The 61,113-nt window shown below is 43.0% G+C and overlaps 3 protein-coding genes across 3 annotated transcripts; all 3 read left to right on the forward strand.

The window, feature by feature from the left end:
- The first annotated feature begins 27,055 nt into the window (after positions 1-27,055).
- On the forward strand, positions 27,056-30,079 carry LCE5A (late cornified envelope 5A). Its single transcript, XM_042952916.1, has 2 exons — positions 27,056-27,078; positions 29,450-30,079. The coding sequence occupies exons 1-2, from the start codon at positions 27,064-27,066 to the stop codon at positions 29,810-29,812; spliced, it is 378 nt and encodes a 125-aa protein (XP_042808850.1). The 5' UTR covers positions 27,056-27,063; the 3' UTR covers positions 29,813-30,079.
- A 3,416-nt stretch (positions 30,080-33,495) lies between these two features.
- Positions 33,496-33,813, forward strand: CRCT1 (cysteine rich C-terminal 1). Its single transcript, XM_042952917.1, has one exon. The coding sequence runs from the start codon at positions 33,496-33,498 to the stop codon at positions 33,811-33,813; it is 318 nt and encodes a 105-aa protein (XP_042808851.1).
- A 1,466-nt stretch (positions 33,814-35,279) lies between these two features.
- LOC122225969 lies at positions 35,280-59,795 on the forward strand. Its single transcript, XM_042948650.1, has 4 exons — positions 35,280-35,395; positions 53,952-54,057; positions 58,513-58,962; positions 59,697-59,795. The coding sequence occupies exons 2-4, from the start codon at positions 54,001-54,003 to the stop codon at positions 59,793-59,795; spliced, it is 606 nt and encodes a 201-aa protein (XP_042804584.1). The 5' UTR covers positions 35,280-35,395; positions 53,952-54,000.
- Positions 59,796-61,113: the final 1,318 nt, after the last annotated feature.

Consider the following 61,113-nt stretch of genomic DNA (forward strand, 5'->3'; position numbering starts at 1 on the left):
TTGATATTCTATTTCCTTTTATTAAAGTAAAATATTATTTATATGTAGTAATAATTTTTGTCTTAATATGTGTTTTGTCTGATATTAGACAGCCCCTTCATCTCTATTTTGGTTACTTCTTGCAGGATATATCTTTTACCATCCTTTTTCTTTCAACATATTTGTGTCTTTGAATTTGATTCTGTTTTCTAGTAGACAGCATATAGTTGGATCATTTAAAAAATTCATTCTGCCGATCTCTGCCTTTTAATTAAGGTATTTAATCCATTTACACTTAATGTAATTACTGATAAGGTAGGATTTATGCCTACATTTCATTATTTGTTTCCTATATGACTTAATTTTTAAAAATTCCTCTGTTCCTATGTTACTGTCTTCTTTTGTGTTAAATATTTTCTAGAGCATTTTTAAAAGTATCTTTTCAGGGTGCCTGGGTGGCTCAGTCAGTTAAGGGTCTGACTCTTGGTTTTGGCTCAGGTCATCATCTATTTCATGGTTTGTGAGTTCGAGTCCCACATCAGGCTCGGTGATGACAGTGTAGAGCCTGCTTGGAATTCTCTCTCTTTCTCTCTCTCTGCCCCTCCCCTGCTTGTTTTCTCTATCTCTCTCTAAAAAATAAATAAACTGAAAAAAAAATTTTTAAGTATCTTTTCATTTCTTTTACTATATATATTTTGTTTGTGTGTCTATGTTTTAGTGGTTGCCCTTAGATTACAATTAACATCTAACATAACAATCTAGTTTGAATTAATATAGCTTAATTTCAATAGTATGCCAAAACTTGGTTCCTATATAGTTTCATTTCCTCTTCCCTCCTTTGTGCTGTTATGGTTATATAAATCAAATTTATACATTGTATGTCCATCAATGTAGTTTTATAATTATTGCTTTATGCAATTGTCTTTTAAATCAGATGGGAGGAAAAAAAGAGTTTCAAGCAAAAAAATATTTATTGTGGTTTTTAAAATTTTTCTTATGTATTTACCTTTAGTGATATTCTTTTTTTTATTAAAAATTTTTTTAATGTTTTTATTTATTTTTGAGAGAGAGAGAGAGATAAAGCACAAACATGGGAGGGGCAGAGAAAGAGGTAGATACAAAATCTGAAGCAGGCTCCAGGCTCTGAGCTGTCAGCACAGAGCCCAATGTGGGGATTGAACTCCTGAACCACGAGATCATGACCTGAGCTGAGGTCCGACATTTAACCAACTGAGACACTCAGGTGCCCCTCCTTTACTGATATTCTTTATTTCTTGCTATGGATTTGAGTTATTGTTCAGTGTCTGTAATGTAATTCTGAGTGACTCCTTTTAGTATTGTAGGGTAGGTCTCCTAGGGACAAATTAATTAGTAGCAGAGTGCAACTAAGGACACTAGCTGTATGTTTTCACCAGGGAGAAAACTTAGTTCAGACACTTTGGTAAGGTATTAAATTTTAACTCTTTCTCCTCTAAGAAATCACTTTGACTCCATAAAAATGTGATGTCAAATAAATCATCTTTCATAAAGATATTTTTAAAGGTGAAGTGGAAAGTAATAAGGAATATTATACAGATGTAAAACATAAACAAACAAAACTGTTATCTGCTGCATCAAAAAGCCTGGAAATTAATCAATTGCCTACAATTCTTTCAACAACTGCCCCCTACCACCTGACTAAAAGGCTTTTTGCATAGAATGAGTTCCAAATCATGTCGAGTACAGTCTTGCAAATGGCACCTTGCAGGAAGTATGAGACAAATAATGACAATGTTCTGGAAATAAGGCTTTAAAAGACTCCATCCCTATTCCCCTTCTGGTTGCTGTGATTACTGATTTTTAGTGTAAAAGTGGGCTGTTATTTTTCAAGACTACCATAAAGCTGGAGAGAGGGAAAGTAAAAATGCTACAGAGTTCTCTGTTCTTAATTAAATGCAGTCATTTTTACTTGAATAAATACTTTGAGACTCCAGAAATTTGATTTTGATATTTTTTTTTTTTTTGCCATTTTTCTCATTACTTTCACAGAGAACAGAGTTTTGGAGGTCCTTACTCCACCATTTTCAATAATGTCTCTTGTAGCGGCTTTTAGGTTTTGAGGCCTATCTTCTCACACTCAAATTTAGCTGTTTTTAGAGTTTGATGGGTTTCATTTAGGATTGCTGATGATCTTAGGGGCAAACAATAAATGAGAAAGCACAAATATTTACATAATTATGAAATTTTATAAAACTGTAGCATGCTTAATTCAATGTACAAAATAATTACTTTTTACCTGGATGGTTTTCTGAATGATCTTCAATTTATAGAAATTATAAATGATTTATGCAATAAATACTTTTTAATGACAAATGAAACTGTATGGACATTCATAGATTACTAGTAATTTCAAAATGTCACTACAGAGCTATCAAAGAAACATGTTTTCCACTAGACTATGAATAGTGAGTAAAACATGAATATGAAAAACTTCTAGCAAAGAGATAAATCCAAAATGTAGGAAATTAGGAAGAACAACTTATTGTGAAGTAGTTTTCAAGTGGAGAAATATAAAGCTTTAATAAGTATATGAAAATGTGATTCACTAAGAAGTATGGTGACAATATACAAATATCATACACAAGTCAAATATCACACACAAGTCACAATATAAAAATATCATGAACAAGTTATAGTGACATCAAACTAAGATTGCCTTTCTGTATATATAACTTATATGTATATACAGAAATAGTACGGGTGAAGTTTTAAGGAAAATAATCCACTGAATGGATTCTCCAGATGGAAGGTCACCATGTACAAAGGGCAGTAGCTATGTATGTAATCAAACATTAAATTCTGACACTGGCAAATGGCTCTTAGAGAGAACTTATTGAATGTTTGAAATCAATATTTTATAGATAGAAAATGGGTTTTTTATTTGTCTATTTCTCTATCATCTGGGTTTCAAAAATGCTATATTCGATTTGTTTTCTGTCCCTTAATTGTATCTCTGGCAGATCTTACAGCTTTCTGGTCATTTTCAGGGGTTAAGACTTCAGTACAGCACAATTTAAAGGTGTTCCTACCTAGTCAGCCAGATGTAAACCATGAGCCAGGAACCTATAGTGAGGAGAAACAGATGGTTTGATCTCCCACTTTGTTGCCTGTTCTTCCTTTCTGCCTCTCTCACTGGGCTTCTTTTGGGCATCCTTTTTTCTGTGTATTGGAGTCTCAGTAGATAGGCTGGGCGGGTGCTATAGTAATCCAGCCTATATAACCGGGAATGTTCCCAAGTTCCAGGGGCACATGGATGCCTGTGGCTATCTGCACTACATTAAGCATCCAAATGAGATTTGATCTATCCATCCCACTTTCCTACAGGCACCACCAATCTCTCTGTGTGGTTTTTGATGTGAAATGTAATGTTGGGGTCCTGGGGCAAACGGTCAAGAAAGAATTCCTGAGATATCTTCAGTGCAAAAAAGGTGATTTTATTAAAACATGGGGATGACCCATGGGCAGAAAGAGCTACACTGGGATTGTGAAGAGTGATTATATACTTTTCAGTTGGGATGGGGTAAGGGATAGCATAAGTCTCTAAGGAATTTGGAATCAAGGCTTTCAGGACCTTGAGGGGCTAGCTGCTGTTAAGATAAGGTCATTTATTATTGTCTGATAAAACTGTAGTCATGAGACCCTTCAGATGTATATCAGCGACTCATATGTTTGGGGGATGATTGCTAACATATATATTGGCTGTGTGTGTAGGTGCATAGAGATATAGGAAGTTTCCAAAAGGATTTTTATGTGTTAAAGAAGACTTACAGGATCCTGGAGGTCAAGCTAATTTCAAGCTAAGGTTGCATTTTGCCTCTAGTAAAGCATTAAAATTGACAGCTGAGTTCCTTGAGGCCACTCTGCCTGTCTCAAGGATTTGTAAATGGGTTGTAAATTGTAAGGAAATTTTATTTTTTTTCCTACATTTCTGCTGCCTTTTTTCTCTACATCAGTTTTCTTGTGGACCCTTCTTTTGACTTGAGAGGTGGGGTAACAAATCCTCCACACTCACAAGGGGTAAAAGGGGAAATAAGCCACAAATGTTTCCCTAAAGATATCAATTCCCTAATCAAAGAAACTTTTCTACTCCAGAAGATGATTCTAGAATGTCTAGTCCATATAGACTGACTGGAGGGGTCAGTGATGGTCTCAGGACTGGCTCTTTTCTGTTTTAGTAAACCAGGCAGAATGTCAGGCAACAACTTGGTGAAACGTTGGGGTGCTATGGAGAGGGAATGTGATGGAATTAACTTCTTGGAGCTCCATAGGCTTAAGTTTCAAGGCCCATCTTCTGGAAACTGCCTAACCTCTCTGTTCTCCTCAGGCTTCAGCATGATCTTTCTCCATCCTGTAAAGTCTGCTGAACCCTTCACAGGGTGGGCATGGGTGTGGGATCTTAGTTTGCTCCCACTACATCTCTCTCTTTGTTCTCCCACCTTGGTTGTGTAGGGTTCACTTTTGGTACCCAAGGGAGGCTATTCTTCTCATCTGTTGTTTGGGCTGAATTGTGACCCCTCAAATTCATATGTTGAAGTCCTAACTCCCAGCACCTCAGCATGTTAATATTAGGAGATGGGGCCTTTACGGAGGTAATTAAATTAAAATGAGGCCATTAAGATGGGCCTTAATCTGATATGACTGGTGTTCTAATAAGAAGAGGAGATCGTGACACAGACATGCACGAATGGAGGCCATGTGAAGACGAAGGGAGAAAGTGGTCACCTACAAGCTAAGGAGAGAGGGCACAGAAGAAACCAACCATATGGACACCATTGTCTTGGACTTCTAAGTTCAAGGATTGTGAGAAAATAAACTTCTGTTGTTTAAGCTACCCAGTCTATGGTACCTTGTTATGGCAGCTCAAGCAAACTAATACATCTGTCTGCCAGGGGCTTCTCTGTCTAACCTTCCCTCCAACTCTGCCTCTCTCTATTGTTCTTTCATATTCACCAGCTGTGTCACTTACTTGTCCACATCTCTTGGATCAGGATGTAAGCTCTCTGGATCAAGGTTTTTATGCTTTATACTGGCAGAAAATGAGCATCCAATTTGCGTTACACATATTGGACAGTAGAGGGAGACAGAATCAAAAGCATGAGTCCAGAATTGGCCTTAGAGATTTTGGTAAATTCCAGCAATGGGATGTAAAAATAGGAGGTTACTGCAGCCATCACTACAAATCTCTTTCTCCTTCAACGCCTAATGTAATGCTACCAATCTCCAGTAACAGAATTAACTATGCCTTCTTATACAAAGCATGCAACTATGGCTGGCCTTCTACATAGTGTATCCAGTTATAATACCACTTAAATGGTGTTTGCTATATGTCAGACACTATTTAAAATGCTCTAATACCATATGATTTCAGTTATGTGTGGAATCTCAAAAACAAAACAAAGCAAAACAGAAACAGACTTATAAATACAAAGAACACCTGGTGGTTGTCAGAGGGGTGGGAAGTGGGAGATGGGTGAAATAGATGAAGAGGATGAAGAGGCACAGACTTCCAGTTAAAAAATAAGTGAGTCATGGGGATGAAAAGTTCAGCATAGGGAATATAGTCAGTAAGATTATTGTAACATAGTATGGTAACAGGTGGTAACTACACTTATCATGGTGAGCACTACATAATGTATGTAATTGCTGAATCACTGTGTTGCACACCTGAAACTTAATACATGTCAACTATACTTCAATTAAAAAGAAAATAAAAAATAAAAATAAATGAAATTAATATGGAACTCACCACAATTATCCAAAGAATGGAGACTCTTCATATTTTGGATAGAAAATCATTCTTTAAAAACTTCTTAGCAGGTCTATGCACAAAATGCTTCCATTGTTTACAATGTTTGTATACCTATTTAGGCTCTTTTGAAGAATGACCACTACTTCCATACCTCCTTCAACATAATATCAGAAACGAAACCAAGGTACCTTCAGGAAAAAATGCTGTCTCCTGAGAACTCATGAGAACTGTAACACATTTAGATTTTGCGATGTTTTTTTGTTTTGTTTTGTTTTGTTTTTAAATATGAAGTTTATTGTCAAATTGGTTTCCATACAACACCCAGTGCTTATCCCAGAAGGTGCCCTCCTCAATACCCATCACCCACCCTCCCCTCCCCCCCACCCCCATCAACCCTGTTTGTTCTCAGTTTTTAAGAGTCTCATGCTTTGGCTCTCTTCCACTCTAACCTCTTTTTTTTTTTTTCCTTCCCCTCCACCATGGGTTTCTGTTAAGTTTCTCAGGATCCACATAGAGTGAAACCATATGGTATCTGTCTTTCTCTGTATGGCTTATTTCACTTAGCATAACACTCTCCAGTTCCATCCATGTTGCTACAAAGGGCCATATTTAATTCTTTCTCATTGCCATGTGGTACGCCATTGTGTATATAAACCACAATTTCTTTATCCATTCATCAGTTGATGGACATTTAGGTTCTTTCCATAATTTGGCTATTGTTGAGAGTGATGGTATAAACATTGGGGTACAAGTGCCCCTATGCATCAGCAGTCCTGTATCCTTTGGGTAAATTCCTGGCAGTGCTATTGCTGGGTCATAGGGTAGGTCTATTTTTAATTTTTTGAAGAACCTCCACACTGTTTTCCAGAGGGGCTGCACCAGTTTGCATTCCCACCAACAGTTCAAGAGGGCTGCCATTTTTCCACATCCTCTCCAGCATTTTTAGTCTCCTGATTTGTTCATTTTGGCCACTCTGACTGGCGTGAGGTGATGTCTGAGTGTGGTTTTGATTTGTATTTCCCTGATGAGGAGCGACGTTGAGCATCTTTTCATGTGCCTGTTGGCCATCTGGATGTCTTCTTTAGAGAAGTGTCTATTCATGTCTTCTGCCCATTTCTTCACTGGATTATTTGTTTTTCAGGTGTGGAGTTTGATGAGCTCTTTATAGATTTTGGAGACTAGCCCTTTGTCCGATATGTCATTTGCAAATATCTTTTCCCATTCCGTTGGTTGCCTTTTAGTTTTGTTGGTTGTTTCCTTTGCTGTGCAGAAGCTTTTTATCTTGATGAGGTTCCAATAGTTCATTTTTGCTTTTAATTCCCTTGCCTTTGGGGATGTGTCAAGTAAGAAATTGCTACGGCTGAGGTCAGAGAGGTCTTTTCCTGCTTTCTCCTCTAGGGTTTTGATGGTTTCCTGTCTCACATTCAGGTCCTTTATCCATTTTGAGTTTATTTTTGTGAATGGTGTGAGAAAGTGGTCTAGTTACAATCTTCTGCATGTTGCTGTCAAGTTCTCCCAGCACCATTTGTTAAAGAGACTGTCTTTTTTCCATTGGATGTTCTTTCCTGCTTTGTCAAAGATTAGTTGGCCATACGTTTGTGGGTCTAATTCTGGGGTTTCTATTCTATTCCATCGGTCTATGTGTCTGTTTTTGTGCCAATACCATGCTGTCTTGATGATGACAGCTTTGTAGTAGAGGCTAAAGTCTGAGATTGTGATGTCTCCTGTTTTGGTCTTCTTCTTCAAAATTACTTTGGCTATTCAGGGCCTTTTGTGGTTCCATATGAATTTTAGGATTGCTTGTTCTAGTTTTGAGAAGAATGCTGGTGCAAATTTGATTGGGCTTGCATTGAATGTGTAGATGGCTTTGGGTAGTATTGACATTTTGACAATATTTATTCTTCCAGTCCATGAGCATGGAATGTTTTTCCATTTCTTTATATCTTCTTCAATTTCATTCATAAGCTTTCTATAGTTTTCAGCATACAGATCTTTTACATCTTTGGTTAGATTTATTCCTAGATATTTTATGCTTCTTGGTGAAATTGTGAATGGGATCAGTTTCTTTATTTGTCTTTCTGTTGCTTCATTATTAGTGTATAAGAATGCAACTGATTTCTGTACATTGATTTTGTATTCTGCAACTTTTCTGAATTAATTTATCAGTTCTAGCAGACTTCTGGTGGAGTCTATTGGATTTTCCATGTATAATATCATGTCATCTGCAAAAAGTGAAAGCTTAACTTCACCTTTGCTAATTTTGATGCCTTTGATTTCCTTTTGTTGTCTGATTGCTGATGCTAGCACTTCCAACACTATGTTAAACAACAGCGGTGAGAGTGGACATCCCTGTCGTGTTCCTGATCTCAGGGAAAAAGCTCTCAGTTTTTCCCCATTGAGGATGATGTTACCTGTGGGCTTTTCATAAATGGCTTTTATGATCTTTAAGTATGCTCCTTCTATCCCGACTTTCTCGAGGGTTTTTATTAAGAAACGTTGCTGAATTTTGTCAAAGGGCTTTTCTGCATCGATTGACAGGATCATATGGTTCTTATCTTTTCTTTTATTAATGTGATGTATCACATCGATTGATTTGCGAATGTTGAACCAGCCCTGCATCCCCTGAATGAATCCCACTTGATCATGGTGAATAATTCTTTTTATATGCTGTTGAATTCTATTTGCTAGTGTCTTATTGAGAATTTTTGCATCCATATTCATCAGGGATATCGGCCTGTAGTTCTCTTTTTTTACTGGGTCTCTGTCTGGTTTAGGAATCAAAGTAATACTGCCTTCATAGAATGAGTCTAGAAGTTTTCCTTCCCTTTCTATGTTTTGGAATAGCTTGAGAAGGATCGGTATTATCTCTGCTTTAAATGTCTGGTAGAACTCCCCTGGGAAGGCATCTGGTCCTGGACTCTTATTTGTTGGGAGTTTTTTGATGACTGATTCAATTTCTTCGCTGGTTATGGGTCTGTTCAAGCTTTCTATTTCTTCCTGATTGAGTTTTGGAAGTGTGTGGGTGTTTAGGAATTTGTCCATTTCTTCCAGGTTGTCCAGTTTGTTGGCATATAATTTTTCATAGTATTCCCTGATAATTGCTTGTATCTCTAAGGGATTGGTTGTAATAATTCCATTTTCATTCATGATTTTATCTATTTGGGTCTTCTCCCTTTTCTTTTTGAGAAGCCTGGCTAGAGGTTTATCAATTTTGTTTATTTTTTCAAAAAACCAACTCTTGGTTTCGTTGATCTGCTCTACAGTTTTTTTAGATTCTATATTGTTTATTTCTGCTCTGATCTTTATTATTTCTCTTCTTCTGCTGGGTTTAGGCTGTCTTTGCTGTTCTGCTTCTATTTCCTTTAGGTGTGCTGTTAGATTTTGTATTTGGGATTTTTCTTGTTTCTTGAGATAGGCCTGGATTGCAATGTATTTTCCTCTCAGGACTGCCTTCGCTGCATCCCACAGCGTTTGGATTGTTGTATTTTCATTTTCATTTGTTTCCATATATTTTTTATTTTCTTCTCTAATTGCCTGGTTGACCCATTCATTCTTTAGTAGGGTGTTCTTTAACCTCCATGCTTCTGGAGGTTTTCCAGACTTTTTCCTGTGGTTGATTTCAAGCTTCATAGCATTGTGGTCTGAAAGTATGCATGGTATGATTTCAATTCTTGTATACTTATGAAGGGCTGTTTTGTGACCCAGTATGTGATCTATCTTGGAGAATGTTCCATGTGCACTCGAGAAGAAAGTATATTCTGTTGCTTTGGGATGCAGAGTTCTAAATATATCTGCCAAGTCCATCTGATCCAATGTATCATTCAGGGCCCTTGTTTCTATTGACTGTGTGTCTAGATGATCTATCCATTTCTGTACCTGGAGTTTTAAAGTCCTCTGCAATTACCACATTCTTGTCAATAAGGTTGCTTATGTTTGTGAGTAATTGTTTTGTATATTTGGGGGCTCCCATATTCAGCACATAGACATTTATAATTGTTAGCTCTTCCTGATGGATAGAACCTGTGATTATTATATAATGCCCTTCTTCATCTCTTGTTACAGCCTTTAATTTAAAGTCTAGTTTGTCTGATATAAGTATGGCTACTCCAGCTTTCTTTTGACTTCCAGTAGCATGATAAATAGTTCTCCATCCCCTCACTCTCAATCTGAAAGTGTCCTCATGTCTAAAATGAGTCTCTTGTAGACAGCAAATAGATGGGTCTTGGTTTTTTTTTATCCATTCTGATACCCTATGTCTTTTGGTTGGAGCATTTAGTCCATTTACATTCAGTGTTATTATAGAAAGATATGGGTTTAGAGTCATTGTGATGTCTGTAGGTTTCATGCTTGTAGCGATATCTCTGGTACTTTGTCTCACAGGATCCCCCTTCAGATCTCTTGTAGGGCTGGTTTAGTGGTGACGAATTCCTTCAGTTTTTGTTTGTTTGGGAAGACTTTTATCTCTCCCTCTATTCTAAATGACAGACTTGCTGGATAAAGGATTCTCGGCTGTATATTTTTTCTGTTCATCACATTGAAGATCTCCTGCCATTCCTTTCTGGCCTGCCAAATTTCAGTAGAGAGATCAGTCACGAGTCTTATAGGTCTCCCTTTATATGTTAGAGCACGTTTATCTCTCGCTGCTGTCAGAATTTTCTCTTTATCCTTGTATTTTGCCAGTTTCACTATGATATGTCATGCAGAAGATCGACTCAAGTTACGTCTGAAGGGAGTTCTCTGTGCCTCTTGGATTTCAATGCCGTTTTCCTTCCCCAGATCCAGGAAGTTCTCAGCTATTATTTCTTCAAGTACACTTTCAGCAACTTTCCCTCTCTCTTCCTCCTCTGGAATACCAATTATGCGTATATTATTTCTCTTTAGTGCATCACTTAGTTCTCTAATTTTCCCCTCATACTCCTGGATTTTTTTATCTCTCTTTTTCTCAGCTTCTTCTTTTTCCATAACTTTATCTTCTAGTTCACCTATTCTCTCCTCTGCCTCTTCAATCCGAGCCGTAGTTGTCTCCATTTTATTTTGCAGTTCATTGATAGCATTTTTTAGCTCCTCCTGGCTGTTCCTTAGTCCCTTGATCTCTGTAGCAAGAGATTCTCTGCTGTCCTTTTAGTGTTTTCAAGCCCAGCGATTAATTTTATGACTATTATTCTAAATTCACTTTCTGTTATGTTGTTTAAATCATTTTTGATCAGTTCGTTAGCTGTTGTTATTTCCTGGACGTTTTTCTGAGGGGAATTCTTCCGTTTCTTCATTTTGGATAGTCCCTGGAGTGGTGTGGGACTGCGTGGCACTTCCCCTGTGCTGTCTTGAATAACTTATGTTGGTGGACAGGTCCGCAGTCAGACCTGATGTCTGGGCCACAGTCAGACTGGTGTTTGCCTTCTTTTCCCCTCTTCTAGGGGTGGGATTCACTGTGGGGTGGCGTGGCCCATCTGGGCTACTTGCACACTTCCAGGCTTGTGGTGCTGGGGATCTGGAGTATTAGCTGGGGTGGATTGACAAGGTGCACAGGGGTGGGAGGGGCAGGCTCAGCTCACTTTCCCTTCAGAGATCTGCTTCAGGAGGGGCCCTGCGACACCGGGAGGGAGTCAGACCCGCCACTGGAGGGATGGATCCTCAGAAGCACAGCGTTGGGTGTTTGCGTGGTGCAAGCCAGTTCCCTGGCAGGAACCGGTTCCCTTTGTGATTTTGTCTGGGGGATGGGTGAGGGAGATGGCACTGGTGAGCACCTTTGTTCCCCACCAAGCTGCGCTCTGTCATCAGGGGCTCAACAACTCTCCCTCCCATTGTCCTCCAGCGCTCCCGCTCTCCGAGCAGAGCTGTTAACTTATAACCTTCCAGATGTTAAGTCCCACTTGCTGTCCGAACACACTCCGTCAGGCCTCTCCGCTTTTGCAAGCCAGACTCAGGGGCTCTGCTTGGCCGGCGGGCCACCCCTCAGCCCGGCTCCCTCTCGCCAGTCTGTGTAGCACGCACCGCCTCGCCGCCCTTCCTACCCTCTTCCGTGGGCCTCTCCTCTGCACTTGGCTCCAGAGACTCCGTTCTCCTAGTCTTCTGGCGGTTTTCTGGGTTATTTAGGCAAGTGTAGGTGGAACCTAAGTGATCAGCAGGACGCGTGGTGAGCCCAGCATCCTCCTACGCCGCCATCTTCCCAGGATCTCAGATTTTGAGATGTTAAGGTAGACCATACAAATACATATTTTTTCCAGTGGCTGTGCCATGTTTCATATGCTAATCAGCACTTACTAATAACACATAGGTAGAAAACTGCCATCATCATAAACTGGGTCATTGTCTCAGTTAACTACCACTTAAGGAAAGCTACGGGATTGAGGGAGGGGAAAAGGAAAAACTAAATTTCTACATCTTCCTGGTTTTTAAGTAAAAAGTGTACCTCTACACTCCAATTAGAAGGTGGCACCACCTAAACGAATCTACATTATTTAACAGACTCAAAAATACAAAGCTCGTTTCTAACCATAGAGACATCATTGGTTCCTTGCTATGATATCTGACAGCTAAGAGACACCTAATTATAAATCGCCACAGAAATGTTCAAATATTCACTTGATTTTTTAATTTAATGTTTATTTATTTTTGAGAGAGAGACAGAGAGACAGAGCATGAGCAGAGGAGGGGCAGAGAGAGAGGGAGACAGATCCAAGGCAGGCTTCAGGCTCCGAAGTGTCAGCACAGAACCTGATGCAGGGCTCGAACTTACAAACTGTGAGATTATGACCTGAGCCAAAGTCAGACGCTTAACTGACTGAGCCACCCAGGTGCCCCTTGCTCTATTTATTACTATTTTTTTTAAAAATTCACTCTGATATTTGCCAAATGAGAAAGTACTTGCCTAAACTATCTGAGTCTTGGCTTCCTTGTCTGTGAAATATGAGCGAACATGTTTTTTATAAGCTTGAATCTCAGTGAGATTAGTCACTAGAGTGGCTATACCTTCTAGCTTTACCCTGGAAGCCTTGACTTCAGATAGTGAGTCTTGTAGCCTGAGAAACTAGCTATTTTCAACTCTGAATTTGCCTGTAGGAGGTTTGTTTTTATTTTTGCTTTTTAAAATATATGTTCTCTGAAATAACAGGTGTAAGTGAGTATGTGGAGAAAAGAGAATGCTTGTGCACTGTTGGAGGGACTATAAATTGGTGCAACCACATGGTAAATGGTATGGAGTTTCCCCCCAAAATTAAAAATAGAATACCATATGAACCAGCAAATCCATTTCTGAGTATCTATCTAAAGAAAACAAAAATACTAATTCAAAAAGATGCACCCCCATGCTTATTGCAACATTATTCATAATAGCCAAGACACGAAAGCAATCCAAGTGTCCATCGATAAAAGAATGGATAAAGAAGATTGGTACACCCAGACACACACACACACACACACACACACACAGATGCACACACACAGACACACACACACACACAGACACACACACACACACACACACACACAGATGCACACACACACTGGAATATTACTCAGCCATAAAAATAATGAAATCTTGCCATATGCAACAACATGGATGGGTCTTGAGGATGTTGTCCAAGCTTGAGCAGGCATTCAAATCCAACACTTGCTCCCAAGTCTATGCTTTTAAATATCCACTGAGCCAGCTTCCTGTGCATTTCTTGGCTTTTTACTTCTACCACCAGCTTTTATGTTCTTATGTGGCAGAGACCACATCTTTCCCATTTTCATGTCTCTCCCTTTAGTTTCTCTTCTCTCAGTTATCCTTGTATTTGATGCTTGGAAGACATTAGAAGACATTATAAGCTTAATAAATATTTGCTGAATTATTGGCCTCTCTGCATTTTACATACAAGGAAACTAAGACCTCCTAGGCCCTCAAATCTAAGGCCAGACCCAAGGATCCTGACCCCTAAGCACTGGCTGGGCCAAGTTCTAAGGTATCTCAGTCCCAAAGAAGCAGACACCTGTATTAATAGAGATGTCTGAGGTTTCCTCTTAAGATTCCACCTTCAGTGTGTCTTGTCTGTTACACTGCTGACTTCCTTCAAACTCACTCCCTGAAATACTGTTACTGCATTTACAGTTATAATAATGCAATATATGGTTATTATAGTAAGGAATGAGTTAAGGAGGGGAAAGGAAGCTCACACTGATTGAGCACCTTCATGTGTCAGGCACTGTGCAGTGAGTTAGATTTGTTATCTCACTGATCTCAGACCAACTCCCAAAGGTTAAGTAATATTTCTAACATCATGGTAGATGTGGAAACTGAGACTCAAAGAGGTTAAATAACTTCCCCAAGACCACAGACCTGACAGTCCAATAGGAGTCTGACCCTAAAGGTTGGATTTTCTCATCACTCCACCAGGGGGCATCTTAAGAGCAGAATGACACAATCAGAGAATCCCAGACAGGGCTCTGGGATGCACTCAGGCCCTCAGGGCCTGGGATGACAAGTCTGGAGGGTCCTGGATGGAGATTAAAGTTCCTTTCCACGCCCCTGGGTCTCAGGAAAGCAGGCTTCCATCGTTCATCTCTAGTTTTGCCCTTGGCCTATGGGTGCAGGATTGTTACCCACAAGGAAGTTCTTTAGCTGAGTAAGGGCTCCCTGTGGCTTCACCAAGGTCTGCACTGTCTGTACGTTCTTGAAGATGCTGACAGAAAACCTGGCTTTTAGGCCTGGCCCTGTCACTTACTAGCTGTGTGACCCTAGGTGAACTGCTTTTCCTCTCACTCTGAGACTCAGTTTCCTCATCTGGGGAGAAATCTACTGCAGTCATCACCTCCTGCCACTGCCTCCAGACTCCTTCTGGGAGCATAAACCTGAAAGCCAATCATTAAAGGTTTATTCCTTTATCTTGGGGTCAGCACCTGTGAAAACACAAATGCACTCCCTGCACTCCCCAGGAAGGAGCCGTACCTAGGGACGGTAAGCTGGGAATGCTTTCAGACTGCAGATTCTGGACAGGAAGACAGCCTGAAGGCATTGGTGGAGGGAGAGGGCACAACATGAGGAAACTAGCAGGGTAAGACTGGCATCAGAAAACTGGCCTTCACAGTAGAGTGAAGTAGACCAGCAGACTGAGAATCTGGGCACTGGAACTCACAAGTTTGTTGCCTTGGCCACTCTCTGGACCTCAGTTTCCACATCTGTCCTCTCATTGTACTCCAAACCCAGGCAAGATTCAGTTCATAGCTGGATGGGCTTGTCTGCCTATGAGGGCAAGGCATTAGAGCAATTCAGGTCCCGGCAGGTTACTTGCCATCTGTACTCTCCTGCATGGACCTCTCCCTTCTTCCAGCATCTCGACCAGGCATTAGTCTGCTCCTTTCCTGCTAACCAGAAGCTAAAGAACAGGGCTGGAGTGGAAACTCTGAGGAACGGGACCCATTCTCTTATCAACTACAAAGCAGTTGAGAGGACCCTGGCTGAACTCTGTGTCTGAGCCCTGAGCTGTGACGCTGCAGGCACAGCCTCCTGGGCTCTCCTGTCCTAGTCAACACACAGCGAGACATATCCCCCTTGACAGTGGTTACGAAGAACCTCCTGCCACATAGTAAGATCACAACTGATGTTTGCTTTCCATTTCCTCTTTCTCGTATTCTGACTTCCCCAGAAGGGTGGGGAGGCAAAAAACACAGGAGATAGAGGATAGTACATGTTTACACCGCACGTTACAGTTTAAAGAGAACTTTCATATACACTGTTTACTGGAATACCCAGTAACATCTCTGAGGAAATGATTCTGCTGTGTGAGAGTTTCTTCCTGCGATTTCATAGGACCCTGTGTTTCTCCTTTTATGGCTGTCAGCACTTATATGATATCCCGGTTTAATGTCTGTTTTCCCCAGTGAACTGTGAACTTCATGAAATCAGGGGCCATGTGTCTGCTCTCCCTCGAGTTGCCAAAGTCTAGTGTATAGCTGCTGCTCAAAAAAATACTTGTTTGGGGAGCCTGGGTGGCTCAGTCAGTTAAGCGTCTGACTTTGGCTTAGGTCATGGTCTCACTTAGTGAGTTTGAACCCCGTGCAGGCTCTGTGCTGACAGCTCAGAGCCTGGAGCCTGCTTCAGATTCTGTGTCTCCCTCTCTCTCCCTCCCCTACTCATGCTCTGTCTCTCTCTCAAAAATAAACATTAAAAAATTTAAAAAAAAATATTTAATTGAATGAATAGATGAAGGGCTATCATCATTCCCATTTTACAGATGAGGAAACTGAGGCTTCAGGAAGCTAAGTGCCTTTCTCAAGGTCATCTAGCTAATGGATGGCAGAACTGGCATTCTTTCTGGCTCCTAGGTTAGAGGAGTGGACAAAGGTGTTAGTGGGAGGTCGGTTATATCCCATCAGGCATGGCGGAGTGTTACCTCTCCTGTCTCTCTCCACTCATTCCCCAGTCCTGAGGTATCTTGAGATATTCCATCGGCACATCTCATACTGTCTTATATGTATACCTTAATGTGGCTGGCCACCCCCACCCTACCCTGATGGAGAATGAAGACTGCTTCAGGACATGGCTGGGCCTTCTCTTATCTCTATCTTGAGGGTCTGGCATTAGTGCCTGGCACAATATAAGTACTCAATGTGTTTTCAAGGACTGAGTGATTGACAGATGGATGAACCTTCCAACAGTTCCAACAGCAGCTCCAAATGTCTTCTTCATATGACAATCTTGGTGCAAAGTTGGAGTGAAGCTCCTCTGAGCCGAGTGTGCCCTGAGTGGAGCCACTACTGAGATAGTGTTGGTAGTGTTGGGTGTAGGCTGTGGTTCCAAGGACTGTGAGCCCCTGAGGACACAGCCTGTGAGAACCTGCAAAAAAGTTCCATGGGGTCTGCCATCGGAAGGATAGCTTATTGGGGTTGTCTCCCTGACCTATGCAAGTATGCACTGCTCCACAGGAAAAGAGGCTGCCAGGACCCAGGCATTGCCCCCACCCTACATTCTATTTCCCAAGGACCTGCAGAATGAGCTGGGTAGAGTAGAGGCCAGCCATCAAAGGAGTTCCATAGGGGCAAGTCTGGTCACAAACATTAGCCATCAGTTTATTCTGGCTTTCTCATGCTCTTTGGGCCAAGACAGTGTTGCCCTTAGGACTGTCACCCAGACAGTCGCTAGCAATGCCTGGAAGTGTCGTTGACTCTCAGCTGTCACCTGGGGTACTTTCTGTTGCAGGTCTTGCCTTCCTCCACCCCAGGCTTGCTGACATCATGTATGCTGCAGGGTTATGTGAGGGACAGAGCCACTTATAGGTCGGCCTTGATTATCATCATCATCATCATTATTTAATTATGTTTTTATTATTATCATTATTAGCTCTTATTTTTATTGTAGTCTTTAGCTCACTAAATACTTTGTATATGTGATCTCATTGGATTGGGTAGCATAGTGGTAGCCTCCATTGTTGAGATGAGAAACTGAGATTCAGAGAAGCAACTGACATGTTCAAGGCTTTAGAGTTAATACGGCAGAACTGAGACTCAAGAACAGATATCCATGTTTCATACTCAATTTTATTTCACTATACTCACTCTGCTCAACTGATTCTTCTTCTGCTTCCAAGTTATCAGGGGCTCCCCATGGGTCCTCAAGTCTTGTATTCCTAGTAGAATTTACTATGGTCACCTCTGTGTCCTGGATTCCAGTGAGAAACATTGTACCTCAGTGATTGAGGCCTACAGTGCTTCTGAGCTCTAAGACAGTATCCTTCCACTGTGCTAGGGGTAGCTTGTGGGAGAGAGACACAAATTTGAAAATGACATAGGAAAAGACAGAGCTAGAACGACATTGGAACAAAAGGTTTTAGGGCTCCTGCTATCCACAAAGGATGCCTCACTAATAAGTTTTCTGACCCAAGAAGGTTTCTGCTCTGGTAAATGAACACTCATGGGATCGGTGGGAGGTAGCCTCTGTTCTGGGAATTTGGCTTTAGCCTCTCACATGAGGTATGGAGATACTCATAGGGGCCCATACTGATCTCCCATCCAGCTCTGTGGTAGCTAGTGCAAACAGTAGCACATGGCTCACCTTTCACCCACCCTCCCTCCTACAAATATTTAACGAGCATCTGCTATGATCCAAGCATCTTCTGGGTCCTGGGAATTTAACAATGATCTGGAAGCCTAGAGAGATCAACTATCTGGTCCATGAAGAGTTTGGTCCAGGGCCAGAGCGCTCTCTGTAACCAGAGAATCCCTGAGCACTAAGAATATTATGATATCTGCCAGAAACCGAGAGAAGATCAGAAAACTGGCCCTACTCACAGGGATTCCACAAAGTAACCTCCTTGGGAAGGTAGTAACTGAACCCACCATATCAGAGGCCCATTCTTCTGCCCTCAGGCAGCAGTAGCAGTACATGGGGAATAAGCTGTGGAAACTAGGAGTCACTGTCCCCCATGACCTCCCCAAAATCTGCTAGGGCTTCTGTCATTCAACTGGGCAATTGTCAGTTGAGTATACACTCTGTTAGGCACAGCACGACTCTGTTCTCACATTACATCTCCCCAGGTCTCCCCTCAGTTCAGGCATGCCCAGTGAATTAGGCTGTTTGGTAAGTGGAACTGGAAAGTGTATGGGGCTCAGTGGCTGGAGCCCTGGGCCCTTGCCCTGACTTCTGGGCAAAGAAGAATAGGCCAGATCTCTGACAGACTCCAGTGACCCCAGTGTCTAAGAATAACTCAAGCAGGACCTGATGTCCCTCAATTTGTCTAGCAGGGATCTGGAATTTTTAGTTTTTGAAGTCTCCTGTTTGCCTGGCCTCCCAGGGAGACCACAGGAACATGCTGGAGAGAAGTGACTTCAAGTGAATCAGGCTGAGTCAAGGTCAGAAGGTACCCTGCAGTGACTATACTGGCTTGACAATGACAATGAGCTCTCATTCTTTCATTCCTTCATTCTTCATCCAACAAGTATTTGCTGATTACTATGAGCTCTGCACTGGGTCTTGAGGACACACAGTGATGGGTAATGTGAGGCACCTGCCCTCAGGTAGCTTTCAGTGTGGAAGCATGGATAAGAGTTTCAGGAAGTCTGAGTATTTATTATGTGCCAGCCTCTGTGTTACCCCCAGGGTTATGAAAGGAACACCCAGACACTAAAGTGGAGGTGCCCAGAATCCAAGAGGGGAGGCCAATCATGAACATAGGGCATGACAGATACCCTGTCAAAGAGGCATTCCATTTCTGGGAGACAGTGAAGGGGCCCTGTCAGTGATGGGATGGATTTTTCAGAGGATAGCCCTTGGAAGCATGTTGGAGTTGGGAAGGGAGGGCATTATAAGCAGAGGGTGCACCTAGGTGTATTCAGGAATGATAATAACTTACTGTAGTGTTCATATGGTACAGGGGAGACAAGCCTGGGGTAGTAGAAGCTGTCAAAATATGAAGAACTTAGGTAACATTTGCAGGGACTTGGATTTTTTTCCCATTGGGGATAATAGGGAGCCACTGAAAGTTTTAAATAGGCTAAGATTCACATTTATTTATTTATTTATTTATTTATTTATTTACTTTTTAATGTTTATTTTTGAGAGAGAGACAGAAAGCACATGTGAGCAGGGGAGGGGCAGAGAGAGAAGGGGTGGGGGGACTGAGGATCCAAAGCAGGCTTTGTGCTGACAGCAGTGAGCCTGATGTGGGGCTTGAACTCACGAACCTCTAGATCATGACCTGGGCCGAAGTCAGACACTCAATTGACTGAGCCACCCAGGTGCCACTAGATTTACATTTTAGAAAGATGGGAAGGGTCTAAGGAAATGAGGAAGTAGAGCTGAGAGAAGGAAAGGGGGGTGCATTGTTAAATGTGTGGGAAGGAAGAGGGAGAAGCTAGGATGACTCTCAGCCTTGGGTCTTGGGACCATTTCCTCAACAAACTGAGGGGTCTATGGGAAGGTGGTGATAGTGGGTTCTGTGCGCATCAGTTGCTGTCAGCTGTGGGCCACAGTTTATGTCACGGGTAGGTGTGGATAGAGGACAGGGGTTGAGAAGAGGGAGAGAACTTTATCCTGCAATGATGGGGTTCCTCAAGGTGGAGGACATTTTGCAGTGCAAGGGGGCTTCTCAGTACCAGGAGCAAAGGGTGAGCAGGGGGAGAAGGAAGAGATTCTGGAGACTGAACTCTGTGCAAGGGGAAATCTGCAATCCTGGGACAGAGACAATCGTATTCCCAGATGGTTCTTTGGAGTTTGGTGGAAGAGGCTGACACAAAGGAGGCAGGGAAAACTTGGTCATTTTGTCACTAAGCTAGAGATTTCAGGCATCTGGTAACTTGTTCAGACTCCTACTCTGTGACTCAGTCATGTTCCACTTGTTTGCCAGAGCCAGGAGTGTGACTTGGAAAGCTTGGCATTTGGGCCCAGAGAGCCCAGGGCTGCGCTGGGCATGAGTGGCCAGAACACATATTGGAGGAAGGCAGTGGGGAGGGCCAGATCCAGACTATAATCTCAGACCTGGGTTGCCAGGGTATATGAATGTCTGTCTTCTTTATTACAAGTGAGATTCACTTTCTACCTTGTTATCATTATTTTATTTGTCAGCAGAATCACCACTACTTGAAGAAGAATGACATGTGGTGGGGAAGAGAGAACTATATTTGTCACTCATTTCCCATCTTTGTTTATTTCTCTCTTTCCTTCGTTCCTCCTTCTTTTCCTTCCTTTTCCCCATCTTTCCCTCTTCTCTACTTTTCTCTCTTCCTTCCCCACTTACCATGGTTAATCAGGTACTCAGTCTGGAGCCAGGCCCCAGGTTTACAAAGTTAAATTAAAATTTTTAGGCTGTGGGCATGAACATAATCAATTGAGCTTTCAGATCTCAAGAGGGAAGATGGTGTCTTTGGGTGGAAAGAATCATTTTTATCCCAAATATAGGTGAAGGCCTGCCTCAGGAAGTCATTTTAATTTAATAAATATTGGGTGCCTTGTGTGTGCAATCCATGGTGCAAAGAGCCCCTGGGTGGTCAGTGGGGAAAAAGAGGCAGGACTCACATCCTCAGTGCACAGCTGGGGTCAAGGTCTTGGGACCAGGAGGTCCTTTGACCTCTGGCACTGAGACTGACTCTTGTTTGGGCCATGATTGTCCCTTCCTTCCAGTTGGCTCCATCTAGTAAACCATCTAGGGCACCCATATTTTCTCAGTTTTGGGCATTCAACAGAAGGATAGCATATAGTTCTGGCTTCCAATGAGTTCATGATATGAACATATGAAACAAAGCAATGTTGTGCAGGGTATGATGAAGTCTCCAAGAGAGTGAGTGTAACAGAGAGGGTTACTGGAGATCAGATAGGCAAAAAGGTAGCATCTGAGCTGTAGATGGAGAAGTGAGGGTGGCATTTGGAGCCCCAGGAGCAAGGGGACTATGTGTAGCTCTCTCCCTATGCCTCCAGTACCAAGCACAGTACCTGGTACTTAGTAGAAACTCAAAACATCTGCAAAATTGAATAAAAACATCAAGTGCCACTTTTGTGAAGACTTCTCTGATACTTTCTGTGCCTTTAGTATTTCTGTTCTAAGTTAAAAATTGTATCATCCAAATCATGTGCATTCATGGCAGGAAAATTAGAAAATGTAGGTAAGCAAAGGGAAAAAGGAAATGTTCATGATTCCCCACCCAGAAGTAAATACTGTTAACATTTTAATACAGATCCATCCAGACTTTTTTTCCTGTTTATTTACATGTATTATATATAAATAGATGTTATATTCAGAGAGATTTGGATAAATGGAATCATTGTATTGCTTATGCTGTTGTAATTTTTTCTTCTCTAATCATATTTGCTTACACTTTGGTCCATACTCATCAGAGCTCGCTCCTATTCTAGTTGATTGGGAACATCTGTCTCCCCTACCAGACTGACACTCTGGTGGGCAGTGCTGGTGGCGTACTTGCCTCTGTTTCTCCACTGCTTAGCACAGGGCCGGCTTCCTACAGGTCTTCAGTGTGAGTTGAGGGACTAAAAAAATGTCCTGCTGAAGACATCCACTGATGATCGCCAACACCGGTGATTGCACAGCTGTGAGGGACAGCCCAGCCCCCCAGCAAATGGAGGTACCTTTGCCTCAGTGTGACAAGTGTCTGTGCTCTGGAGCCAGCCCCTCCCTGCTGCCTGCCTGCTCAGCTCATCTGAGCTCTCAGCTTCCAGCCTCTCTCCTCCAAGATACCTCAGCCTTCCAGGAGCCTCCTTGGCTATTTTTACTCCTCTGAGTCCCCACCCCGGAAATTTACTTACTCCCCAAGAGGAGGAGTCCTCCTTTCTCTGATTACTCACTACAGAGGCTCCCTTGGCATCCCCACCCCCAGGCTCCAGCTATGGAAATGCTTCCAGTTGAGGAGATAACCTTGCAGCTGGCCAAGAGCCCCAGCAGGCTTGAGCATCCCACCCACCAGGGATTCAAGGGCAGGCAGAGCTAGGCTGGTGCAGGGCTGTGAGGCAAGGCTCTTCCAGGAAGTGCTACATGCACCTGGGGGCCCCACACCGCTGCAGCTCCATGAGTCAGTCCTAGTGTCCCTGACCTCACACATGTCTCTGGTATTCATTTATTTCTTGGAGGTGGTGTTGCCCAAGCAGGCAAGAGGATTGCTCCGTGACTTAAGACCAGAACTGCTGCAGGGTTCTTCCAGCCAGCACTCCAATCACTTAGGGCAAAAAGAAAGCCCCATTTTAAGGCCATATTGCATCGCCTTTTCAGAAGAGGAGTATTTATGGTCTGCTTATGTGTATATTTCAACTGAGATATAATTGACATATAACACTGTGTAGGTTTAAGAAGTGCAATGTGCTGATGTGATACATGTATGTATTGCAATACTATCACTGTAGTGTTAGCTAACACCTCCATCACCTCACATAATTATCATTTATTTTTTGTGGTGAAAATATTTAAGATCCAGTGTCTTAGCAACTTTGAAGTATATGATACAGCATTGTTGGTTATATCACTATGCTGTGCATTAGATCTCTGGGATTATTCATCATCCAGTTGCAAGTTTGGAACCTTTAACAGCATCTTCTTAATCCTCCCCACCCCCAGCCTCTGGTAACCACCATTCTATTCTCTGTTGCTGTGAGTTTGGCTTTTTTAGATTGCACATGTAAATGACATCATACAGTATTTGTCTGGCACCTCATTTAGCATAATGCCCTCAAGGTTCATCCATGTTGTCACAAATGGCAGGATTTCCTTCTTTGTTATGGCTGAATAATATTCCAGTGTGTGTGTGTGTGTGTGTGTGTGTGTGTGTGTGTGTGTTAAATTTTCTTCATTCACTCATCTGTTGGTGGACAATTAAATTGTTTCCATATGTTGGTTATTGTGGGTAATGCTGCAATAAACATGGGAGTGCAGATATTTTCCTGATATCCTGTTTTCATTTCCTTTGGCTATATACCTAGATGTGGGATTGCTAGATCATATGATAGTTTTATTTTTAATTTTTTGAGGAACTTCTGTACTGTTTTCCAAAGTGGCAGAACCAATTTACATTTCCCACCAACAGTGCAAAAGGTGCCCTTTTCTCCACTTGTTCCATCTTGTCTTCTTGATGATAGCCATTTTAATAGGTGTAAGATGATATCTCATTGTGGTTTTGATTTGCATTTCTCTGATTGTCGAGCATCTTTTCATGTACTTATGGCCATTTGGATGTTTTCTTTGGAAAAATGTCTATTCAGTTCCTCTTTCTATTTTTAAAATTGAATTTTTTTGTTATTGAGTTTTATGAATTTTTTAAAATATATATTTTGGATATTAACTCTTTATCCAATGTATGGCTTGCAAGTATTTTTTTTCCTATTTCATAGGTTGCCTTTCCATTGTGTTGATTGTTTCTTTTGCTGTGCAGAAAGTTTTTAGTTTGATGTAGTCCCATTTGTTGATTTTTGCTTTTGTTGCTTGTGCTTTTGGGATCCAATCCAAAAAATCATTGCTAAGACCAATGTCAAAGAGAGCTTCTTCCTTATATTTTCTTCCAGGAATGTGGCATCAAGTCTTATTCTTAAGTCTTTAATCCATCTTGAGATGATTTTTATGAGTGGAGTAAGAGAGGGGCCCAATTTCACTTTTCTGCATGTGGTATCCAGTTTATCCAGCCCCATTTTTACATTTGAATTCCCTGCAGACTCTAGGCCTTTCCACCACTTCTGACAGGGCATACAGAAACTGGGCTAAAGGAAACTGTGATTTGAGGAGCAAGCACAAGATCTAGAGCCTGAAGAGCTGGGGTTGAAGCCTGGCATCTTCCCTCATCCTGACCTTAGACAAATTGCTTGGCCTCTCTGAGCATGTATTTTCTTTTTGAATAACAAAGGTGATATAACCCTCTTTTCTACCCAATAAGGTTGTTGTGAAGATTCAAATAAAAACATGAATGCCAAAATACCTTATAATCAGGAAAATGCTCCCCATAGTGAAAGTATAAGAAGCCCACCTCCTCTTCTTTCCTGAGAAGAAGTACAAAACTATCTTGGCAATTCAAATAGGCCCACAGTGGTGGCAATGTGTCCATCCTATTCTATGGAATTTGTCTAGTCCCAATATAGGAAATAGGAAGCTGGAGGTGACAGGCTGAAAGAAGGTCTGGGAATGTCCTACTAACAATCCTTGCATCTCTGAGTTTCCACTGATCGCTGAAAACTATGGATGGGGACAATAGTAATAAGGACAGGAGTAAGAAGGGCTAGCAGTTGCTGAGCACTTCCTACATGTCATGTCCAGGGCTAAGGACTTTATAAACATTATCTCAAGGAGTCTTCATATACTCCTATGAGATGGGCATTGTTATGATTCTAATTTTATGGATGAGGAAACAGGTTCACAGAGGTTCACACAGCTGGTAAGTGGCAGAGCTGGGACATAAGCCCAGGCAGCTTCACTGTTTATCTTTGAGAATTTTCTTTGTTGTGTTTTTACTGAGTTTTCCCCTTGGCCAAAGACATCTTGTCAAACTGAGAGACATGAGGCTTTAATTACAAACATCAGTGGAAATAATTTTAATAAATTTGACTTCATTTTAATTAATTAAACCATGTTCTGGAACTTGAAGGTATTTTTAAACTTAGGGGGTATGTATTAGTTTCTCATTGGTGCTATAACAAATTACCATAAACTTGGTGGCTTAAAATAATCCAAATTTATTCTCTTCTGTGGTCAGAAGTCTTACCAGGGTCTTACCAGGCTAACATCGAGGTATTGGTAGAGCTACATCCTGGCTAGAGATTCTAAGGGAGCCCTATTTCTTTACTGTCTCCAGCTTCTAGAGGCTTCCCAAATTCCTTAGCTCATGGTCATTTTCAAAGCACATCTCTCCAACTTCTTGCTTCAGTTGTCACATCTCCTTTCCCTTGCATTTGACCCTCTTGCCTGCCTCTTAAAAGTACCCTTTGATTACATAGGGCCCATCTGGTTAATCTCAGATAATTTCCTCTCTAAAAACCCTTAACCTAATCACACCTGTAAAATGTTTTTTGCTGTGTAAGGTAACCTATTCATGGGTTCTGGAGATTGGGACATGGCCATCTTTGAGGGGAGAGGCATTATTGTGTTTACTACAATGTGTGTCAGGGCATAGTGTGTAATGAAAAGAAGACAAATAATGAAATTACTGTCCCAGTGTTAAATTCCAAAATCAGCGTGGTATGAATGGGAGCACTACTCAGCAAAAGACTCCGACAGAGCTGTTTCTCTGGACAGGGTTCTGGCAGTGAAAGGGATGGTTTACAAAGAAGCACAGAGGAAGGGCAGGCACCAGAGGTTTTTAGGACCACTCAGATATGTCTAGGGCTGGAGGTATCCAGATGACTTGATGGGCACGTATGGTTTGGGTCACCATCAAAACCTGAGGCCATTATGCAATCCCACCTCACCAAGCACCTCCAGATTATGACTCAATTTCTCTGAGGTGTTTTCCTACAGGAAGAGAATATACCCATCCAGCCAATATTTAACACTCACGTTTCTCTTTGTAAACTGATGTCATGAGTCTCTTGGGAGTTAGTTGCAATGACTCAGCATTACCAGGACTGGTAACCTCAGAGGCATGGACAAGGTTGGATTTCTGGCCCAAGGAAATGTCACCAAGGTGATGCCACCCTGGGGATGGCTCTTGAGGACTGCCAGCTGGCCTAACTCTTGTAAAGCCAGACACTGCCTTTCACGTGTACATACTCAATTCCTGGTGACTGAGAGCAGTTGTGGTAAAGATTACTTCCAATGTTTCTAACCATGAGATTCTGACAGTTATTCACCAAGTTTAGGACAATTTTCACCCCAACTTCAATAGCCATGTTTGACAAGCAGATTATATAAAATGAAGCTTGCTAGAAAAAAACATCACAAGGAGAAATAAAATATACAAGAGGCAGGGTGCTGTGATAGAGGGCTACAGCAGGATCTGAATTCCAGCCCTGCTGCTAAGTCTTGGTGTGATCTGGGACAAGACTCTTCTCATCTCTGAGCCTCAGTTTCCTCATATGTAAAATAGAGTCATGGTCAAAATCAGTGATTCTCATCCTACTGCACATTAGAACCACCCAGTGAACTTTTGAAGACTGTCAGTGCCCATGATTCGCTGGAGTTGAGAACCATTGTCTCTGAACGGTGGCTGAGCTCCTTTACATATCTTCTGTTCTATCATTCCATGAAATATCTGGGATCTGTCAATGAAAATCTGGCTTTGGATTTGTTGGAGGCACCCCTCCTTCTTACTGACAAGCAAATTCAACTGGACGAGGAAATGAAAATTGAGTGTCTGCTGACTACAAAGCATTAAACTGGATTCTTTGGGGTTCCTGACTTTACCGTGTGTCAGCTATTAGATCTACCCAAATAATTAATTATAAGTAAAACAATATGGACATTGCTCCTTTCAAAATTCATCATACCCAAGTATTAAATATATAATTTCTTTAACTTCTATTTGGCTTCTTTTTCCATAAATTCAGAGCCTGTGTTATGCATCCTTTCCTATATTTCTCAGCTAGAGGGGAAGAGGTGGATCCTCTGATGCACAGCTCGAGCAGCCAAAGAAAGCTCCCTGGCTCCTCACCTGGTGGTCTTTACCTAAACCCACCTGCCCACCATGTGCTGATATTTGGAAGTGGACTGCATCACATTTCACTTTTAATATTCATTAAAATGCTTGCTATGCACCAGGCACTATTCCAAGAGTTTTATGGAACTCTTAACTCTTTTATGGATGTTAGCTCATTTAATCTGCAAATGATCCGATGAAATAAACACTATTACTTTCACCATATCACAGGTGAAGAAAGTGAGACAGAGAGCTAGTGTCACCTGTCCATGGTCACACAGCTGGTAAGTGGGGATCTGAGATCCAAACCACAACTGGTTCTAGCACTCATGTTCTTGATCACTTATAAATGGGTTCAGTGCCTTCCATGAAATGTTGTATGGCTACCAAAAATAATGTTTACAAAGAATGAATAACAACATGGAAAATATTCATGTTAAAATCTTAAGTGAAAAATTTGTAAGATAAACTCTTACAGACAGCATGATGATAAAGACTGTAAAGTCCAAACAAAGCACAAATCGGGTGCCTGGACGGCTCAGTCTAAGCATCTGACTCTTGATTTTGGCTCAGGGCATGATCTCACAGTTTGTGAGTTCAAGCCCCACATCAGGCTGCACAGAACCTGCTTGGGATTCTCTCTTCCCCGCCCTACACTTCCCTGCTTGCACATGTACTCTCTCTTTGCCTCTCTCTCTCAAAGTAAAAAAAAATAAACTTAAAAACAGAACAAAACACAAATCACTAAAAAGACATATACAGTAAAGAAGACTGGAAAAAATGAAACAGAGACTTTAAGGAAAATTGTAAAATATTAAAAATGCTTGGAAGATAGGATTATAAATTAATTCTAAATTCTTCTAATTGTATTTTTTTCATAATGATTAGGCTGTTTTATAATCTCATCCCACAGTGGCAAGTAGGTACCATGATTTTTTTTGTAAGAAAACATTAAGACTCAGCTCTGATATTGCAAAAAGTAATTTTAGGGTTAAAAAGTGGTAGATCAATCATTTGAAATTGAAAAGATATTTCCTCATGGATATAAAAGTACCCATAATGATTAGATTGTTTTCAAAGTAGCATTTTGAACTAGTCCAAGGCACAGTTTTAAGAACTTTATCTATATTTCCTTATTTAGTGGGCTAGGATTTGTTTCAGCCCCTTTTTATAGTGATAATTAAGTAACTTGCCTGAGTTTGCAAAGGTGGGAACAAATGCTAGACAGTGTCTCTCCTGAACCTGTGTTATAATTTAGCCACATGCTTCTCACTGCAGCACATGAGCCCAGGATAGAAACTGAAGATTGTACATTTCCCCTGTCTTATTTCCTCCTTCTTTTTTTAAAAAAAAAATTTAATGTTCATTTATTTTTGAGAGAGAGAGAAAGACAGAGCGAGCAGGGGAGGAGCAGAGAGAGAGGGAGACACAGAATCCAAAGCAGGCTCCAGGCTCTGAGCTGTCAGCACAGAGCCTGATTCAGGGCTCAAACTCCCAAGGTGTGAGATCATGACCTGAGCCTAAATTGGATGCTTAACTGACTGAGCCACCCAGAAGCACCCCCCACCCCATTCCTAGACTTCTTCTACCCTTTCAAAGGGATTGTTAGTGCTGAACCAGTGCTATTTGAGAGTTCTCTTGGTGTGCCAAGTTCAGGTAAGGAGAGAAGTCCAACCACCCACACCATCTGCGTTAGATCTGACTAAAACGACATCACTGAGATATCAAGCATTCTTAGTCTGGGTTATGGCATCATCTAAGAATGAAAAAGCCACATTAGATCATTGGCTTGGACCTGGCATTTTATTCTGGATCTCTAAATCTTCTTCTAAAAAGAGCTATTTGATTTCCATCTTGGGAATTTTTCCTTCCATTCTCAAACCAAAGAGAAGAGAGACCTTCTCTTCATCCCTGAGGTCTAGAAGTCCACTGACCCAGCTCAGGAAACAGGGAGCATAGCAGAGCTGCCTGTGAGGCTAACACGTGGTGTGCAATCCACAAAGCACCATCACTATCCTAGTGGCCTGCAATTCTCAGGGGAGCTTCCCGACAAGGTAATAGTTGACATGCTTACGGAGGGAGGACTTGGGTCCCTGGGATGTGAAGGGAGGGTAGTCACACGTGCCCCTTGTGAAAGATGCTATTAGCATCCCGCACTTGGTCCACACCTCCTGATACCAGGTCAGAGCTGAACCTATATAAAAGGTGGAAGCTTCTAACAGCACCTCAGTCCACCTGAATCCTGGGTGATCTCCAGTGCTTGAGCCAGGTAAAGTGCATCTTGAGGACCAGGAGGGACTCTTGGTGCTGGTGTTTCAGGCAGAGTGTAGCCCTTGGTGGAGGCTGAGGACAGTCTTCAGAAAGACAAGGAGAAAAGAGGATTTGGATGGGAGGATTCTGTTGGAGAGGGAGGGCGGAAGGTAGGGGAAGGGAAAGAAAGTTTGGTGTCTTTTTGAAACTATAAGGAATTCATTTTGAAATTATGGAGTTCTCAGGTTGAAACCTTTTTGCATATTTCTTATAATTGATTTTGGGAGGTTGGGTTTAAAAATGTGATCATCATAAAGATGGAATTTCCTGAATTCATAGTTCAGTTTTAAATGTGGGGAAGTTACCTTGGGCTGGTTGAACTTGAAATGCCATATTGTTTTTCAGCCTCATTCAGTTCCTGCCAAGATGTCCTGCCAGCAGAACCAGCAGCAGTGCCAGCCCCCTCCCAAGTGCCCCCCCAAATGCCCCCCCAAGTGCCCTCCCAAGTGCCCCCCCAAATGCCCCCCTAAGTGTCCAGCCCCTTGCCTACCTCCAGTTTCCTGCTGTGGCTCCAGCTCCGGGGATGGGGGCTGCTGCACCTCCGGGGGTGGGGGCTGCTGCCTGAGCCACCACAGGCCCCGCCGATCTCTTCGACACCGACACCAGAGCTCTGACTGCTGTGGTGGTGGTGGTGGTGGCCATTCTGGAGGCTCCAGCTGCTGCCACAGCTCTGGGGGCTCCAGCTGCTGCTCTGGGGGCTGCTGCTGACCCCGGGCCCCAAGGATCACTGAAGAACAGCACTGGAGGAGCCAAAGTGCCGAAGACCCACCCAGCCTGAGACTTCTCTTCCTCCATTTGGAAGAACAGAAGGCAAGGATGGAAGGGCTTCTGAAATGTTCTGGGTTTCCCTCTTCGTCCCACACATGTCCAGTCCACGGCTGTGAGGTCTTGAGGTTTAACCTCTAACGTTCACTAGCCTGATTCCCTCTCGGACACAGATCTTTGGGGGACTTGGTGTTGGAGTCCAGTTATGAAGCTGCTTCCTCTGTAACAATAAAGCTTTTTATTCCTGATGTCATGGCCTCCTGATCATGTCTTGTTCACCTCTCCCACTTACCTCCTCCATCAAGCCCTCTCCTCTGCTGTTCTCTTAAGTGCAAGTGAATACTTTACGATTCAGTTTGGGAAGAAGATTTTGGCCCTGAAGCTTCTGAGACCTCTGGGAAACAATATCACCTTTCATGCTGTGAATTAGGAAACTTTAAGCTTGTAGGAAAGAATCATGTCTGAGACAGTCACCCTGACACAAGCTTTGCATGAGGGGAATCAGAAATGGGCTTTCACAGTGAAGGATGGTGGTACCCAGAAAGGTCACAGTGAGATGACCTACTCTGGGTGGGTTTCCTTCAAGCGTGGGTGATAGTTTAAAGAAGACTTTATCTCCTAGGTGTGGGGGTAAGTTTGCCTAATGTGCTCATTCTGGGCTCCATTAAATAAACACCCTTTACTTTTCTGATGATTATAAGCCCAAGTGCTCCCATCAGTTACCAGAAAGAAGAGCTTGCGGGGTGAGTTAGTTTTGGGGAGGTGAGTTTAGGAGGCAGGTATGAAAGGTCTGAGCCCATTTTCCCTGGATCCAGAAAGCCTGAGTATGGGTCTGAGCAGAGAAGCAAGAAGGATGTCCTTGTCTGCCGAAAACTGTCTCCATGTGGTCAGTGTGTGGGGGGAGAGGGGGAACAGGGGGGCTTTATAGCCACTGTGGTGAGTTTTCCATTTTCTTCAGAAATAGGCTGATTCCTTTGGGAGATACTCAGAAAGTTTACAATAGGAATGACAATCCCAAATCAGCCTTTTATAGACCAGAAAAATTACTTTTCCTCTGATAGGAGTTAACGGTGATGGGGGAAGTAAGTTAGCACATGATGGTACAGCAAATCCATATAGCAACTGTACACTTACCCACATCACCTCCAGAAGAGATCCTGTCTCCAGAGGCCTTGTTACTTCATTACTTCCTTCTCTAGTCTAATGCGACCTCACCTTTTGGGATGTCTCACCTGTATTCATCAACAGGTACCCCTGAGTACATGCAACCTGTTAATCAGGCTCTAAAGGCATGTTAAATGAAATGATATCTTTCATGACTTACCTTTTCTTGTCTGTTCCACCATGCCACACCCAGCTCACTCACCTCCAACCTATCTCTCACCACCAACTCTTGAATTCTTAGTCTTTGGTTTCCCTTTTATCTCATTTTTATGGTTGTGGATGCTTGCATTGATTAAGAAGTTCTGAAGCCAGTTGACCTCCAAATTGTCCCTGTTCTTAAAACTTAGTTATTCTAAGAGCATCATTTTTCATGGACACTTTGGACCTTGGGAAAGGACTGGCCTGTCTTCCCTCCCTCTCTCCCTTCTTCCCTTCCTTCTTTCCTTCCTTCCTTCCTTCCTCCCTCCCTCCTTCCCTTCCTTCCTTCCTTCCTTCCTTCCTCACTCCTTCCCTTCCTTCTTTCCTTCCTCCCTTCCTCCCTCCCTCCCTCCCTTCCTTCCTCCTTCCCTCTCTCCCTCCTTCTTTTCCTTCCTTCCTTCCTTCCTCCCTCCCTCCCTCCTTCCCTCCCTTCCTCCCTTCTTTCCTTCCTTCCTTCCTCCCTCTCTCCCTCCCTTCCTCCCTCCCTTCCTTCCTTCCTTTTTCCATTGGCTAGTGCCCCAAGGAGAACCTACTTTCAGAAGGATTTTGGTAGGGTTAGGGAGTAAGAGGCAATGAGTCCCACAGGTTGGCTTAGCATTTTGCAATTGGGCCAGAGTTCTGCACACATTTTTCTCTTAGGCCTCCAGGGCTGTATGGGGATATGACAACCTGACTACAATCACAGCTTGTCTGGTCTTAATGGTTCCATAGCTTGGCCTGGGTTTTTCATCCTGTTTCCAGTGACAGAGTGAAATTGCCACTGGGATTCTCATAGGCATATCCCCACCATCATCTTCACTTAGTGTGCTCTGGAAGCTTCTACGTGAAGCTCAGTAGGCTTTTCACATAGCCTGTGGCCTGACTTAAGGAGCAAAGACCTTTGCAAAGCAAGATAATAAAGTAAGTAAACTACCAAAACCAAGTAAATGACTACACAGAGATGGGTGTGAGAACAGGGGACTGTGTATGTGTGTGTGTGTGTGTGTGTGTGTGTGTGTGTATGTGTGTGTGCATGTACTTTGCAGAAGAGGGCAAAGAGAACAGGTCCCAAAGAGAGGCCCCAGACCCCGCCTCACTTGAGCCCCTATGCCTTCCCTTAGCACACACAGCCCTCCCAGCCATGGACAGTCTCTTGTTTGGAAAGTAAACACACCACAGCAATCCTGGCACCTCTGTGAAGTGACTTGAATGCCCACGTGCACCACCTACGGTGCTACCTGAGTGATGAATGTCTCTGGGATGTGAGCATCAGCTGACCATGTCTATTGGGAAATGGGCCCCTCCCAAGAGGCAGTGCCTGACTGCAATCTTATAAAAGGTTCTCTGGCTGGACACTGCTCAGTCCACTGCCTAGCAGGTGCCCCATTCCAGGTGGAGAACTGAGAGAGTCTTCCTGTGGAGCTAGGGTCTGGTAAGTCTCCAAGGGGGACTTGGGGGAGGAGCTCTGGAAGAGTTGAAGGCAGAGGGCAGGAGAAGACAGAGCACAGCCAGCAGGTAGATGTGGAAAGAGAGCCCTGGAAAGTGCCTTAGGCTTCAACTGAGACACCTTCTCATGGTACCAGTGAGGTCATGGAGGCCCGATGGGATGGTGACTTCTGCAAGGTTACTTAGCACGTCTGTAGCAGAATGTGGCTAGAATCCAGGTCTTTGGCTCCCTGGAGTGGGATATATTTCCATCCTCTACACCATGATGCCGGGCACACTCTTGTTCCTGTGCTTGTGGAGAATGAGAGGCATAGGCAGGGATGATGACCAGGACATGCTTCTGGTATTTGCTGATTCTTTAGACCCAGGTAGCAGGTCCTCACGTGTGATTTAGGCATTTTCTAACTGATGGAGTGTTTACACGATGCTGATAACTGTGGGAACAGCACTTGGAGGTCTGTGGTCACAGAGAAGTGGGGGTTGGGAAGTGAAAAGAGCCAAAGGAAGAGTTTGGACTGGGTCATGCAGATAAGTTGCCACCACATCCTCTTTAGTTTCCACTGTGGAGAACTTGGGTGGTCTTCATTTTAGTCGGAGACAATGGAAGCCCACTGACTCCACAGACTGTTTCTCTGCCCTATGCCCATTTAACTCACTGGAAACACCTGGCTGGGTTGTGTTTGTTCCACTCTTTTCTCCCCTGCACCGGGCCAGGCTTGCTCGCTCACAGAGCCAGAGCGCTAAAGCCCTGAGTTCAGTAGTTGGGAGGAAAAGGCCTGCTTACCTGTAAAAGGCTTCTTCTCGTCTTTCAGGTTCACCGTGACGAGCTGAGCCTCACCATGTCCTCCCAGCAGAGCACGGCTTCCGCCAAAGGCTTTTCCAAGGGGTCTGCCCAGGGTCCCTCTCCGTGTCCGGCTCCGGTCCCCGGCCCTGTGCCCGCAGCCTCATCCTCCTGCTGCGACTGCGGGGAGGGCTGCTGCGGCTCCGGCGGCTGCTGCGGCTCCGGGGGCTGCTGCGGCTCCGGCGGTTGCGGCTGCTTCCCCAGGAGGCGCCGCCGACAGCGCCGGAGCGGGTGCTGCGGCTGCTGCGGGGGTGGCAGCCAGAGGTCACAGAGCTCCAGCAATGCCCAGCGCCAAGGCTGCTGCGGCGGCTGCTGAGGCCCCCGCTGAGCCCTGCGGTTCCCCGCCCCCCGTGGAGTCCGGCCGCCTGTCACTTCGCTGTGCTCTCCCGCGGGGCTGGGTCGGAGTGTTCCGCTTGTCAACCTACCTGCACCGGATATTCCGAGAATATCCTGTTCGCAGGATCCCACCTGCGAAGTGTTCGCAGCCCCACCGAACACTCTGACCCCCGTGTGATTATCCTCCCCGGGAACCTAAATGCCATGGGTGGGATAATGGAGCCTACTGTCGGCAGGGGCTTGCACACAGTAGGTGCTTAATAAATATCCATGTCGTAATAAAGCTGCTACCTCCTGAGAAGACTTTATTTCCTATTCTTTCTTTTGTGTGTTTATTATCATGTTCTGTTACCCCAACCACTACCTTTCCCTTAGCCCTGGGCTTTGCATGCGTGAAAGGGAGAAAAGTCAAATTCATGCCTGAACAAGAGTGGCTTTCTGGTACTTAATTATGATAGCAGAAATCACGGTGGAGCCAGGCAGTGTTCTAAGGACTTGACGTGACATGCATGACCTCATGGCATTCTCACAATGACTCAGTGAGGTAGGTGCTGCTACCCCATTTTACAGAAGAGAAACTGAAGATAAGTAACTTGCTCAGAATCTTTCAGCCAGTGCATGATGAAGACTGGGTGCCCCATTCCAGGGCTTATGCTCCTAACTGCTCTGCCTGGTTCCTGAAACCTTCCAGAGCCTTGGTTTGGGTCTGCAATTCTCTGAGGCTTTGGAATCAGGCAAGCCACACAGGATCATAGACCCACTACTTTCCTTGCTGGATGGGGAAACTTTTTCAAGTGGAAACTTCCAGGGGCCTGGGAAGCTCTCTCTCCAGGCCTCATCCATGCAGCTGAGGCCCCACCAGGAGCCATGGACATTTGGGACTCTGTGGGGTGGGGGATGGGCATGCTCAGAAACATGGGGTTGTCATTCTCTAGAGGTGGTTGTGATGGTGGTGGTGGGGTCATCCTGAGGTCTGAAACCCACACCTGTGGGCATTGATTTTACCCACTCATTTCAGGAAAGAGGAAACAAGAAGAAAGACATCCTCTGCAGGTGTTGACTGGTTCGAAATGGAGAAGGTGATAATAATGGTCGTAATGATAGGAACAATAGCTACCACTTATTGGGCACTTCCTTTGTTTTAGGCACAGGGCTAGGCACTTTCCATATATTGTCTCATCTAATCCCTGTGATAATCTCAAAATGTAGACTTCATTTCCTCCATTTTTTAAATCTGAGAAAATGGGTTCAGAGAGTTTCAGTGACTTGGCCAAAGTCACAGAGCTAGTGAATGTCCAAGGCCCCTTGAAGGTGAGTGAGGGAGATGAGATTTGAACCAGTACCTGTCTGATTTCGAAGTCTGTGTTTTCAGATGCAGCATCATAATCTACTGCCTTTGAAGTCACTGTCATCCAGGGGAAGGCACACTCAGGCCTCTGTGGACACACCTGCACTGCACTCATGGAAAATTGAAGCTTGGCTTCTTGGTGCCGCTCCATCGGTAGCCCCATGACTAGCACGCTCTGTCATGGCATCCACCCAGCAAAAGTATTTGCTCAGAGGTGAGGTCAGAGATGGTTCATTGATTCATCCAGGATATTTAGAGTGGAGCCAATGATCCCCATTGGGAAGCCTCTGAAGGACAGCCCTGCTCTGGGTGGGAGGGGCTCCTGCTTCCACCTCTGAGATTCTGTGATTCTCAGTGGAAGGTGACTTGTGGAAACTGTTTACAGATGGTATCACTTGTGGACCTGCCCTTCACATATCCTTGATATGTGTTGTAGCAACAAACCCCAGGCCTCGGTGGATGGGTGAGGTGGGAAGGGAACACTCAGAATAGACAGAGTGCAGCCAGACTGAAGGTGGGAGCTGATCCTTGCACAGGAAGCTGAGGCCCGAGTTTGAGGGAAGAAAGGCAGGGACTTACTGAGAGACATGTGCATCTGAATGGGAGTACACAGCTTTGTACCTGAGGCATATTTGTAAGGATCAAATGTCTGGCTGTGGGTGGTAGTACCGCCAAGCTCACGTATCCCTGGTCCCAGCAGGCTACATCAAGGGGGTTTGATGACAGAGATTTGGACATTTGAATAATAGTTTTATTATAGAAACATGGGGAGCTGCTCTGGATGGTCTGGAGCCCTGTACTCACAGCCCCCCAGCCCTTTCTAACTTCTGGCAGCAGGGAAAGCCATAGTGCCCGGCAGGTGCTCCCTGTGAGGTGGCAGCAGCCCCCCTGGAAACGCAGGCTGGGATGCTGGCCTTCGGCATTGTGAGGTCCTACCCAAAGTTATCACTCAGTACACGGTGACAGCCAGAGTCAGATGTCTTATTATCTGTGGATAAGACAGTAACAAGTGCTTCAGTTTCAGCCAAAATTGTGTTATTATAATGGTAATGGTAACGACAGCTGTTTACATAGAAATTAGCAGCTTATAAGGTGTTATTACTTATCTCTTTTATGATTCTGTAAGATACATCTCTGTTTAACAGGCCCGTCTCCAAGAGTTCATGACCCATCTGAGGTTATTCATCCAACAAGTGACAGTCTCTGGACAGGCCTTCTAATGCCTTCCAAGAGAGCCAAGAGCCACTTCTTTTTAACCTACACATTGAGATAATTGAATAACGTCCCCCAATTAATTATTTAGGGACAGTGCATCCTTAGCATCCCAAACTATGCCAGATACCTATTAGAGGTCAATAAATAAATGAATGCTTGTTAGTGCATCACATGTAAAGTGTTGTGCCAGACTAGTCTAGGAGGTATGCAAGAGTATGTCTTAGCCTCAAGGAATTTGTAGTCTGATTCAGGAAATATGCTAAATAATCATATAAGGTATGAATGATAACATCATGTACAAGAAATGACTTCATATTCGAATGCTGACTATACTTAGTAACACAAGAAGCATTGCAAGCTGAACATGGCATAGACAATGGCTATAGGGATTCAACTGAATTTAGACAAGGATTTGTCACAGAGCTTCACATGAGGCAAATTACTGTAGACTGGGTTATTCACGAGAACTTGTGGGAGGAGGGATCTGAGCTGGGTCTGAGGATGGGGGGGCACTTCAGAGAGGCTGGGATTCTTTGGTTCATTTACTCAAATGTGTCAGATGCTCTTCATGTGCTGGGGGCAGACAAACAATGAAACCATGTGGACCTGTGTGGACCCTGCCATGTGAATCTGTCCATGTGGACCTGCCATGAGGACTCACCTGTGTGGACCCTGCCTATGTGGACTCACTCCTGTGGGCCTGCCCATGTGGGCCTTCGGTGGGGACCCTATCCATGTAGATCCACCTATGAACCTGCCTGTGTGGACGTGCCATGGGGACTCACCTTCTAGGGTAAAGACAGACAAGAAAGTGAGAAGGAAAGATTATTTCACATGGTGAAAGTGCTATGATGAAAATAAAGAAGATGGAGTATAGACATTAAGTGGAGGTGCATGGGGATTTTAGGTAAAGACCAGAGAAGGCCTTTCTGAGGAAGTACTATATGAGCAGAAAATGTGGGAGCCATTGCACAGAGCAGGAAAGCCTGAGGCTACAGTGTTTGAGGGGTGCTCAGTTACATGGGTCCATTAAAGATTTTCACTACTAGGGAAGTCACTCAGAATTCCAGCTGGTGGGCACACAGATTTGATACAGAGATGGATCATATGTTGTGAGCTGGGCATTATTTCACTTAATCCTCACAATTATTCCACAGCTAAGTTTCCCCCTACATTTTGTTGATAAGAAAGTTGAGACACACAGCTGTTAGGTAACCATTCTAAGGTTGTTGCACAGCTTATAACTGGCAGAACAGTGCTTATACTGGATATGTCCGTCTGTAAGCCAATATTCTGAACACTGAGCTATGGTATGAATTTCTGGGAAGCAGGGGAATAATTTCAAGCTTGAACAGAAGGAGAAGAAAGGAGATCCAAGGGGGAGGTGGTGGTGTGGAAAGACTATCAGGACACATTCTCAGAGAAGGAGGGATGAAGCCAGCTCATAGAAGGTTTTGAGCGACAAACAAAGGAGTTGAGACTGCACATATTTATAGTGTGATGGTAGTAAAATGGCTTTGAAAGAAGTACTTTAGAAAGATAGCAGCTGGTCTACATAACCCTTACAGTATTCTCTGACATGACCCTAAAATTAATTAGGCAGCACTGACTAGGATGCTCTAGAGGGAGAAGTGAATAGAGAGAATATAGAATATTGTATCTGTGGGAACGTGCAATAGGTCTGGCTTGAAATGAGGACACAAACTCAGTACATGGCAGTGTGTAAGAAAAGGATATGACAGATGTGGAAAGCATTTGTCTGGAAGGAAGAAAAAGAGACAGAATTGGGTGATGTATTGGGACCAGAGTAAGTGGTTAGGGTGTCTCTGGGGTCTTGTGCCTAGTGACAGGGAAATGATGGTATCATTGACAAAGCAGAAAGTCAGGAGTGGTATGGGAGGAAGAGGGTAAGTTTGGTCCAGGACATGTTGAGTTTGAGATGCTGACAAGACACAGGATGTGAGGCTGGAGCTGTAAGCATAGAATCCTTGAAAACTGAGGTAAACATATAGTAATAAGCAAACAGAGGTAAACAAAATCCTTGGGAATAGATTTGGTCCCACCTAAACAGTGAAAATTATTGAGAGAACACAGACCTAGTCTGTCATGTTCATTGGAGCAAACTCAGCATGAAAAACAGGGACTGGGACATTGAAAACACTCAATAAATATGTGCTAAGTGAGTGAGTGAGTGAGTGAATGAATGAATGGGCAACACTGAAAGTCAAGAGTTGAGTTGAGGGAGAAATTGAGCAGTTCAGAAGAGGTTGAGTTCCAAATGAAGAGGGCAAAAGTGATGAAGTCAGAGAAATTAGTCAAGATTTGGACTAGACAGTCTTTAAGTCTATTTTAAGGTATCAAGTTCTAGAAATCCAGGTGGAGGGGAGCCACAACAGGGCAGAGTTTCAGAAGCCAAAGGATGTCATCTAGATCAGGTTAGTCACACGGGACTTCCCTCCCATTGCAAGATCCATCTTGGCATCTTTAAAGGATTGAACAGTTATGGTAAGATTCCATCTGGCGGGATAGCAGTTTCATCTGGACCAGGTGGAACAGGTTGAACAGGAAAACTGGCATTCATAGTGACTAAGGACAACATCCTCTCTTCTGTGAATGACATTGTAGCAGATCACAATGATTTGGCTCTGATAAATCCCAAGTATGTCAACTTGCCTCAGAATGTGTCCATCCCGGAAAAGCAAGTATCTCCTCTTCTCTTACAGACACTGGATCAGGGCAAGAGCTATGGCTTCTAACGTATCTCACTTAATGGTATATATCATTCCTAAGAATATACTAGGGGCATCTGGGTGGCTCAGTGGGTTGAGCGTCCCACTTCGGCTTAGGTCATGATCTTGTGGTTCCTGAGTTCAAGCCCCACAACGGGCTTGCTGCTGTTAGCCTGAGCCCATTTTGGATCCTCTGTACCCCTCTCTCTGCCCCTTCCCCACTTGCACTCTCCCCAAAATAAATATTTAAAAAAAGAATATATCTTTGCCAGTAATGTAGTTATCTCAACTCTGCATGTTTAGAAACTTAATTTTCAGTCTTCAAAGGCTATTTTTAATGTGTATTAAATGTGATTATGTGCACCCAAAAGTTAGACATTAACTCCTTCCTCTATCCCCCTCCTCTCAGTGATTTTGTTCACTAATAACTGCAGTCTTTCATTAATTAAAAATTTATTGGCCACTTACAATATGCTAGGTACTGTATAATATAAGCAAGTAACTCAATTTCCAGTAGTGGGAGAGGGAGTCAAATATCACATTACAGCGTAATGTGATAAGTGCTTGATGTCAGCACATGAAATTTGCACCACAGAGCAGGAAATGCTCATTCTGCTGAGGGATTGGCAAAAGGTACTGCTTCAGTTTGGACCTGAAGAATGTGTAGGAGTTTTCCAGGCTGAGAGGATGGGAAAAAATGTTTAAGTTAAAGTAAACAACTTTAAGTGCAAGGGCCGGAGAGGTGAGCATGTGTTTTGTAGCAAAGAGTTTGGCATGGCTGGAGCTCAAGGAAGTCTGGGCAGGTGAGATTATACAGCTGGTCAGGGAATAGATAAGGCAGGGCCTTGTACAACTACCCATGGCTGCTGGAACTTTATCCTGAAGTCATGATGAACCTTGACATTTGGGGGCTTATTAGTTCTCTCCCCTGTTTGCAAACATACTAAAGTTATCTTGGCTTAAAAATGGGGCATTAACTTCACCTCTAGCTATCACGCTCAACTATCTTCTACTGTCTTCCCCAAATTTCAAAGAGTGCCATTCATTGTTCTATCTTGTGTTTATATATCTTTTTTAATCTCACTGACTAATGCTGTCCCATCATCCATTATGCTAGATGGCTTCACTCCAGGGTCACCAGGTGGTTTTTCCCCAGGGCCCAGGACACTAACCCTCATGCAGCATTCCCACTGTTGATCAGCTTCTGTCCCTCCCTTCATGACACTGCCCTTCCCTAAGGGCTTTCTGATCCTTTGGACTTTTTCTTTACAGTTTCTTCTCTCTTCTTCTCTCTCCTAGCTCCACTCTACATTTGCACCTGATAACTTCAGTTCAACCTACAGCCATCTGACTTTCTCTTTCTATAGAGAAATCTTATTAATTCACTAGTTCCTCACACTTCTATCGAGGCCTTAATATGTGTGGGGCTCTTGGTCAGGATTTCAGACAGAAAGATGGAGTCTGGATGATTCCTTTACTTGGATGTCTCCAAAATCTTTATCTCCAGCCATGACATGTCCTGCAAATTACAGACAAAAAAGTCTCCAATTCTCATAGAAAGGTCTCATTTTGGATATCTCAGACACACCTCATATTAAACACAACTACTTGGCAAACTATTTTTTTCCCTTCACATTTCTTTACTTCAGATGGTGGGGCCACTGTCACCATCTACATTCACAACTGCAGTGAAATATTTGATTTCTTCCTTTCCCTTGATTTTGTATCTAACCAGTCACCAAGCTATGTTGCTTTTTCCTTGCCAGTGGCTTTCCTTTCTGCTCTTTTCTTTTTATCTAGGCCACCATTATCTTTAATCCTCAACAGAAAATGGGCAGGAAGTTTGGAAGTAAGGGATCTATTAAGAAATCTATCCTGTGGTGCCAGAGGGCACTGCAGTTGAAAATCTTAATCCACACCTACCTATGGTGGGAATAAGCCACCTATTGTGGGATCAGGACTCAGTTCCACATCTGCTAGACAGTTCTTTACACTTACACACTCTGGAACAGTTAAATACCTAATTGTCCTCTGCACTCTAATTGTCCTCATTTTGCATTACATTCATTGCCATCATTACTTCTACTATTTTATACTGTCAATGCTTCTTTGTTTCTATCCACATTTCACCTCCCTGCCTCCCTCCTCACCATTGCCTGCCTCAGGTCATTCTTTCTGGATTCAATTTCTTTCTTCCTGAAGTAAATACTTTGGTATTTCTTTTAGCTACTATATTAGTAGTAAAACCAATCTTCATCTGAAAATATCTTAATTTGGTCCTCACCCAGTGATAGTTTAGCTAGATATAGAATTCCAGGTTGACATATGTTGTCTTGGATTACTTTGAAGATCTTGTTTTTACTATTTGCTGACACTAATGGTTGAGAAGGATTCTGTTGGCCTAATTGTCATTTCTGAGGTAATTGGTTTCATATTTCTGGTGTTTTTTACAATTTTCCCTTGAGATTTGTTTCTGAGGATTCATGACTTTCATTAATTCTTGAAAATTTATTTATTTTATTTTTTATTTTTTTAATGTTTATTTATTTCTGAGACAGAGACAGAGCATGAGTGGGGGAGGGGCAGAGAGAGAGGGAGACACAGAATCTGAAGCAGGCTCCAGGCTCTGAGCTGTCAGCACAGAGTCCAATGCAGCGCTTGAACTCACAAACTGTGAGATCATGACCTGAGCTGAAGTCAGTCACTCAACTGACTGAGCCACCCCGGTGCCCCAATTCTTGAAAATTTAGAGCCAATATCTCTTCAAATATTTTTCTCACTCACTCATTCTTTTTTTTTTCTTTTTTTGTCTCCTCTTTCAGGAACTCTTACTGCATGCATGTAGAAATTTTACATTTTATATTCCAGAAACCACTGCCTTCTAAATTATTTCAACATATCTATCTTCCAGTTCATGATTTCTCTTTTTGGTTCTTTTAAAAATATATTTCGTGCCACCTGCTTATTCCACTAGCTATTCTTTCTTCTTTCTACACTAATAAAACTCATATTTTTCAGTTGGGGCCATAGGTGTCCAGAATAAATATTGCAGCCTCCCTTGCAGCTAAGTGTGACAATATGACACAATTCTGGACAATGTGATGCCAGTGGAAGTATTTTTGGGATTCTTTTTTAAAGGATAGACCCATAATCTTTCCCCTTTTTGTTCTTCATCCTTCCTTCTTCTCCCTGCTTTGACTGTATATTGATGGCTGGAACTGTGTATTGAACCAAAAGAGTAAGTGTCACCCCATAGGTGTTGCAAAGAAAGGTAGAAGACAAATCACTCTTAGACCACATGTATGGTATAGTTTAGATTAATGGAAAACTAATATGAAGCACATGCTCATGGCTATAAATTTTAAAGGTTTATTCTCTCCTTCTACTCCCACCCCTCCATTAGCCCAGAAGAAGGCAAGCAAGTTTCCTTGTGTCTTGTTTGCTTCCAACATTGTGTCTTTTTCTCTATGACCTTAGATTTCAAACCTCTGGAAAGTGAATCTCTTTGCTCTCAGGCAGTTGCCATATCCACTTATGGACTTCCTAATCTCGTTTTGGTTTTTAATTCTTCTTTAAATTATGTAACTTCAAAATTTTTTTTCTTTACTTTCTTGCAAGCATAGATATGCATCAAAAGGATATTCATTCTATTTTATCTAACACTTGAGGTGGTTATAGAGTAAATATTTTAAAGTTTTCTAATAAGAAATATTGCCAGAACTGGTAGCTGGTTCTTTGAAAGTTCTAGGTTGTCTTGTCTGTGTTATGAGAAATCAAGGGAAAGAACTTCTGCTTTGCTTAGAGTCAAGCATGCCCTGGGGAGGGATCAGTGGTTCTTGACTAAGGGAACCTTAAAGGGAAGCTAAAACCCAGTGACTGATTACTGATTTTAATTCCATTGCTACAGGAGGCTGATTTCTTATACTCTAAGACTTGGAGCTTCTTGGGTACAGTGGCTGTGTCCTGTACATTTTTCCTGTCTACTCAGCACTTTGATTTTTATATAGAAGTTGCTCAAAAGCAACTGTTGATTGATTGTCCTGACAGCATAAACGCTATAATTTAATCCTTGCTTTGTACTTTGTACTCATCAGAAAATTACATCAAGGTGTGGTGCATTCTCAATACAAAGCAGCACATTAACCCTGCACTCCACCCAGTCCAGAAACACAGGGAAGATAACTGGGATCATTTTTGACATCATATCCATTCTGTAACTAATTCACTATCAATAATAAAGAAGAGATGATGGTTGTATTACTTATTTAGTTAAAAATATGCTTTAAAAAAACTTCTAGACATAGATAGTCTAAAATTCACAACATCTTTAGCACTTGGGATTATTAGAGATCACGTACCCAAGTTCTGTTGCCTGTCCCTTGAGAGGCCATTACTGAAGAGACTAGTTTTTTGTTTTTTGTTTTTTTTTAACTTTTTTATTTTTTATTTTTGGGGGAGAGAGAGACAGAGTGTGAGTAGGGGAGGGGCAGAAGAAGGGAAGACACAGAATCCAAAGCAGGTTCCAGGCTCTGAGCAGAGCCTGGCGTGGGGCTTGAACTCACAAGCCGTGAGATCATGACCTGAGCCGAAGTCAGAAGCTCAACTGACTGAGCCACCCAGGTGCCCTTGAAGAGACTAGTTTTGACTGAAAATGAATATGAACTTTACTCAGGAGGTTGGCCACCTGGGGAGAAAGGCAGACTCTTGTCCAAAGATCACCTCTGAGGTTTCAGCCTGGCTCAGGGGTTTTTTAAGGGGTTTAGAGAAGTTAATCAGCAAAGGGAGTGCAGTGGCCTGCAACATTTCTTGATTTCGTGGGACCTTGATGATACCAGCTACATCAAAGGTCTGGTTTCTGTTTTGTGATGTGCAGGAAGACTCTGTTCTTTCTGCAAAGGAGGGCAAGTTCTACAGATGCACAAAGGGAGGTCAGTGAGATCATTTATGTGACCTAAACAAAGAAAAACATTTTGCTAGAAAAATTGCTTGGTTAATCAGAAAGCTGAGGCAGCTTCAAACAGACTTGCTGGCCTCTGTGGCCTGGGAAGATTCTGGTTCTTCACTCTCCAAGGCCAGTGGTCTGCAAATCTCAAAGAAAATAAATTACTCTGTTACAAACCTAGGGTCTTAGGCTAGCAAGTAAGGAGTATGTTATCTGGGCGCAAGTTAACCCATAAGACCAGCTGGAATGCTGTTACAGTATGTCTCTCAAATTTCCTCCAAATCTGCAGATGTCCCCTCCTCTTTCACATCATTTATTCTTTTTTTAATGTTTATTTAGTTTTTTTTTTGAGAGAATGAGAGAGAGAGAGAGAGACAGAGCATGAGCAGGGGAGGGGCAGAGAGAGGGAGACAGAATCCAAAGCAGGCTTCAGGCTCTGAGCTGTCAGCACAGAGCATGATGTGGGGCTTGAACTCATAGAGTGTGAGATCATGACCTGAGCCGAAGTCAGAAGCTCAACTGACTGAGCCACCCAGGCACGCCTCACATCATTTACTCTTTAGAGAAATAGATTATGCGCCTTGAAGAATTTCTCAAATTTTGATTTCAGCTAATTGTGTCTCTCTGCTGCCATTTAACTCTCCTGTGACATTCTCATAGTCACTAGTATCTCTTGTGATTAGATCCAGAAGCTTAAATTCATGTTCTTTTTGTGTGTGTGGCAAACATTCTCAGGTGAGACGTTAGGTGCTTCTTCTTGCACCACACAAGAGGCACAAGCCATCTGAACATTCTACTTTAGGGATGTTAAGATTGATCTGTGGGGTTGGGTGGTATTTGTACCACCCATCCATTTATTTTAAAATTCTCTATAACCCTTTCTCCTAATTCTATCAGTATATATTGGTGATTGTTGCTGGAACCATTCTTTTATTCTTTTTTTTTTTGAGTTAATAAAAACTCAATTTCTGATTTTTCTATCAGAAATTTTTCTACCAGTGATTTTTCTATCGTTCATTCTCCATTTATTAACTACTATTATTTTTATCAAAATCAACTTTCTTCATTAACCATGTGGTAACCTGAAATACAGTTTATATACAAAAGACAGAATAAATGCTAAATTCTTTCTCTTGCCAATTATCAGAATAATGAGTTGGTGGCCTGGCAATTTCCAAAGATAACTGTGTTTTTTTTAAGGAGTATTATTTTGGACATGTGGATTTCTATATTTTTGATGTGACTTGACCAATTGCAATTGATCATTTGCAAAAAAGAAAAATTTAATTTTCCAATTGTCCCATTTTTAAAACTTCCTGTGCTTTTTGACACTGCCCAGTAGCTTTCTTGCCTTCTGATGTAGTAAGATGTCCCGGGGTCATCGTATGTATCATCTCAGTGTAGCCTTGGAAACTTCTCCAAGAAGCCCACTTTCTTTTAGTAGAAATGGTATTTAGAGGCCCGCTATTGATGAAAATACTGCTAAGTTTTTTTTTTGTTTTTTTTTTTTTTTTTTCAACGTTTTTTATTTATTTTTTTGGGGACAGAGAGAGACAGACAGAGCATGAACGGGGGAGGGGCAGAGAGAGGGAGACACAGAATCGGAAACAGGCTCCAGGCTCTGAGCCATCAGCCCAGAGCCTGACGCGGGGCTCGAACTCACGGACCGCGAGATCGTGACCTGGCTGAAGTCGGACGCTTAACCGACTGCGCCACCCAGGCGCCCCTACTGCTAAGTTTTTATTGATGCTGGTCTTTTTCGTGGACAACACTAGGGAATACATTTTTTTTCAAAAACATGAATGAAAGATATTTCAATTCAAATTAACATTAACATATATGCCTGTTCATATTATTCTTGTATCTTTTTCTTCTTATGCTGAAAGTTTGGTTCTTTTTTGTTTTATCCTACAATATAGCTGTAATATTCTCCAAGCGATGATGCCAATATTAGTACTAGAGACAAGATAATTTAGTGCTCTGTGAGGTTTCTTTGAGCTTGGGATATAGATGTGTAGTCAAAATACTGTGTTTTAAAGTTAGTTGAAGTAATTCTTTTCTCAGTGTAGATATGTCATCAGCCTCATGGACATTTAGACACTGTAGGGGAAGGAGAATATTCCTCCTTTCCTCCCAGGGTTCTTTTTAAAAATTATCTCTTTTTTTTATTGAAGTATAATTAACATACACTGTTATATTAGTTTCAGGTACACAACATAGGGATTTAACAATTCCATACCACTACAGTCCTCCGCTCTACCAACTGAGCTATCGAAGTCTCCTCTAGGGATTTAACAATTCCCTGCATTATTCAGTGCTCATCATGATAGGAATAGTCTTAATCCTCCAAGGTCTCCTAGGTGGTTTAGAAAGAAAAAGTGATATGAGACAGACAAACAGGCGAAAAAACCTGAAAATTTTATTATATGCCCATGGAGGCCCTATAATGCAACTGAGACCCAAAGAAATGACCAAAGTGGGCAGTTTTTAAACATTTTTAGGCAAAGAGACAATAAATCTGTGAGGAATTAACAAGATCAATAAAGCAGATGTTTGGGGGCTTCAATTTGTAAAGAATTCTAAGTAGAATCCAGCCTGAGGTAGATTAGAAACAACAACAACAACAACAACAAGGTTTGTTTCTACGACTTTTCTCGGCCTTAAAGTCTTTATCTCTGGTGAGAAGCATGTGCTTTTACTTCTCAGCGCAGGGAGGGTACCTTTCATGTGGGAGATGTGTTTCCTGCTTTCAGGATGGGGTGGTGGGGGGTCAGAGGAGGGTCTGAGTGTCCCAGCACCAGCTGCCTCCCAAGTAGTTCCAGTTCAAAACCACCAGTATGCCTCCAGTGCATTTCGGGTGGCCTGCTCTTGACCCCACCACACATTTGTTGTAGTTTGTTTTCACTGTTGAGAGAGTTTTAAATTTAATACTTCTGTTTTTAATCATGTATTAAGTATTTGCATTATTCTGAAGTCAAAACTATAGAGCAAGTCACAGTTGGTGAGGTCAGGCTTCTTTCCTTGTCCCATTTCCCTATTCCACATGTAATATTTTTATTACTTTTAGGTTAACCCACAGTTTCTTTAACTCTTACTTCTAGTACTTTTATGTAGGCAAGAAAGTGATTATCACCATCATTGTTTCCCTTATGGAGGAAGCATTGCCCTTTAGACTAAGTACCTTGGGACTGAATTCTGAGCTTCTTCCCCAGCCACATACCCCCTCTGCAGGCTCCCCAAGTTTCATCAAAGAGACCCAGCCATCTGGTTACCCTTAGGGTAGCCATCCAAATTAAAACAGATTTCTTGCTTCAGTGATTACTCCTCCTACTCTAGAATTATGTAAAATAAGTATGCCAGCTATTTTTAGACTCCAGGTGGTGCTTGGTGTCTGGAGTTAGAAAAACACATGAGTAAATATGTGTGAATAAGCATCTGCATATTCGTGTGTGTGTGTGTGTGTGTGTGTGTGTGTGTGTTGTTAGGGAAACAAATTATCCCCCAAAGCTGTCATTTTCTGCTAACACCTACTATGGTAATGTGGAATAGTACACAAAAGCATCATCCCTGGAATCACCCTTCAGGCAAATGTGGGGACCATTTAGAAGAGGTAAGTAGATTTGAAATGAATGAGGATGACAGTTCAGAAGACAACATAGCAGAGCCTGTGCTGTCCCAGGTATAGTTTGGATGCATTTCACAGTAGAAATTCCCCAAATGTTCCCTGACTTTATACTGACTGTAGGTTTATTATTTTTCTTTCTAATTCAATTTAATTTCAAATTGGATTGAAAACTAAGAAGAAAAGAGGAACTATAACTTCCTTTACTGGGTGAGTATACCAGTATGACAGAGTGATGATCATACTGTGTTGTTTAACACCAAAGTGTTTCTCTTGCCTTCCATCTGCCCGCTCACTCACTACAGACCTGGGGAAGCAGAGGGGCAGAGGTAGCCGAGGCTGGACAAGGAGACACATGCCACCTTTTTCCAAGGTGATCACTCAAAACCTGAGGAAGCCTCTCCCCTGCTTTGCTCTGCTCCTAAGACGTGGAGAAGCAGAAGGTTTTTTGTAGAAAGGGGCTTGATGCAGGCTCAGTATAGAGCCAAAAAATGAGGTGGCTTTCCCACCATCCCTTATCTGCTCAGAAGGGATTCAAGGAAGCATCCCCAGAACCTTTGAGTTGGTTTGTTTGAAATAAGATTTCAAGAACTGAATGCTTAACGGTCATAGGGAAATTCACATGTATGCAATGGAATTAAGAGGTTTGCTTTTTAAAAAACAAAAGTGATACCATGTCCATGGAAGGCCATGAGCAGCTGCACATGTGAGCTGGACTGGAGAGGTCACCTTTGAGATTAGGGCCTAGGACAGGCTTTATTTGTTCTGGGCAATGTAGGCCAATCTGGGTCAAGCTTCTGGCTTTGCTGGGAGTTGCTGGGATGGTCCCCCTCCTGGATCACAGCAGGACCAAAGGGAAGCTGCAGGTGGGTGACAGTCCCTCTTCTCTTTCCTTTTGGTTAAGGCACTGCCCTTTCCCTCATAGTGGGCAGAAGAGGGGGGTCACTGCTTCAAGTGACCAGGGAAGAGCAGAGATGTCTGTTTCTTCACTGATGACATGAGGGGGGTGGACACTTAGCCCTACTTCTTCTGGGCCAGGATATATGAAGACCCCTCAAATCCTAGGAATCCATCCGGCCTACTTAAAAAATAAAGTTAAAGTTCTTTTCTTTTTTTTATTTATTATTTTAATGTTTATTCATCCCTGAGAGAAAGAGACAGAGTGCAAGAGGGGGAGGAGCAGAGAGAGGGAGATATAGAATCTGAAGCAGGCTTCAGGCTCTGAGCTGTCAGCACAGAGCCCAACATAGGACGGAATTCACAATCAGTGAGATCATGACCTGAGCCGAAATCGTACGCCCAACTGACTGAGCCACCCAGGCGCCTCTAAAGTTATTTTCTTATAAAGTAATGCACGTTGACTAAATTTCAAAGACGGTGGAAACATGGAAAGTACTGTTTGTGTGAATACAAAATTGACCTAAGTTAAGTCAATGTTGTTTTTTCTAAGTATATGTTGTTTTTTCACATTACACAGTGAGAATCTGTCCATCTTTAAAAGTGGTTTCAATGAGCAAGAATTCATCCATCCATTCATCCATAAAATTCAGTGTCCTTTATTTTTGGACACTGAAGCAAGTTTTACTTTACTGCTCCCCTAAAGAATGTGTCACATATTTAAAAGGTTTGCAATTGATTTAACCGGGAGCATTTTCCTACGAAGAGTTACTATTCTGTCAAATCCAATGACTTTTTTTTAAATATAAAATTTATTGTCAAATTGGTCTTCTGTTGATTTTCTCAGGATCCACATATGAATGAAAACATATGGTATTTGTCGTTCTCTCTATGACTTATTTCACTTAGCATAACACTCTCCAGTTCCATCCACATTGCTACAAAAGGCCAGATTTCATTCTTTCTCATTGTCAAGTAGTATTCCATTGTATATATAAACCACATCTTCTTTATCCATTCGTCAGTTGATGGACATTTAGGCTCTTCCCATAATTTGGCTATTGTTGAAAGTGCTACTATAAACTTTGGGGTACAAGTGCCCCTATGCATCAGCGCTCCTGTATCCCTTGGATAAATTCCTAGCAGTGCTATTGCTGGGTCATAGGGTAGATCTATTTTTAATTTTTTGAGGAACCTCCACACTGTTTTCCAGAGCGGCTGCACCAGTTTGCATTCTTACCAACAATGCAAGAGGGTTCCCGTTTCTCCACATCCTCTCCAGCATCTATATTTTCCTGATTTGTTCACTTTAGTCACTCTGACTGGCATGAGGTGGTATCTTAGTATGGTTTTGATTTGTATTTCCCTGATGAGGAGCGATGTTGAGCATCTTTTCATGTGCCTGTTGGCCATCTGGATGTCTTTTTTAGAAGAGTGTCTATTCATGTCTTCTGCCCATTTCTTCACTGGATTACTTATTTTTCAGGTGTGGAGTTTGGTGAGTTCTTTATAGATTTTGGATACTACTTCTTTGTCCGATATGTTATTTGCAAATATCTTTTCCCATTCTGTTGGTTGCCTTTTAGTTTTGTTGGTTGTTTCCTTTGCAGTGCAGAAGCTTTTTATCTTGATGAGGTCCCAATAGTTCATTTTTGCTTTTAATTCCCTTGCCTTTGGAGACGTGTTGAGTAAGAATTTGCTGTGGCTGAGGTCAGAGAGGTTTTTTCCTGCTTTCTCATCTAGGGTTTTCTCACAGGTCTAGGGACCTGTCTCACATTCAGGTCCTTCATCCATTTTGAGTTTGTTTTTGTGAATGGTGTAAGAAAGTGGTCTAGTTTCATTCTTCCGCATGTTGCTGTCCAGTTCTCCCAGCACCCTTTGTTAAAGAGACTATCTTTTTTCCATTGGATATTCTTTCCTGCTTGGTCAAAGATTAGTTGGCCATACATTTGTGGGTCCAATTCTGGAGTCTCTATTCTATTCCATTGGTCTATGTGTCTGTTTTTGTGCCAATACCATGCTGTCTTGATGATTACAGCTTTGTAGTAGAGGATAAAGTCTGGGATTGTGATGCCTCCAGCTTTGGTTTTCTTCTTCAATATTACTTTGGCTCTTCGGGGTCTTCTGTGGTTCTACAGAAATTTTAGAATTGCTTGTTCTAGCTTTGAGAAGAATACTGATGCAATTTTGATTGGGATTGCATTGAAAGTGTAGATTGCTTTGGGTAGTATTGACATTTTAACAATATTTATTCTTCCAATCCATGAGCACAGAATGTTTTTCAATTTATTTGTATCTTCTTTAATTTCCTTCATCAGCTTTCTATAGTTTTCAGCATGCAGATCTTTTACATCTTTGGTTAGGTTTATTCCTAGGTATTTTATGCTTCTTGGTGCAATTGTGAATGGGATCAGTTTCTTTATTTGTCTTTCTGTTGCTTCATTATTAGTGTATAAAAATGCAACTGATTTCTGTACGTTAATTTTGTATCCTGTGACTTTGCTGAATTCATATATCATTTCTAGCATACTTTTGGTGGAGTTTATCGGGTTTTCCATGTATAATATCATGTCATCTGCAAAAAGTGAAAGCTTAACTTCATCTTTCCCAATTTTGATGCCTTTGATTTCCTTTTGTTGTCTGAAATCCAATAACTTTTAAAGCTTTTTGGACACGCTGCTAAATTGGCCACTACCACTGCTGTGAGTTTGTCCATTCCTGACAAACTCAAGTGCCTGGAATCTGGTAATTACAAAAAGACAGGTGGAAAATATTTTTGTTGCTTATTGAAGTTGAACATATTTTCATGTTTTTGTCCATTTACAATTCCTCTGTGATTACATTTGTTCTTTCTCAGCATTTCAAAATTGTGAAATAATTTTTATTCCTTAATATGTTAGGACTTTTTGCATTTGTGCTATATGGGAGTTGTGTAGCACTAATGATATGTAAAGTATTAATGTTGGGGAATAAATACCCTAAACATTTTTACTCTGTCATTTCCTTTTTTAAACTTTGTTAGGGTGATTTTTGCCGCTTGGAGATGCAAATTGTCTGGCCAGGTGGGGCTGCTCCCCACTGAGGTGGAAGCCAGCTCTGGGGAGGGACTGAGGAACACCCACCTCAGATGGCCACTAGGGGGCTCTCATCACCCAGGACATAATGGCTTTGACTCACTACCGGGGTGGTTGCAAAAGTCAGGAACTCCAATGGGGAAGAGGGGCAGCACCCTAGAGTACTTGTTGTTAGAACTCGGAGCAGAAAAAGAATTTAGCATCCACTGTTCTTTCTCCCCTGGGAAACCCCTCTCCCCAAGTCCAATCATCAACAACTGCCTACATGCTTCCTGAATTCACTTGGCATCCCTCCTTCCTTAATGTTCACTGCCTCCTTTGGGTCACAATCATCTCTTTCAGGCAGTACTGTGGTAGCCTTCTTGGTGCCTTCCCGCTGTCATTTTTGTCCCCAGCCCTTCCCCATGCAAGTTGCTTATTAAAAAATAAAGAAAAACATATATTAGATTTGACTGTCCCTCTGCTTTAAAATACCCATGGTATTTGGAATGAAACCCAAATTCTTGACCTTGGCCCCACAGTCCTATGTGACTGGTGCCTTGTCTGCCTCGTTTTCCTGACTTGGCCTCTCCACGTTCTTGACACTGGCTCCCTTTCTGTTCCTAGAACATGCCGAGCCTGTTTATATTTTTGTGGCAGTTTCCTTGATAGTTTTTGACGGGTGGTTTGACTTGAGCTCCCAGAAGTGTTATCTGCCATGAGGCCAATGAGAATGTACAAAGAAGAGGGAGAGACACAGGTTCTGGGCACTGTCTGGTAAGACCTGGCAAGGACCTAGCAAGGCTACAGACTCTGGAGATGACGAGGAGGGGTGGGTGTGTGAGTCCTCCTAGAGGCTGACCACTGACTCTCTATGGGTTGCGGGCTATGAGGATGGCAAACTCTGAAATCACTGTAGGATTTCAGGACCTGTAACTGAGACTCTGTGTCAGTAGCAGGACTTGGGAAGAGCTGGTATGGTGGGAGAAGAGAAGAACTGAATTCTACTTACTGACTGGTTGCTGATGTTATAACAACAACAACTACTACTACTACTACCATTTACAAAACACTTTCTATGTGCTAGATACTGTGCTTTGATGCTTTTATCTCAGTTACTTTTTGCAGCACTCACTAGGGAGGAGGAGCCAAAAGTGTCTCTTTAGGAATGAAGAACTAGGGGCGCCTGGGTGGCGCAGTCGGTTAAGCGTCCGACTTCAGCCAGGTCACGATCTCGCGGTCCGTGAGTTCGAGCCCCGCGTCAGGCTCTGGGCTAATGGCTCGGAGCCTGGAGCCTGTTTCCGATTCTGTGTCTCCCTCTCTCTCTGCCCCTCCCCCCTTCATGCTCTGTCTCTCTCTGTCCCAAAAATAAATAAAAAATGTTGAAAAAAAAAAAAAAAAAAAAAAAAAAAAAAAAGGAATGAAGAACTAGTTGAGAGAAGTTAAATAATTTGTCCAGGCTCAGTGTTAAAAAAATAGCCGAATTGGGAATAAAATCTGGGAAATTGACCCTGAAGGTCTTACACAGTCTCCCTACCTCCCAGTGATTTTAAGCATTCTACACTTTGGAAATCTCACGATGACTTCAAGCTGAGCATGTCTAAGGGCTGCACTTGTTAGTGTCCCCCGAAACCAGTATGTCATCCCCTATTCTTCATTCAAGGATGAAGTAACACTCCAGTCACCCTTGCAGTCTTGAGGCCTAAGGGTCATGCTTGATTCCTCCCTTTCCCTAACCTCTTAGCCTCCAGTCAGGCACGAAATCCTGCCATTTCTGTCCCAAACTGCTCTGTCACTGAGCTGTGTGCCAGACACCTCTCAAGCCCCTCCTCCCTTTCCTCCTCCCTCTGGTCACTACTGCGTTTTGCCCTTCACTCTCTTCATCTGCCTTGGAGCCAATAAAAATACCCAGGAATTAGGAAGCAGTAAGGAGGTCAAAGAAGCCCTTCAATGACAAGAGGAGTCCTTGTCATAGAATCAGAGGTCAGGAGGGGAACACAGGCCCTTTTAGCACAATAAATTCCAAGTTTGAGTGCAGAGAGGTAAGACTCATGTACAGGGACAACAGAAGTTGGAACAGCCTTGTCACCTGGGCCTGGTGACTTTCCATGTGAGGGACAGCCTATGCATCCTCCTCATGTCCAGCTCCAGCACCTTCCTGGATGGGGTTAAGATATTCCCCCAGAAGGACCCAGGAAGCCCTGCCTCTGCCTCTTAGACCTGCTAGTTCTCACTGACTTGTTCAAGTATGAATATGTGCCAAGCACTTGCAAATTGCTGGCAATTCTAGGAGGACTCAAACTGTTTTCTAGGATCTCATGGTTGCAGTGAGCACATGTGGAACTACTGAAGTAAAATGCAATGTTTGAAGTGCCACAGCTTCACACAGGCCTCTGTGGTGCTCAGCGTGAAGGAGAGGTGAGTGCAGGGTGTACTGTCCCCTGCATGCGGCTGGCGATGCCCTCTCCCTGCAGAATCACAGGTGGCAGGGGGAGGGTGGAGGGAAGGTGTAACTCCAGCTTTCCCTGAGGGGTGCTGATGTCTTCTCTGCTCGGGCCCACCGATTTCCCTGAGGTGGGGAGAACATGCCTTCATCTTCCTCTTCATTGGAAGTCAGTCACTGCACCCTGTGCAGAGGCCGGGCTAGGCTCTGACATGTGGGGGAGGGGAGCACTAAGCAGGTGGGCGTGGGGAGGGCACTGGGGAGTCAGAACCAATGGTGTGGGATTAGAGACCTCATGGTTCCACAGGACTGATGGCCACCACCAGATCTACCCTATCCAAACCTAACATTTTCTTCAGATTGAGATCTTCCCTGAATTTATCAAAGCTATGCTGGTGTCTACTAAAAAACCAAGGCTCTCAAGTAAACAGAAACAAATCGTAATTTGAGGCCATGCTTTTCAATCTTGGAACATCAGTGTGTGTGTGTGTGTGTGTGTGCACGCACGAGGCATATGTGCACATGTGTGTTGTGTGTTCATGTGTGCATATGTATTACGTATGAAGCATATATATATTATGTGTGGTGTGTGTAGTATCTGAGCCATGACTCAACAACTTTATACCCCTTGGCTGAGTACTACCTAAGGATTTCTTGTGCTTTAGGGTAGCAAATGGCCTCTCTATGCTGTGAATCTAGAGCCTGCTATAGTGCGAGTCCCATACCTATGTCTTTGAAAACTCTTAGCTCCAGTAGTTGAGCCAGGGTGTGTATTTCAGAGCAGATCTGATGTCAACTCTGTCTTATGCACTGTGTTTGGTACCTTTATCTTCCTAACATCTAAGGAACTAGTTTTCCATTAATGTTGGAGGAGAAATTGATTTCTACTTTGTCATTTCTCAAGAGCACCCAAAGCTTAATTTTGTGGAAGTATTTGGCACTGTGCCAGTTTGGCTTTACCTCAGGCTCTATCATGTTTTTTCTTTATTTCTTCTTTTATTATGATAAAATATACGTCAACATGAAATTTCCCATTTTAGCCATTTTTAAGTGTACAATTCAGTGACATTAAGTACATTCACAATGTTGTGCAATCATCTCTACTATTCATTTCCAGAACTTTTTTTTTATCACCCCAAACAGAAACTTTGTCCTTATTAGACAATAATCATCCTTCTCCTCTCCCTGAAACCCTGGGCCACTTCTATTCTGCTTTCTGTCTCTGAACTGGACTGTCCTAGATTCTTCATATGAGTGGAATTATACAATATTTGTCCTTTTGTGTTTGTGTGTTTTTAACTTAGCATAATGTTTTTAGAGTTCATCCACATTGTAACATTACTTTTTAAGATCAAATAATATTCCATTATATGTATATACTGCATTTTGTTTATACATCATTGAAAGGAACAGCTTTGAATCCAAATGACAGCCCTGCCTTAGTTTAAAGCTAGGTTCTCTTTTCTGCTTATTATGGATCTTTGATAAGAAATACAATTGCTGAGAAGTCTGTTTTGCTTGCTGTTTGCTATGAGCATTGTGAGACCTTTCCTGATTGTAACCCGCTGTAGAATGGGCTGTAAAACTTCCTAAATGTAGTCTGGTATGTAATGGAATGAGTGATTGTATACAAACTAACCGGCATTTCTCGCTTCTGTAAACCTGCCTGCTTAGCACATTCCTCACCTACCCCCTTCCCCCTTTCTTCCTCCCGCCACAAGTAAAAAACCTCCCCTGTGCTATTTGTCTCTGTCTATAAAAACGCTATACCAACCCTATTCGTGGCCTCTTGTGTCACCGGCGACGAGTGCGCAGAGGACCAGGTTCGAACCTGCAATAAACGACCCTTGGCGCTTGGCTTTGACTTACGACTCTGGTGGTCTTTTGTGGGAGGTTTTGGAACTTCAGGCATTACAATCATCTGCTGATAGACATTTGGATTGATTCTACCTTTTGGTTAGTGTGAATAGTGCTGCTGGGAACAAGGCTGTATAAATATCTGAGTCCCTGATTTCAGTTCTATAAGTGTATCCTTAGCCGTGGAATTCCATGATGTCTTACTGGTTTTCTAGCATCATTTTTAAGGAATACCCTTGCTTAGGTCTAGTTGATCATTTCTGCTTTCCCATTATCTCAACAATTTGTAATCAATGGAAAATGTCGCTCTTGGTTCACACATGAAATGATGGTTTCTCTAGGGCCTCAGGAGATGTGGGTCAGTTGACAGTTGTATTTTTTTTTTTTTTTTCTAACATCAGGGATGGCATCTTCCTGCCCCAGATGGGGTCCTGTAGCAGCTATGACTTACATGGTTTGGAAGCTTATGAAAGGAACAGCTTTGAATTCAAATGACAGCCCTGCCTTAGTTTAAAGCTAGGTTCTCTTTTCTGCTTATTATGGATCTTTGATAAGAAATACAATTGCTGAGAAGTCTGTTTTACAAGCATTGTGAGACCTTTCCTGATTGTAACCCGCTGTGTAGTAGAATGGGCTGTAAAACTTCCTAAATGTAGTCTGATATGTAATGAAATAAGTGATTGTATACAAACTAACCGGCATTTCTCGCTTCTGTAAACCTGCTTGCTTAGCACATTCCTCACCTACCCCCTTCCCCCTTTCTTCCTCCCGCCACAAGTAAAAACCTCCCCTGTGCTATTTGTCTCTGTCTATAAAAACGCTATACCAACCCTAATCGTGGCCTCTTGCGTCACCGGCGACGAGTGCGCAGAGGACCAGGTTCAAACCTGCAATAAACGACCCTTGCCGCTTGGCTTTGACTTACGACTCTGGTGGTCTTTTGTGGGAGGTTTTAAAACTTTGGGCATTACACTTATTGGTATACAGTTTTAAAAAGCACTATTAAACACATTGAGTTGGGCTGGGAAAAAGTAATTTAGAAAGAATTCTATTTGTTGCTTTGAAGCAAATCAGAATGGTGTGGTGATTACATTGGGGGTCCTGTAGCCAGACTTCTGGGGGACTTTGGCAAGTTAGGAAAACGTGTGATGATTATGTTTCCACTTCTGTGACATGAGATAATAAGAGCTCCCATCTGAGGGTAGTTGGGAGGAGGCTTTGAGGAGCTGTATGCCAACAGAATCATGCATGGCTCAGGGTAGGTCTGAAGTGAATATCTGATCTCATGACTCTCTTCCTTTTAAGAGCCACCACCTGGCTCACTTGCACTTCTCCCTTCTTCCAATTTTCTCACCTCATATCAGACACCTATTTGCAAGCCAGGGCCCCATTTTTCCCCTGCATCTGCAGTCCCTTCAGACAGGGCTCTCAAACCATTGTGCCTACAGATCTTTGTTAAAGAAATTGAGTTAATAGTCATCCCTGAGGCCTTCCTTCCCCCCCCCCCTCCAACAACTTTTCTGCTAGGATTTGGATTTTTTTTTTTTTTTTTTTTTTTTTGCCTCCCTAGTCCCTGTCTCTCAGCAGGGGGTCCTGGAATACCTTTTCATATCTGATGGTGGTGGTTGCCTCCCCACAGAGGCTAAGAGTGAGTCACAGCCTTTCCCACACCACATTATGGGGAAGATAAGGCCTTTGGTTGGTGGGGTCCAAACCAGTACCCCTTCTTTTCATGTCCCAACATTAAGTTTTCCTACAGGCTCTTTTGCAGGAGTTAGAACTGCTACTTTTCTGGTCTTGACTCAGTATGTGCTCCTTATCCAAGGTAGTGGTGGAGGGCCAGCTGGGAGAGACCCACAGAGCAAAGTAAAAGAGAGCTTAGTGGGGAAACCACCTAAACGTTCACTGATGGATGAACATTGCTAGAGGTGGGGAGGTGGGGTGGGCGAAATAGGCAAAGGGGGTCAAAAGGTACAAATGTACAGTTATAATATAAATAAGTCTTGAGGGTGTATGTGCAGCATGGTGACTGTTGTTAACAACACCGTATTGCATATTTGAAAGCTGCTGTGAGAGGAAATTTAAAAAAATTCACATCACAAGGAAAAAAAAGTGTAACTATGTGTGCTTATGGATGTTACTGTGGTGATCATTTCATAATATTACACACATATCAAATCATTTTGTTGTACTCCTTAAACTAATGAGTTATCATGTGTCAATCATATCTCAATAAAAAAACTAGAAAAAGAAATTTATGCATAGCATAAGAGAAAGTATATACATAGTATATTTAGAAGAGATCAACTCTAGGCTACAATCAATATAGACTGATTTATAGCTCTACATAAAATACACATATTAAGTTTCTTACCGAAAGCATTAAGGTCAGAATAGTAACAATAGCTACTAACACTGAGTGTTATGTGCTCTGTGATGTTTCCAGCATGCAGTGTTTTCAGCATTTGGATTAGACTCATTTAATTAAGAAAGAGAGAGAGAAAGAGAGACAGAGGGAGCGCACCCACGCCAGCCTAATCGTGCTGAGGAATTAAAACTTTATTTTTCCATAGGTCCAGACCTGGGTGATAACACTTGATGGGGCGGATACTGCAAGTTCTAGAAGACAGGAGGTGGGTGGGCCTTCAGGCTGGTCCTGGAGAACAGATAGGAGGAGCCACCCCGGGAAGTTTAGCGGCTTCCTGGACATCTCCACTGGCCAAGCGCTCGGAGACTGGGGTATCTGGAGAGAACACACTGGGCTGAGACGGTCCTTGGATTCTTCCTCTCGGAGCGCTTGTCTCGGCTTCAGGATCCTAGGTCAGCAGCCGCCCCCAGAGCCATGGCCACACCCGGAGCCAGCATGGCTGCCCAGACTGCAGCCCACCACCACAGTCACAGGAGTCGGAGCTGTGGCGCCGGCATCCATGGCGCCTATGGTGGTCCAGGCAGCAGCAGCCCCGGAGCTGGGCCCACAGCCGCCCCCAGAGACTGGAGCACAGCTGGGGGGGCGGGGGCTGGGGGTGAGCACTGTGCTGAGATCTTGGGGGGGGGGTACTTGGGAGGGGGCCGGCACTGCTGCTGGCTGTGCCCGCAGGACATCGCGGCTAGAGGGCAAGGAGACTGGGAAAATAAATAAATAAATAATAAATAAATAGTCAGTGCAAACTCTAGGCCAGTGTATCCTCTGTGTACAGTTTTATGAAGCCCCTGCTCCTAATACCAGCTGCTTCCTGAGCTCTGGACGTTCAGGAGGAGAATGGAAACCGATGTCGAGTTAACTGACCTAAGAAGATATTCCCCTCACTTTGCCCTCCTTCTAAAACAATGTTGATGTCTTCTTACTGGGCTCCAAGTCTGACTGGCTTTCTAGAAGCTTGGAGGCAGACACACCCAATGAGGTGATAACTCCTGAAGAATGTCTCTTGGCACGAGCACATCTTTCAGGATTAAGGATAGATGGGCTGCTGGGAGCTAGGGTGTGGGTGCATCACTGACCCTGATGCATCTCACAAAGGTTCCTGGTTTACTGTCCCCAGCCCTTTCTTCTGCTGCCCTCCAAGATCTTCTCGCTGGCTCCACAGACATCTCTGCTTCCCTCTTTCCCACTAAGATCTGGGCTTGTCTTCCCAGCGCTCCTACCTGAGGGGACACTCATGGGATTCAGAAAAGATAGGATGAGGCTGTTGCTGAGGAGGCTGTGGATGAGGAGCCCAGGGCAGGAGCGCTTTCATCCAGTGTCATGTTCATGATGCAGGGCCTGAGCACGCTGCCACTTTCACAACCAAGGGAGGTGACTGCCGGAGTCCAGCTCCAGCAGGTCCAGGGGTTCCCGAAGGAAGAACGGCGTCAGTGAGAATAAAATAAAACTAAAATAAAAAACTGGAAAATAAAAAACTAAAATAAAAAATACTAAAACTAAAATAAAAATGGACAGAGACAACAGCAGCGTGTTGAACTTGCCCATTTATTGTAGCAAACTTGGCATTATATATGCTAGTGATTTCCTTGTAGCATACGTCATCTGTGTTTTTCTAACACCTAATTTTGAAAATGTTCCTATGTATAAATGACCTTTAAGAAATAACATGGTGATTTTCCCCTAACTTTCCCGCATCCCCTTTGATTATAGATCAATTTCTTACATTATTCCATTATGCATCTGCGTTTATCTATAATCTACAAAGCATTTGCTTTGCTGTTCTTGTGAAAGGCCCTCCATTTCTCAACACCTCAAGTGGAACAGTTACAGAGACATGACCTCCTAACCACATGAGGCCAGAAGAACAATGTGTTTGCCTTGGTCCAAGATGCCAGAAAGGGGCTGAAAAAACCTTAGAAACCCATGCCTTATACATTCTGAGAGAGACAATGCACGTAGGAACCAATGAACCATTCTGTAGCTAAACTGACTAGGTTCAGTCATCATCTGGAATGCCTCTGGGGGGCCAGGTGGGCCTAGGGGTTGAAGTCACCTGTGCCCAGAGATACACTCCTTAGTTGCCGGAGTGAGGCTTTCAAAATCCTTATGTCTCTACTATACAGGCCCTCTTTGCTGGCAAAGGTACGAGGCTATCCTTCCTATAAGTAGAGGAGTCTCCACAGGGAATGGCAAGGGCTAAACGTAAGGCTGCACAATTTCTTGCGGAACCTTATTTTCTTCCCTAATGGTTCTTTTCCCAGGGGCCTGCCGAGGGCAATTCCCCAACAGACAATACCCCAGGTAGTTTTAAGGCCAAATTACCTAAAAGTGGGAGTACAAGAAGCTTCACTGTCGGTGGGCCGCCCTGCAGTCACCAAGCCGTCCAAAGCCCGGGCCCTGCCACTCAGGCTGGGTAGCTCGGCTTCCAGCTGGTGACGGCCTGGCACCCTCATATCCTAGTCTCCGGCTGCTTCCTGCATGCTTGCCAAATGTCTGGCAAGAGGGAACCAGGAACTCCTGATGACTGCTTCCCAGATGTGTTGGGGACCATTTCTTTTTCACTCATGTGTTCAGCTCAGATGCCTTCACTTCAGCTCTGCTCCTTGCATTTTTGCTGGGTAGAGATGCACATGGCACATTTCCTGACCTTTAGCACTTCAAGTTTAACTGGACAGACCTCAGAGAAGCAAACATGTCAGTGTGCTACCATGTGATTTGTCCTCTGATACAAATGTCTCCAAACAACTCTGTC

This window comes from Panthera leo, chromosome C1 (genome assembly GCF_018350215.1).
Source record: "Panthera leo isolate Ple1 chromosome C1, P.leo_Ple1_pat1.1, whole genome shotgun sequence".
Lineage (NCBI taxonomy): Eukaryota > Metazoa > Chordata > Mammalia > Carnivora > Felidae > Panthera > Panthera leo.

What these genes read in the sequence shown, in the direction of transcription:
- CRCT1 (XM_042952917.1), top strand. Translation starts at nt 33,496, where the DNA reads ATGTCCTCCCAGCAGAGCACGGCTTCCGCCAAAGGCTTTTCCAAGGGG.
- LOC122225969 (XM_042948650.1), top strand. Translation starts at nt 54,001, where the DNA reads ATGTTTGAAGTGCCACAGCTTCACACAGGCCTCTGTGGTGCTCAGCGT. An exon ending in GTGCTCAGCGTGAAGGAGAG is followed by an intron (nt 54,058 to 58,512) that starts GTGAGTGCAGGG and finishes ATTTTTCCATAG; the next exon opens with GTCCAGACCTGGGTGATAAC. An exon ending in TGGGGGGGCGGGGGCTGGGG is followed by an intron (nt 58,963 to 59,696) that starts GTGAGCACTGTG and finishes TTCATGATGCAG; the next exon opens with GGCCTGAGCACGCTGCCACT.